General features: G+C 45.9%; 2 protein-coding genes across 3 annotated transcripts; one reads left to right on the forward strand and one right to left on the reverse strand.

Annotated features, from left to right (window-relative positions):
- The first annotated feature begins 3,780 nt into the window (after positions 1-3,780).
- On the forward strand, positions 3,781-47,061 carry LOC101173205 (hippocalcin-like protein 1). Of its 2 annotated transcripts, none has more exons than XM_004086566.4 (5): positions 3,781-4,074; positions 34,407-34,575; positions 36,520-36,801; positions 40,648-40,753; positions 45,221-47,061. In XM_004086566.4, the coding sequence occupies exons 2-5, from the start codon at positions 34,480-34,482 to the stop codon at positions 45,316-45,318; spliced, it is 582 nt and encodes a 193-aa protein (XP_004086614.1). In that variant the 5' UTR covers positions 3,781-4,074; positions 34,407-34,479; the 3' UTR covers positions 45,319-47,061. The 2 variants fall into 2 exon arrangements, with proteins under 2 accessions (XP_004086614.1, XP_020557454.1); XM_020701795.2 differs by lacking the exon at positions 3,781-4,074 and adding an exon at positions 29,418-29,440.
- A 158-nt stretch (positions 47,062-47,219) lies between these two features.
- On the reverse strand, positions 47,220-60,261 carry LOC101173922. The gene is made up of 6 exons (XM_011473207.3): positions 60,012-60,261; positions 59,420-59,616; positions 58,761-58,820; positions 53,701-53,892; positions 48,959-49,105; positions 47,220-48,848 (listed from the first exon to the last, which is right to left on the reverse strand). The coding sequence occupies exons 1-6, from the start codon at positions 60,022-60,024 to the stop codon at positions 48,231-48,233; spliced, it is 1,227 nt and encodes a 408-aa protein (XP_011471509.2). The 5' UTR covers positions 60,025-60,261; the 3' UTR covers positions 47,220-48,230.
- Between the last annotated feature and the right edge of the window lie 11,324 nt (positions 60,262-71,585).

A 71,585-nucleotide genomic window follows, 5' to 3' on the forward strand; every position in this document is an offset into this window, starting at 1 on the left:
ACCTGGAATGTGGAGGTTTTGTTTGCTCTACTTCTTGAAGGACAGCTTTTTTTTTTATCAAAACCAAACATGAAGCAACCTGTGGGGTGTACCCCGCCTTCGCCCACCAGCGGCCAGGTCAGGCTCTGGCAGCTCCGTGACCCTGAAAAGAAAACAGCGGGTTAAGTAAATGGATGGATTTGAAATCAAAACTCTAAAATTCAGATTTAGCTTCCCAGAAGTCTGCTTAAAAACCAAAGAACATGTGAGTCTGTGAGAGGTGTCAGCTGTTAGAGAAACGTTTCATTTGACTGTAATTCCTTATTTACTTTAAACTGGTCTTAGTGACCCTGTGAGCCTGAAGTGGAAAAGCAGGACTCAGATATGGATGAGTTACTGAACTTGAGTCAGTTTAAACATCAGTCCATCAGTGTTTTTGTGCAGCGCTCTCAAAAGGACTCAAGAGACACTAGAGGAGCATTTCCAATTGATCACAGTACACATGAGTTCATGCTGGTTTGTGTGATGACGATTGGCCTAAAAACAGCATGTTAGCACCTCCTTCATATGAATGAATTCAGAGTTAGCATGTTCTGCGTCCACATGAAAGACAACCCACTGTCACAGCAGAACCTCCTTCAAAGAGGAGGATCAGCCACATGCGGCTGATCAGATGAACATTAATAATGCATGTGAGAAGACCTATGCCACAATAAGTTTGGTTGTTTGGATAATTCAGGTGAGTTTTAACAAAGCAGCGGCGTAAAAACTCATCAACCAGGATCTCGGGTGGACAAATGCTGCTCAAATGAAGGGAGCATCATCAACAGGTGGAACATGTCATGGTGCCTCTGGCAGCGCTCCTCCCCCTCCCCTCACTGCTCTGCTCCTGAGGACTCCCAGCTGTTTCCACTCAACTCATCTACCTGCAGCCTTCATAAGGAGATCCAGATCCAGCATTCATCGCCAGTTCGTTGCTCCTCCATGGTGCCTAGTCTGGTCATCCATGGTTTGCTCTTGAACCTTGATTCCAATTTAATCTCTGCTAATGCCTTGCTTCCAGGAAAACAAACCATCCACGAGTGGAAACCTGGGAACGCTCCTTGAACCATTTGGACATCCACGCTGCGCCACAATCCTGCTCATGCCTATCCTCCAGCCATGCCACGACCTCCAACCTGTATACCAGTCTCACTCAGCTTCTCACCTGCAGCTGCCAGCTGTCATCCTTGCTCAGGAATTACTCAGCATGAAGAACCACATCTCAGACAGTCCAGTTCCCAAGGGTTGAAAAACTGAAGCTTGTTTGGACAGAGATCATGGGAGAATAAGTTAAACTCTAATCTTCTGTCTACAATTAAAAGGCCATTTAAACTTTAATGCACGGAGATGGAGGTGGTGTAATTTGGACTTAATGCTCAATGTTTCAGATAAAAGGGCCATAAATTCTACGAGTATGGCTTCACCAAAATCTGGTCAACTGACCAGAAAGGTGTTTGTAGCAACAGTAATAGACAAAAGAATACAAACTGGCTGAAATGTTGTGACTGGACCATTGGAGGGCTGTTTTAGGTCCACATGAAGCTGCATGCTACGCTGCATGATATTACTCAAACCACAGCTGTTTCTGCTCTAATCAAACGTTGCTGTTCCACGTTGGTGAGGGTGTGATTTTTTTTATTTTTTTAACCCCTTCCTACCTGCGACCAACACCAAAGAAAGCCGAGTGACGTTTTACTGCAGGTCTGCACCACAGCCTCTGCTGTAAAAACAACTGTCAAAAAATGAACAGACGGTGAGTTCAAAAACATTCCCCGTAACATATGAAGAGTGCAAAGCTGAGCAGACTTGAGTGTTTGCTGCAGCGTCACACCTCTGTGGAATCTGAGCTCATCTGGATATTTATAGCTTTGTAAATGCTAAATGAGGCAGAGCTTCTGCTATATTACCAGAAATGTTGGTACTTTAATAGAAAACAAGCTTTAAATGTGTATTTTTATGAAGAGAAATGAACTTTTTAGCTTTAATCAGGGTTGAAAAAGGGCATTAGAGTTGATGATAGTTAAATTTGGACAGAAATTGGAGAGCGATCTGGGTGCGGGTCTCTTCAGCTAAGGTCACAGCAAACAGGAAACTGAGCTGAGCTTCTGACACATTTCCTTGTCTTCTTCTCTCTCCTGAAAGCTCATTTTGCCTGAAGAAATATTACTTCCTCCTTTCTGAGACACTTGCCTTCTGCTGGGGCTTTGCAGTTTCCCCCTAAATGATGCCCGACCTGCTGAGCGACTTCAGGATCTGCAAATGCGTTTGCTCTTCCTGTTTGCCCATTTTTGGATAAAAAATTGGTTTGGGGACAAAAGTCCATTAAGAAAACGAAGTGACATGATAATGTCACCTGCTGTCCATCTGTACGTGTCATTAATCAAAATCAGCCCAATCATTCTTCTTATTAAAAGACATCAGTAAGATCAAGAAATGAACGACCCTGAGGGTATTTCAGGCAGGCAGCTCAGCAGTGCGTTTACCTGGTTACTCCTCCCTCTGGGCGGTTCAGTCTAATCAACTCACCTGTTCAGCGTCCTACTTAAGTCCAGGTGTGCAGTCCAATTCTCTTCATCCATTACCGCGAGCTCTGCGTTCATCACCCCACCCTCCTCCCCGGCTTCCACCTGTGAGCGCCGTTAGGGGTAGTTTAATACCCAAAGCTTTCTATGGAGATCTTTGTTTTATGGATCTGAACTGAACTAAAAGAAATATGGAAAATGATGCTTTCTATACTGCAGTAGTTGTCTGACTGAAATGCCAGCTTTTTTCTTTCATAAGAAGCTGTTGCTCAAAAGGAGAACCGATCAGGGAGTAAAAAAGCATGAGGAAGAATGCTGGCTTCTCCCACGGGTCTAAATAATCATTATAATAAAGATCTTCCAACCTTTTCACGATTCTCCAGGTGTGAGCTGTAGCTGTTTCTGTGTTTGCTGAACAGTCTGTCTGCATCCTCACTGCTGCTGGATCCCACCATCACACTAACACTGTTGTCATTAGAGTTGAGGTGAGCCAACTGAAGAGGACTTTGTTGAAAACAGCCGTGGTCTGGACCAAACAGTGCAGTGTGAAAGTGCCATGGAGGAGAGCAGCTCCATCTCTGCCGTCTGCCTGCTGACGTGTCCTGCAGCCTTCAGCTGCTGCGACTCATCAGGTTTCCTCTCATTCTGGCCAACTTCCCCTGAGAGACTAAACGTTTAGTGTCCCTCGCTTTTCGTACCAGGAAAGTTTACAACGTTGACAATTGTTTGGTGAACCAGCAAAATACCCTGGAACTGACCCTGTAACCATGGAAACCAGAGATGGCATTCTCTGACTTCTCTACAGTCTAGTAGGTTAGAAGTGCTCTGGTGATGGGTCTGTGGTTTTCCTCCCAGCATGCCTCTGTGTGCCCAAAGCGTTTCCTGTGGATCAGCTTTGTGCTGAAAAATCTGCATTTAGTTTAGGAGAAAGAAAAACACGGATTCTGATCACCCTGGTTTAGCATGAATCCAGTTTATTTAAAGTAAAGCTCGCATTTAGGAGAAATGCGCGTGAACACCTGCAGCTGACGTAATGAGAAAATGGTTTTACATAGAGTCTCTTTGTGCTTTCTCATCATATAGAGACAGAGGAACAGCCTGACTGCATGCTGGATTCAGATCAAACTCCTCTGAATGTGATGTAGGAAATCCGGTTCCCCGCGTGCTTGTTTGTAGTGACACTCAGAGCGGAGCGTGCTGACAGACAGGAGAGAGGAGGAGGAGGCGCGCGGCGTCCGTGCCAATGGGCGCGCGCTATCTAATTAAACCCCCACCACGTAATCCCGGCCACACCATCCCCCCATTTAAATCCACTCCACCGGCTCCACCGCTCCGCCACTCCGCCGCGCTCCGTCCCTGCCTCCGGAGGAGAGCAGCTCCATCCCCGCCGCCTGCGCGCGAGCATGCTCTGACTCTCGGAACCGCACCGCCATCCCGATCCGTCCTGCGGGGTCTGAGATCCGCAGCGAGCCGAGCATCTCTGCGCTCTGAGCCGGCCGCAGCAGACCCGCTCCTGCCGCCGCCACAACGGGTAAGAAAAACCGGATCCTCCTCCGTTAACGGGACCGGGGACACAATGCGCGGGAGGCGTGCGTGGAGAAAATAACTAACTGCAGCCACCAGCACGTTTGTCCGTGTGTGCAGCTGAGCTGTGTGCGCCGTGAGGAGCAGGCCTGCCGTTTTTATGAATGGGCTGACGGCAGGACCTCCGCGCGCCTCTGCTCCGTTACCGGGAAGCATCTGCTGTTCCGACCTTCATGGAGGAAACTAGTTTGTGAACAGAGAACAGCTTCTGTTCTGGCTTTGTCGTTTCTGCTCAAAAGGATCCCATCAGGCGCGCGCGCATCCCTCAGCCTCTGACTTTATCTCATTGATTTGCTGCATTGTTAGGAAACAGGCAGGGCAAATAAGAGGCACGGACCCTGTGGCCCACTGGAGCACAGCCCACCTTCAATCATCATCCTGCCTCTGAGGAAACAGCCCCACAAGGTTTGCTGCAGCACCTTCTGCCCTACATGCAGCAGCTGTTGCTTCCAGTGCCATTCCACTCTGGAGAAACTAAGTCATCAGGTCTTTGTCCAGTTTGCTGTTTGGTTGGGGGGTGATGAAGATGGGGGGAGATGCTCATGAGGAGGAGGAGGAGGAGATGTGGCCCAAATAGTTTAATGTTTACAGGGACCATGTTCTGCTCAGGTTGAGCTGTGTGTGCGTGTCCATGTGTGTGTGTGTGTGTCCATGTGTGTGTGTGCACGTGTGACCGTGTGTGCATGACGTGTGTGTATCCGTGTGTGTATCCGTGTGTGGAGTCCGTGTGTGTGCCTGACGTGTGTGTGTATTTGTGTCTGTCCGTGTATTTGTGTGTGTGCGTATGTGTGTGTCGTGTACATGCGTAACGTGTGTGTGTGTGTCCGTGTGTGTGCTGGTGTGTGTCCGTGTGTGTGTGCGTGACGTGTGTGTGTGTGCGTGTGTCCGTGTGTGTGCTTATGTGTGTCCGTGTGTGGTTGTGTCCGTGTGTGTGTGTGTGCGTGCATCCCTGTGAGCTTCAGAGTCCAAGTGATGCCAGGAGTTCTGCTCAAGCCAACACTTATCCTCTTATGTAAGAACTACACTGGTGCTAGCAGGCTAAATGCTGCTTCAACGGAACACACACACACACATACACAAGGAGACACACACACACACACACACAGAGACACATGCGAGTGTGCACATATGGACACACACACACACACACACACACACACGCATTTATGGATGTGAGCCCAACATTTCCTGGTGGGGGTGCATAGAAGGAAGCCCACAAATACTTTGACAGGTTTGAACTCTGACTAAACAGGAGAACCCCCTTTTACCTGAAAGCCCCTCTACCCAAAGCAGGCAGGCAGTTTGATCCACACTCAAGAGTGCAGTGTGAAAGCACAGATGTGGCTTTGATCAGCGTCCCTGCAGGGTCCAACTGAGCTTGGGGGGCTGAGGGGCCCTTTAGGGCCCTCTACAGTCTTTAGGCTTGTCTCAGTTGAGGCTGTTTGGTTTATTTTTTGAATGGACGTTTGTATTGATGCAATCCAACACAGGGACGCTCACAAGATCAACACTAAACCAGAGAACAGAGGGAGTCTTTTTAATTTGCCATGCAGTTTTGAGGAGGCGAGGAGGGGAAGCGATGTCTGGAGGACCCCCAAAGCTTCAGGGTTTAGCGCCTTCAAAGGAGCAGGTGTTGGAAGTGCAGGAGGTTCTCAGACAGCTTGTTCTCTCCTAAGAGTGCAGTGTGAAAGCAAACAGTCTTCATCTCTCTGAGCAGACAGTGTAAATGTCTCGTCACAGCATCCTTTTTGCTCTTTTCTATAGAAAGTGCCGAACGATGTTATCTTCAGGGGAAGATATAAGTTTGTTAGGTTTGTGTTGTCACAGAAAATTGTAGCTCTAAATAACATTTACAGGGTTTGGAATCCATTGAGTTCTTTACCAAAGACTGACGGATAAACATTTACATTTGGAGGAAAAGATATCTTTGTGAGGACTTCATTTAGCATACGACGTGTGGATTTAGTCTGTCTGATCTTTTCCATTTAGTATTTCTGTTTTCTTAAGCGGTTAAAGGCTTAACTGCTCTGCTTTCATTTCAACAAAACCCCTCGTGGCGCTTTAGACAAAGCCTTGGTTTCACCTTCAGGTATTAAGGATCTGGAAGATGATAGATGCCATCATTAAAGTCTGTGTGGCTGCAGTGAGGAAAGTGGATTCATTACCGTCTCTTACCGTCCTCGTTTCTTCTTCATGCATCTTTGCTGAGCAGAAAGAGCGTTTCCTTCTGTGCGCCTTACTTCAGACTCTCACATTTATCTGACCAAAGCAGATTTTTACATATAAGTGACCTTGGTTTAATGTGACACCTCCAGGAAACCTTGACAGGATGCCCCTGACCCCCTGTGTGCACAGAGTACACAAGTGTCTCAGCACAAAGTCACTTTGAATTATGGTTTGTGTCTGGTCACAGGAACAAAGGCTCAGTATCTTAAAGCGTTTCGTTTCTGGGACAAGTCAATCTTCTGAGCGGTACTAAACTGTCGGGTGACCCTCCCCATGGAAAAAGTAGTAGCCAAGACCTGCAGTGGATGAAAGATCCGGACAAGAAAAAACAGTCGTTTGTATAAAAAAACAAAGAAACTGACTTTTATGTTAAAGTGGGTCTGCGGTCTGATCGAACGCCACAGTAATGGAGGGAAGCTGAAACTCTAAGTGGTTAATTTCCTGTTTCATACACAGAAAAGTCATAATGATGTTTGTTGTTGGAGCCTTTTTCCATTAATGTCACAGTTCTTAAAGTTGCTTGAACAACGTGATGTGAAGCTCGGAGGCCGTTCGCTTTCAGGGTTTTACCCTCATCTCCCAACAACAAAACCTTTGAAACCACCAGAGACCCAGAGATTATTTAAACGGACCTGGAAAAAGAGACTGCACCAGAAAGCCATGATCCCCATCCCACCCCCACTTCCCATCATCCCTCTGTTTACACCCTCTTCCACTAGCTTACAGCCCCTTTCACCCCCAAGCTAACAGTATTAGTGCAACAAAAATGGTTAATAGCCGTACAGTTTAGATCCAGATTTCAGCTCAGACGAGGAAAAACAAAGACGTTCATGGATTTATTTGGATGCATCAGAATGGAGCAGAGCAGGGAGACCGTGGTGCGCCTATTGAAGTTTGTATGGAACAACTACAAGCTCTTTCAAACGGCATTCTCAGAAATGCAGTTTTAACATTAATTATCTCTGTCCTCCATCACGGGGAAAAAGCAGCAAAAACAGGTTAAAAACACCAAAACTGGCATTTTCATTGGAGTCGGTCTTTAACTAAAAGCTGAGGGATTAGGTCACCAACAGATCCGTTTCAGTGTCAGACCACAATCATGAGAGAGGGAAAGGATTTTTTAACAAAAGACAATGAACCTTGATGGAAAATCCATAGTCTGACTTTTGGAACCATCTTGGGATTTCGTTCGGATTTAGTTGCTGCTCCATAGGTTTTCAGGGACATGAAATATGTATGACTCTGAAACTCCTGTCCACACTGAGCTGTTGCTCTGGGGTCCAACTGCTAGTCTAAGTCTCCAGTCGATCAGAGTGATCTTACCAGATGGGAAGTGTAGCACCATGAGAGGGGGTGGAGCCTCTGAAACTCTCCTGGTGGAACCTGTGGGTGGACCGTGGTGCAGCTCAGCCTCGTCACTTTTGCGGAGCCTCAAACTCTGTCCTTTCGGTGTTTGCCTCAATGAGTAAAACACTCTGCTCACACGGCCTGGAAAACCATCCCAGAAACCTCCTGCTGGTGAGATTTCACCTCGTTTCTCCAGTAAAGAAGTGCTGATGCCCCCATGCCGCAGCTCCTCTGGCACGTTAGCACTTGAGCATTTTGACATGTAAATCCTGACTGGAGTAGCTGAAGAGCACGGGACACGCACTCCCTGACAAACGCAGCAGCGCCTTAAAAGATAGAAGAGAAACAAAACAAAGTCTACAGCAGTGATGATTGATTAAACCAGAGTTTTTCTATGGTCTGCAGAGGATGAGGATCTCTGTATAGATACTACTACCTAAGCGTCAAATCCACATTCAACAATGAAAGAGCTGCCACTGCCTGATGACCTGTCCAGGACCCCCCCCCCCCCCCCCCCTTCGCCCACAAGTGGCCGGGATAGGCCCCAGCAACCCCAAAAGGGATAAAACGGTTAAGAAGATGAATGAATAAACAATGACAGAGTGGAGAACATGCAGAACATCAGCCCACAGAGGAGAACAGCAAGTTCCTCCAAAGATCCCACCAAAACAGACGTCTGTCTGCACGGCACACATTTGAACTGGTTCATCTGTAGCACAGCTTGACAAAGTGCTCAGAATGTGCAAACATTGATGTCTATGATGAAAGCTGAGAGAATCCGCTACTTAAAGAGATGTCTTCATACTGGTTAAGGCCTCCTCTGCTCTCATGTGAAGGTTGTGGGACCAGGTTGTTGACACCAGCTCTGTTTCCCATCCAGCCCTTTAATCCCCCTGATCCTGTGGGAGGGGCTTCTCCGCCTTGTCAGACCATGAGCTTGATGACGATTGAGATAGGGCCGTGAGAGCAGCTGCTCAGCCGGAGGAGAGCGGACCAGGCACCACTGTGGCAAGACCGAGTCCCACCGAGTCCCACCGAGTCTCACCATCCAGCTGCTGGCTCTCTCATTGCTCATCCTAATGAAGGGGCCTAAAAAACTCCTGTGAGGGGCTGTAAACCAATGGGAGAGAGTGTAAACTTAGGGATTACTTCTGCCCATAATTTAGAGGCACATTTCTGATGAACTCCTGCCGCTCTGCAGAAACTATGTCCTAGGAAACGACACAGGTTTTTGGATTTTGGCTAAAAACGGTACAATCATAATTAAAAGATCATTGGGAACACTTAGAAAATGAAGCAGATAGTGGGACTGAGCTGGTTCCACAGTGATCTTAATCTTCCCTAAAAGAACCTAAAGGTGAAAATGCGCCCTTACTGCATTTACAGAAACTAAGCAGAAAAGAAAAGTCCGAATAAAGGTCCATACGAGCCGTACTTCCCCAGTTAGTCTGTACTTTGGGTTTGATCTCCAGCCTCGGTTTGCAGCAGAGTCCCTTTGAGCCACACTGACGCACAGTTTATGGAACGGCAGTGTGTTGAGGGAAGGGTGACGGCGGGCTTTGGTGGTACCGATTCCCGGGCCTGAATCTCCCAACAGCTCAGCGTGGACCTCGACATCCCTAAAGGCCATGAAGGTTAAACATCACGTCTCCGTCAGATCAAATGATCATTTCTGCTCTGAGAAATTTCAGTTTGATGAGTTAGTATTTTGTTGTTGTGACAAAAGTCTTTTCGTGAAAACTATTTTAGCTTTTGAACAACAACACCAGCATGCCTTCATTTTCCTGTTTCATTTTTTGGGGCTTCAGGAAGCAAATCCTCTTCATCTTTTACTAACTCTAAAAACAATGGCAGAAGACATTTATTGCAGAGCATGTGTTCGCCTGCATGTGAAGGAAGTGAAAAAAAAAGATCTATTTCCTGTCCCAAAACAGAGAGAAGCAAAAAGAGCAGAAATAGAAGAAAAAAAAGTCAATGTTTTAGCAGATATTGGAGGAAGAAACGGTCACCTCCTGTTCTGTCCTTCTCTTCCAGCTATTAGGAGGCTGAAAAGGCAGTCAGTTCCTCCCAGAGCCAGGCATGTGGCTTTGTTAATGGTGGTGGTGAGGGGTGTTCATGTGTGTCCAACACCTCTCTACAGATAAGACGCTGTGAAGTTCACACTCACTTCCAGTGATCCCTCTGCTGAGATCCTATCTCATCATCTCCTCTTCCTCCCTCTTTCCTCCATCCCTCCGGATTCGGATCTCTCACCAGATCATCTCATCTCACCCGCTGAAAAACACATTTCATCGTCTAGTTTTTATTCATTCTGGGTCTCGTAGTTTCAAAGAGCTTCGTGGGAAAGAAATAGAACCCTAATTAGTCCCTTTACTCTCAGCAGCCACACATTCATCTAAAAAATAAAATTGTTTTTTGTCCCCTGACTCTTAGCTCCTCGTGGGGGGGGGGTGGGGGTGGGGGTTGATGCTTCCTTCACACCTGAGCAGAGGCCCAGGAGTTTTATGGAAGAATAACCACCAGATGTGCCTCCACCTCTGCCGCTGTATGCGGAGCGCCTTAGGTTTTTATTCATGCAGGAACAAAACAAAATGTTCTGGACAAAAAATTCAACAGTGACAGCATCAATTAGCCCCCCCCTCCCTCCCAATGCATGCCTCAGCTTCACGCTGGGCTCTCAGAGCAATAACAGAGAGCCAATCAGAAATAGCTAAATCGATGTGGCGCCGGCTGTCTTGGATGCATTTACAAGCAGCCGTAAATGACTGCAGACTCGTTTCCCGGATGCTGTTGCAGTCACGTAGCAACCTCTTTCCTTACAGCGTTATGAGCAAAAGAGCAGCCTTTTTACTGCAGCGCTGCTTCAATTACTACAGCTTCTCAGGTCACAGTGTGAAACCCTTTTAATATGAAGTGCAGCAACGCTTGAGTTCCTGGCTCGTGTTAGGGATATAGGCTTTTTCCGTACCTGATTTGTAACCCTGCACACCACAGGAGCTGTTGTGGATGATGACACAGTCTCTTTGAATGGAAAAAGGGCCTTTGTGGAGGTGATCACATTGATTGATGGGGTGGGGCCAAAGACATCGCCTCACAGACATTGAATGCATTGGAGATTTATCAGGGAAATGAGTTTCCAGCTCTGCTGTTGTTGAGAAGCATCACCTGACGTGTTACAGGACGTTATTCCACGTCTGTTTGAAACATGCTGGACTGGACAGAATACGTAGCATTTGCTTTTTCAGTGCATGGAAAATGCATTTGCTTCCGACAAACTTAGCTTTGTGACCTTTAAACAAAGCTCTGTTTCTTTATGTTTGAGCTTTATTCGTTTTTTCTCTTTAAATAAAAAAAAAAAAAACATTTTCAGGAGCCTAAAACCTACTTTCACACTGCGCTGCTTGGTCTGGTCTACAGTTCTTTTCCTTAGATGATCGTTCATGAATGTGAAAGCCCAAACAGATGTGTAAACCCTGGTTTGTCTGAAAGTGAACCCTGGTGTGGTTCAGCTACAGAATGAATGCAGAGGATCTTTCCACTGGAACCAAGAGTGAAAACCATTCAGCCCATTTCCAAATGTGAGTAAACAAAAGAACCCACAGCAACATCCGATGAAAGCACCCTCACTGCTGTGGTTTAGAGTTCTGGTTCTGATTCTGATGCTCCAGCTACAACATAAGGAGGGCTTGATAGAGAATCGAATGTGTGGAAAACAAACAGCAGCTTTATTAGGAGAGCATATCTCAGAATAACATAGTAAACATGACTGTTGGTTGTTACTCAGGAAGGCTGTATTTATTTAATCAAATCAATTAATTCCTTTGCCCTTAAAGTAAACCTGCTTTAATTTAGTCCTTTAAGGATGTGTTCAGACTGGACACATTTTGTGTTTGTTTGTTTCCCCTGATAATCCGGAACAAAACTTCAGTCTGAATACAGCCAGTGGACGTTGGTCCAGGACCAGGAACTGCTGCTAAACAGAGCAGGAATGAAGGAACAGACTAGCCACAGACTGATGTAAAGCAGAGATTGTCGTGCGTCGAAATCTATTCGACCAATGAGAATGGCGCTTTTGCTCACGTGTCTGGAGCTTCTGAAGTTACAGTAAAACACAACTTGGGGGCGCTCAAACACAAAACTGCCTTGCTGAGCACACATACCAGCGAAGAAGTTAGACGCCAAGTAGCGTGTACACAGCCGCGAAGAAATAATGACGGACATTCTAAAATATCCCTGAACCAAGCACCAGTTGGAGCTACTGATGCTTGAAATATTCATGTTTTCTTTGTATGATTCTGACAAGCGCATAAATACTTGCTCTCTTTTTCTGAGCGAAAAGCGACTTTAAGAAGCGTAAAGTTGCGCAGCGCCACCTTGTGTACAGGAGTATTTCTGTTTACATTAAGCGCCATCTAATGTCAGGGAATGAAATTGCATGTTCACTCGGCTCATCGTCAGCGAAAATCTCCTGGGTGTGAACACAAAAAACGTGGCGAAAAACGCTGGCGAATAACGCCTGGCGAATATTCGTCCCGGTGTGTACGGGCCTTTACATGCTTTTCTGTGTCTCGTTACGCATGCTGCGCTGCAGTGACGTCATCCTAAAAGCCACCTTGTAGTTCCTTCACAGAATTCTCTTAACCCTTGTGCTATCCTAGGCAAGGCAAGGCAATTTTTTTTGTATAGCACAATTCGTACACAAAGTAATTCAAGGTGCTTCACAAAACAGAAAAATGCATTAAAATCACAATACATCATAGAAATAATCAACATAAAATTTACTTTAAAAGAAAAGAAAAAAAAATTTGAAAACTGATTTAAAAATAAAGGAAGGTAAGGAAAGAAAAGTGCAGGTAGGACCTTTCAGTCATATACACGGCTAAACAGAAATGTTTTAAGTCTAGATTTGAACATGAACACAGAAGAGGCCTGTCTTACGACTTCAGGGAGGCTGTTCCAGATTTTAGCTGCAGAATATTGAAACGCTGATTCCCCTTGTTTAGTTCTGACTCTGGGAATCAACAGAGGCCGGCCCCTGAGGTCCTCAGAGTACGAGATGGTTCATATGGCACTAACATGTCAGAGATGTACTTTGGTGCTCGGCCATGGAGAGACTTGTACACAAGCAGAGCTGCTTTGAAGTCTATTCTTTCAGGTACAGGGAGCCAGTGCAGAGACCTGAGCACAGGACTAATGTGATCATACTTCCTGGTTCTGGTCACGACTCGAGCAGCAGCATTCTGGATGTACTGAAGCTGTTTTACAGCTCGTTTGGAGAGGCCGGTGAGCAGGCCGTTACAGTAGTCTAACCTACTGGAGACAAATGCATGAATAAGTATCTCCAGGTCTGGCTTTGACACTGTTTTTGATTTTGGCAATGTTTTTCAGATGGTAAAATGCCGCTGATGTTACTGACTTGATATGGCTGTTAAAGTTCAGGTCAGAGTCCATGATTATCATTGACATCATTGGGGTGGCCGTGGTGCAGCGGTAGGGCGGTCGACCCATGATCGTAAGATTGCAGGTTCGATTCCCGCCTTGCACGCCCATGTGTTGAAGTGTCCTTGGGCAAGACACTGAACCCCACCGTGCCTGTGGTGGACCGAGCAGTAAAAGACAAGGACAGCAAAATAGTTTTATCAAAAATTTTCTAATTTATTTTACAAAGGTGTAGATGGGCAAAAATGGGCCCTTAAAAGAGGTCAAAGCAACAAAGTTAACTCAAGTTTTTAAATGTAACAGAGGACAACTGAACAGACAAACCAACATAATTAAACTGACCTTCCTCATTGGAAACACAAGGGAACATATATAGTGGCTGATCAAACCAACTAGACACACAAGGGGGAACTTAAAATGACTAAGACAAAATACAAACAAACTAAACTAAAGTCCAACCTATAGTAACTTAACATACACAAATGAATGAAAATAAAGAACATCAAAATAGAAACTAAAGTAAAGAAACACAGAAAGAGTTCCTTGTCCACTGGGCGATGGTTCAGTCCAATTAGCTGCCTGCTGAATATAAGGCCTCTGCTGACTGGGATGCATTCTTGTGTCAGGCCTGACTTGATTTTCCAGCAGCAGATGGCAGCAGCAGCAACAATGGCTCCCCTTAGCACTGGCAACTCAAACAAACCATCAAATTATAAAAAAGTAAACTGAAGCATGCTAATAAATGTTATCAAATGTGTGTGTTATGTTTGAAAAAGAAATCCAAAGGTATATGCAAAAATAAAGTGAACAGATATGTAGGGTGTGGTGCAGGATGTTACTGCCCTGATGGGGTGGCAGTGTAGGCAGCCACCACAGTGCCTCTGGTGGGAGGTTGGCGCCAGTGTTCGGCAGCGGAGCCACCATCAGTGTATGAATGTGTGTGTGACTGGGTGAATGGGACTGTGACTGTAAAGCGCTTTGGGCCTTCGTAAGATGGTAGAAAGCGCTACATAAGTATACACCATTTGACATTATTAACATGAACATTAAAATCACCTGTAATGACTAGACCATCAAATCCTAGGCACTTTAACTTTGGGAGTTGGGTCATCTAGACCCACTAGACAGAGCTCTGAACCTTTTTTCTTCAATGATTTGTGATCTTCACTGGTGTCCATGGATTACAGGAAATCTTTCCACCTTTATCCACCTTTAATACGACGTTAATACGACGTTCAAAATTGGTCATCGAAATATAAAGTGTGAATCAGTGAACTATTTCTTGTTGCTTTGCTCCGCCCTTGTAATTCCTGGCCAATGGCTGAAGAGATCTGTAGTCACATGGTTTTGTTTACAAGCTTTGGTTTGAAACAGAAATATCCGTTGACGGCAGTCTGAATACAGACCAAACGCAAGTTTCAGGACTCGATCCAGAACAATTTAAGCAGACTCAGTCCAGACCAACAGACGTTTCCAGTCTGACCTCTTTGTCTTGATGCCAGCTGCTTTTCACAACCTAAAAATGGTAGAAATTTAGAAAAGAAAGAACTTAATATTTAGAGTGGAGTTGCAGAGTTTGAATGGAGTTGATTGAGTATTTTGACTGTTGGGTTGAGCTGCCTCCACTAGTTCTTCAGCCAACATGTGACTTCTTCCTCCAATCAAACATTTCCTTTCAGTTAATGAACTGCAATCTATCTAAACTTGTGCACAACTGATCACTCTTCACCCAATCAGAAGGCTAAGTCTGAAAAGTCCCAAAAAATGTTTCATTAAAGTAGTTAAATATTTTTAAAATGAGATTTTTATCAAAATGGTGTATACTAGTAAAGCACTTTTCTACCTCCCATTCACACACTGATGGCGGCTCCGCTGCCAAAGGCTGGGCCAACCTTCCAGAGGCAAGGAAGGGTGTTAGGACACTTCACCACATGTGCAGACAAGGTGGGAATCGAACCTGCGACCTTCTAATCAGATGTCGACTGCCCTACTACTGCATGTTGTGTCTGCACTTCATAACCTCCAACAGGAAGATGGAATTTCCGCCTAACTTGAGTCAAATGTTTTTACTAAGTCTGGATTTGAACCTGCAGCCTTAGAACTTCCTCATCCCACAGAAAACAAACTACATGCTGAAGCAAAAACATGAATGCAGGAAAAGGCAAAGATGAAATGTCTTGAAATATTAGAACAGACGCTGAAGTCATAGCATGTTGCTGTCCAATAGAAGATTCTTTTTCTTATATTCAGACACCTGAATGCTTGAACACGTTGCTGTTGTAAAGACAACTGCCAAAACTGCAGTTTGCCACAGTTTAACATTTATTTAGTGTCTTTTTAGTTGGAAATGTCAACTCCGCTTCATTGTTTTTTTGTAGCATCAGAGGTTGTTTTTTTGTTTTTTATAATGTTGTCACACGGATACTGGATAAACCAGAGCCTTCCTCCTGGATGCGTCAGCCCCCTGACATCTCAGCAGATCCTCATTCAGGTGACAGATGCTCCTCTGTCTTTAAAACCCATATGGAAAATACTCTCACTGTAATTATTTGTGGACACCATTTTAATAATTTGAACACGTCAAAAGTAAACCTGTTAAACTCCTTCTAAATAAATCCTTCATCTGCAGACTGTTTATATCCAAAAAACAAGAGTTTAAAGCTGTTTTTTGAATTTTTGCTGCAAAAGATTGTACCTCTCTCCTGGTGACCAGGGAACACTTGGATGTCCTCCTGGACATAGAGGAGGTCTTGGAGGTCTGACTGCTGTCTCCCCACATGGATGTGCCTTATTTTTTATCAGCATCAGACAGCATCTGTTGGTTGAAAATCAAGTGTTCTGGAAGCAGGATGTTACACTTCACCATCAGCTGTGCCGCTCCGCGTTGTCATTTAGCTGAAAAGCTCAAAAAGAACAGCGGCACCAGAACCAGAGCAGTTGTCTCATGGCCATAGGAGCAGTTCCACGATAAATGATGTGATGCTGAGAGGATGTGTTCATCCAAATAAATACCCAGTTAGCTGAAATGCAGCCTGAGACGCTGTGGGGACATCTTTGTTCTCATAAATCCTTCACATCAGACGCTTTTGTGTTTTTATCACACTTTCCTGCAGATTTCTCCTCTTGTCATTGATGTGCTAAATTAAGCAGATTTTCATGCCCCCTTCACAGGATCTCTGCATGGAGGTGTCAGAAAAGTGACACTCTCCACAGATGCTGGGTGAAAATGAGGAGCGGGAAAAAGCTGGCACAAACGCAGCGGTGAGGGACTTCTCTGAGGTATCTCAGCGTGCAGTCTTTGCTGCCCCAGCCCTGAGCGATCGTTGCACTAGAACGCTGCTCGAATCACAGCGCTGCATTGTGGGATGTCTGTGCCATGCAGCTCGCAGGGCTCTGTTAATGCAACGTGAGAGCTTGTGAAGGGTACGGTCTCGCTGAGCCAGCTCCCAGCCTCCTGACAGAGGCCTGCAGGGATTTTCAGACGACAGAAAACGTGAAGGCAAGCGGTTGGAGGGTTTCCATCACTCCCACCTCACGGGTGGCCTGTCCTTCAAGGCCACCTCGCTGCATATCACGCTCTGCCTGACGTCTGGGCTGAGCCGGGGAGGGGGGGGCACAGATGGAGTCAAATCTGTGAGTCAAGCCAGTTGCATGAAATAAGCAATGCTGATTGAGGGTTTGATTAAGTCTGCTAGAACACGAAGAGGAGGCTAAATCCTCTTTACGTAAGAATTTCAGAGTGATGTCCTCTGCCTTATATTAAAGTGATGACTTTTTGGCAGCAGCTTGCAGGCCCTCGCTGTGCGGCACCGGCTCCTGCTACAGGGTTACACATCAGAGCCCAAATCTACGCAATCAGGAGAGTGACACACCAAAGGGCTTTCTGGATGTGCTCAGGACAGCTTAGCATTCTGTTACGATAACAGGATTTCAGTGAAAGACATGCTCGGCTCAGAGAACGCTGTTAGATAAAAGAGACCCCCAGTTCTCTGCAAATGAAGGGGGGTGCCAGGGCTGCACTCACGTGTCAAAGGAAGCGTGGTGGATGTCAGCCAAGCAGGGACATGGAGCTGGGGGTGGTGAGATTGACAACTGGAAGCATTTTTTTCCCACCATGATGGGCAAATGTCAAAGTGGATGCAGAATGTCTGCCAGAGAACAGAGAGGAGCGGGGGCGGACTGACTCTGAGGACTGCAGCTGCAAAAGCTGATGCTCCTGCCTCTCCATCTGCACCATGTCATCCAGACCGGTTCTGGAGGTCTGCCTCACGCCTGGCTGTCAGGATCCCATCCTCACCTCCCAAACCCGGTTCTGACGGCTGTGCAGCAGCGGCACGGTGGCGCGCCTGTCCTTCTTTCTGCCGCCGCTGGAGGAGAAACCTTGACCTGGATATGGCTGCGGTTGCCTTCAGGAAGGGCAGTGGATGCTGCGAGAATAATTACCGTTTCAACTTTTACTTGTGCGGGCGGCCCCCTCCTTTCTCTGTGGGGTTCTCTGGTTTCTGCCCGTTTCTGCTCTGGGACGGGGGCTAATATTCACCCCTCTGGACCAAAGACCCTTCTTCTGAGAGGAATGCCCCACTTTTTGTGACCCCTGACAAATTAAAATGCAATTCCCATTTGGTTTCTGAGTTCTGTTGTTTTTTTATTTATTGTCATTTTCTGGTGGGGGGTTTCTCGCAAACCTCAAATGGAAGCATCCGGCTCATTTAGATGGTGTAGGACGGGGGAGAACGTGTGTTTGTGCGGGCTGCTGTCGGGCTCGGTGGAGGTGTGTGTTGGCAGGAGCAGGACGGAAAGATCTAGAGCAGTAATGCCATGGGAGCTCATGCAGCAGCAAGATAGACCCGAAGCTTTTAGCGAAGATCAAGGGCTGTTAGGAAAGGGACAAAGTGACTTTGGAAGGCCTTCTCGGGGACGGAAGATAGATTGAGGGGGGAGGAAAAGAAAAGGGTTAAGGAGAGAAACGGGAAGACGGGTGTTGTGTGTCAGCAGATCGATTGCAGCTAAAGATAGGAGCTGTATCAGGAATCTCCTTCACCTCGGCTGCAGGACAAACAGCTGTGGGGTCGCCGCTGGGCGGAGTCTGTGGGTTTATTCCATCCCACGTGGCCTCTTCAGGCAGCAGTTGCACCGTAAGGATGCTGCCGTCTCCCCTTTGGTGCAGAAACAGAGAATGGTTGTTGTGACGCGTGACCACCGTCTCGGAGCCGGATCTGCCGCCCTTTGACCTCCGGTCTTCCTTCAGTGTGACTGAAATCAACACACCAGTCCCACTTTCAGGAGGCGTTTTTTTTTAAGATGGGGGAGGGGGGGGGGGGGGCTGCATATTTCCCGAATTAGCATCAATAATTTTTTCACATCTTCAAAGTAATCAAACTAATTTTTCTTGGTTATGAGCAAAATCCCAGATGGTTCCTTTCAAATCAAATCAACCTTTAATTATATAGCACTTTTACAACACCACATGTCACTCAAAGTGCTGTGCACAAAATACAATAAAATCTAAAAACAAGATGACAAGACAAACGGCTGCACGGTGGCGCAGTGGTTAGCGCTCTTGCCTCACAGCAAGAAGGCCCCTGGTTCAAGTCCCGGCTGGGGGACATGAAAAATCAACATCAATGGGGGGCCTTTCTGTGTGGAGTTTGCATGTTCTCCCGTGCATGCGTGGGTTTTCTCCGGGATCTCCGGCTTCCTCCCACCGTCCAAAAACATGCTTCATAGGTTAATTGGCAACTCTAAATTGTCCATAGGTGTCAGTGTGAGAGTGAATGGGTGTGTGATTGTGGACATTCTACCTGCAACAAACTGGCGACTTGTTCAGGGTGTCCCCCCTGCCTTCGCCCACCAGTGGCCGGGATAGGCTCCGGCAGCCCCGTGACCCCGAAAGGGAAAAACGGTATAGAAAATGAATGAATGAATGAATGACAAGACAAACAGTGCCAAATACACACACCATGATAAAAAAGTGATGGAATTTGTGTGTTGAGTTTGCGTGTTCTCCCCATGCAAGCCTTGGTCTTCTCTGGTTTCCTCCCACAGTCCACAAACAGAGTTCATAGGTTAATTGGGGATTTTATATGTGTGTGTGACCTGTCCAGGTTAATCCTGCCTTCACACAGCAGTAGCTGGGTTAGCTCTGAGCCAATGGAATCAATGATGGATGGTCATCACTGCTTTTATTAAGCAGATTTAGATTGGTGGACAGCAATGAAGCATCAATCCACCAGTTTGTTCAAAATGTGCCGTGTCATCAACTTGTGCAGACAATGACTTGACAATGACAGAGGGGCTAAACAAAACTTTTCAGCCCTTCAACATTTGCACAATATCATGCTTTTCTGTTCCAGTCTGGACACTGACACCACATGATGAATGGTGCCATCGCCTGTTGGGATGCACATGTCACATGTGTCTTCACTGGTTTGTTGCTTTAGCTAAAGATGATGCTGAAACGGCTGTGACTCATCGAAAAATAATTCTACAACCAGAATGATGGATGTGGAAGGTTCAGCCTTGCAGGTGTTCTTCGTCATTTCAGAAGTTAAACCCTTTGAGGCTTCTTTGATTTCCTCTTTAGGACTTCCCATCATCAGAAAAACTCCCAACATGCAGTTTTATGGTGACCCTTGTCATGTGACCTCACAGCAGAGGTTGTTGCTGTACAGCAGTTCTGTCAAACCGTTGTCCTCCTGAAACATTTGCAGACAGAGAACACACATGACACCATGAAATCCTCACACTTATTCCATTTGCAATAACAATAGTTTGCATCTTAGCATCCGATTTGCACAGCCTGTTTGGATCCCTTTCAGAAGCTTTTTGGGTGTTTGGAAGACCTACTGTTCACCGTGCAGACAGACATGTCAGCTTTGGCAGCTCAGAATAATCTCTGATATGTTCTTGTTCTGTTTAGCTGTTATTTTGAGCATTCTATTGATCTGTAACAGAAATACAACGATGCGTCTGCAGCTTGTGAGGTCATCGCTGTATGCTATGAATCTAGTTTTGTGTTTATAGTTACATGTTGATATGGTTCAAACTTTGAATGTCTGCAGTAAATCTGTTAGGAGATTGCTGTGGAGTCCAGATTAGAAAAAAAATTGAAGAGGAATATTTTCCATCAGCACCACCGTCTGACTTTGAGATGCATGTTGTGGATGTTTTGCCATCTCCAGCTGCTGAGATGTCTTCAGAAGCGGCAGGTGGGTGTTTTGGACCCACATGGAGCCACAGGTCCGAGAGCAGGGTCAGGATTGGAGCCGTCAGCAGCAGCACAGCGGTGTCTTTGGTTTGCAGCAGGGCTTATGGATTCTCACGTATAATCCTGCTCAGGCCATGAATTAGAATAACACACTCGCCAAAGGTCACGGAGCTGCACGGAGCAGATACTGAGCCCAGCGTGAGCAGAGAGCGAGGCGGGGGGAAGAGGAGGAAAAAGGGGCATTAATTATCCATCAGCACTGCTCTTGTTTTGTTTCATCTTTTCTTTCTGCTCCTCCCTTCATCCTCTATGTTTCAGACAGACATTTACTACACATTTCCTCTTCCTTCTTACCTGGTTCATTCAGCGAGAGAATGACTCAGGCTCCCATCGATGCACCGACCGTTGTGCTCTTCAGACCTGGCCCCTCCCACTGGAGGCACATGGCGAGCCACAGTTGCAGCGAGAACACCCCTTCCTGCTGCGACTGAGACGGAGGTTTTCTTGAAGCCTTCAACCAACGACTCAACCAGCGGCTGACTCCCAGCATGCAGCAGAAACATGATCCAGGAAGAACCAATAGGAACTAGAGGAAAGTCATGTGGGCTTCAGTGAGGGTCCACCTTACTCTACCGTCCCGCCCTCAGGCAGGTCTCTGGTTAAACAGCCTCATTTCAAATCCTGTCTTTCCTATCAAAAGTGGGCGTCAGTTAAACTCAGTGGCCCAGCAGGACAAATTTCATACATATCTGAATTCATGCAGGCGGTTGTTATTGTTCCATCAAAACGTCAGGTATAATTCAGTGTTTGCAAGCTCTGCTGCACGTGGAGTGCAGAGCTGCTACATGTGAAGTGGTTAATAAATCTGGGCCGACTGCACCGAGAAGAAGAGTTTTCCTGTGTAAATATTTGATAGGGAGCTGCTGCTTCGGCAGGGTTTGCTTCTTGAACAATATTGTATGAATATTGCATGCATGATACCTGCCTGGATTCTGCTGGTTCACCAGCAAGGAGGGAAGATGGAGAGTTCACTCGCAAATCATCACAGGTTTTCAGATGAAGCAGTCATTGCAGGTGACATCATTAGATTGTTGCATCTTAGCAAAGATTTCATGTTTGTTTTGAAGAGATCTGAAAATGAAAACTGAAAAAATGAGCATTTCTGCTGATGGTGCATCTTTCTGTGTACAGTATGGCCCAAAACTAGGGCTGTGTGTTGGCAAGAGTCCGGCGATACATGCAGTACAGACCAAAGGTTTGGACACACCTCCCCATTCATTTGAATGAGAAGGTGTGTCCAAACTTTTGGTCTGTACTGTATCACGATACACATGATACAATATACATCCCAATTCATCCCAAGACTGTATGGGGCAGCTGGGAGGCAGAGGTAGAGTGGTCGAAAGATTGCAGGCTCGGTTCCTGAAAGTGTCAAAGTGTCTTTGGGCAAGACACTGAACCCCACATTGATCTTGGTGGTTATAGGTTGGCGCCAGTGTTTGACAGCAGAGTGACCATCAGTGTGTGAGTGTGTATTTGTGTGTGTGCATGGGTGAATGGGACTGTAACTGTACAGCGCTTTGGGCTTTCACAAAAGGTAGTAAAGCAGTCAGCTGGAGGCTTATAATGTTCTAAACAAAGTTACAAAGCTATGCCACCAATTTTATATTTAAAGGAAATAACAGAATTTATTATGAATGAAAGAGTCTGTTTGTTGCAGCCCGGCACTAAGTTGTTTAATGTTAGTAATATTTGGAGCCATCGTGGAGTCTAAAAGCTAGAAACAGAAGGGAGCTGCTTCTATTAAAACATTCAGTCCCCTTAGTCCAGTGCTTATTTATAGTCAATGAGCGGGACTAATGAACATCTACTACAAGATCTTTTTGATGTTTTTGAGTTGTATCACTCTGCGGTGATACAACTCCGTGGGCTCTCCTGACCAGGTAAAGAACGGGGTTGAACCCCCAGCACACACTGAAAGGGCGAGAGCCCCGTGGTCGTCTTCTTTAGTGAATTCTGGGCATGTTCAGCCCAAACCAGGAACTGAGTCCAGTCTCTTTGATGTCGGCTACAGTAGGTGCGGAGGAACCGCGGGATTTCCTGATTCAGGTGTTCCTCTTGGCCACTGGACTGAGGGTTATAGCCAGAGGTGAGACTCACATTTCTGCCCAGACCCTGGCACATTTCATGCCACACACGTGCAGCACGGTCCAACAAGATGTCCTCTGGAAGAACATGGTGGTGGAACACGTGGTCGATGGCATGACAATCTATGACAGAGAGGATGGTGGTGTTACCTATAGAAAGGGGTAGATCGGTGATAAAGTTCACCATGATGTGTGACAAGGGGCACCGTGGTCCAGGCAGTGGATGGAGGAGGCCAGCCGGAAGTTGTCGAGGGGACTTAGCCATTTGGCAAGATGCACATCTGTTTAGGTACTGGGCTGGTGGGTGGGCCACCAGAAAGAATTCGCAGTTAAAGCTTGAGTCCTGGCCATACCTGGGTGTCTGGGTGCTGGCAAGTCGTGCACAAGGTGGAGAACCCATCTCCAAAAGGGACGGCGGAACATACCCCCTATCAGCCAGGCAGGATGTCGTGGAGCCTCAGTAGCATTGAGGTCAGACAACTCTGTCATTATGTTCCTGAACAGGAGCTTGGATCAGAGTCAAGGGCACGACGGGTCCTGGTGCAACCTTTCTGTCCTTGGAGCCTGGGCTTCCTGGTTAGAACCAGGAAAGGTTCTGCTGACCCTTCGAGGCAATTCTTCCACTCGGAGAAGGCCTCCTTCATGGCCAGCAGTTCCTGCTCGCAGTCATAGTTGCGTTTAGTTTCCTGGACAAGTAGGCACAGGAACGTCTTGTCTGGCTGACCATGGCGTTGTGATAGCACGGCTTCGACCCCTGTGTTAGAGGCATTCACCCCCAAGATAAGTTGCATGACTGGGTCCGCCTCAGTAAAGCGCTGTTACAGCACCTGGAATGCCTCAACGCTGCTTGAGTCCAGAGCAGTCTCTTGGGTGCGCACTTCAGGAGAGAGGTGAGAGGGGCCGCCACTGTGTTGAAGCCAAGAACGGAACGCCGCTAATGGTTGGCGAACCCGAGTAACCGCTGCAGCTCCTTCGCTGTTGTCGGCTGCCACTGCAGCACCGCCTCTACCTTGCCCTAGCCCAGTGCTTCTCAAATAGTAGGGCGGGGCGCGATGCGATGCCAGGGGGGGCGCGCAATAGTTGCGCTTTTAGGCACAGGTACTACACAGGGCAATTTCCCGGAGCGCAAATTTTTCGGGGCGCGGTGGTGACAGTGCTTAAAAAAAAAATCTGTGCCACTATTGGTTTTCTATTATCTGTTCTATCACAGAGTTTGTAACAGCCTGAAACCTGTCCCTGCAGTTGCAGTTGCATGTGCAGTTGCAGTTGCAGTTGCAGTTGCTTCTCACACATGCACGCAGGTGAGAAGCACTGCCCCAGTCCATTGCCACACCCCCCACACAGAGAGGTCCTGTGGAACTGGCATTTCTCGGCTTTGTCATACAGTTTGTGTTTGATCAGCCTTGCCGGACATGCACAACGTGCAGAACACAGAGACTAAAGGGCATGACCATATACTCATAATGTCCTGTTGTGGTGGAAAAGGCCGTTTTCCATTCATCCCCGCTTGAATGCAGATGAGGTTGTAGGCACTCCTTAAACTATATGAATCTGTGCTCTGACCAGTTTATGGTTGGATCATGCTTCTCCAGCCAAGGCAGACCGAGGATGACGGGACAATGAGAGGACTCGATGGCGAAGAGGCGAGGAACTCGTGATGGTAAACAGATCTGGCCTGACCCCAGCGGCGTTCCTTCTAGGGCGGTGACAGCCACCCAGGCGTCGCAGGACATCATAAGAATGAGAAAAAGCCAGGTCAATGAAATTTCCCCACCGTCCCATAGAGTCAATTATAGCCTTTGTTTCCATTACGCAGTTTTTAAAGCGTCGGGTAACTGGCAGAGTAAAGGTGAGCTTGGGTTCTGCAGAGCATCATGGGTGGCGATTGGGACAGGTATTGTGGACGTGACCTGGCTGGCGGCAGTAGAGCCAGATGTTCTCCCGGAAACGTCTCGTTCTCTCCAATGGAGAAAGCTGGGTGGAGCCAAGTTGCATGGGCTCCTGGTCGGAACCAGAGACCCATGGGGAAAATGGTGAGACAGACTTGGCGTTCGCTCAGGCTGGGTTGCGCGACTGCCGGGTCTTCAGCAGGTTATCGAGTTTGATGGTGAGGGCGATGAGTTGATCCAAGGATAATCCATCGTCGTGGCACGCCAGTTCCTGCTGCAGCTCTGTGGTGACATCAGGATCTGTAAACATAAGATAGTAAGCATAAGAAAACACATTTGATTTAAACGACCTGCTTTTTTGTGTTTCTGATTCTTTTTTCCCCCAACATGATTGCAGATTGCAGATTACATGCTAATTTAATAAACTGTCTTCGGTCTGTGCACGCCCCCTGAGTCAGTAATCACAGCGAATAGGCGGCTGCGGTTTTAACTCCATAAAACTGTTTCCCTGGTCTTTGCTGTCTGCTGGATGGTTGAACACCCCGTCAAACATATCTGTAAGCCCCATTCTCCGTCCCGGTATGTGAGCGGGACGTAGACTAGACGCGCCACCTTCAGCGGTTGTTGAAGATGACGTAGCGATTGGAGGAGTAGCAGCGGATGTGTTGCAAATAGGTGGGTTGATTTGCAGCGTCACATGATGGCTTTGGTCACAAAGGTTAGACGATGGAGCTGGCGACCGTGCTCCAGCAACAAAGAAGCAAACCTGAAGGGGGGGTCTAAGGGCAGGGATGCCAGTTTAGTTTAGTCAGTTTGTTAGTTCAATTTAGTATTTTCCTGTTGAATTCTATGTATTTATGATCCTTTTGATTTTATGTTTAACTTTTTCAATTACCGATAAGAAGCCCATCGACACGACTGTTGTTGTGAATTTGGGCTATATAAATAAAATTGAATTGAATTGAATTGAATTGAATTGAATTGAATTGAATTGAATTGAATTGAATTGGTTCGTCAGGCTAGGAACTCCTGCTGCTGGATCCATGTTTGGTAAAGTATTCGGTTACAAGAACAGACAGAATGCTGGGTCCAATTGCAGCAGGTTGTATTAGCCAAAGCTAAGTCCCTGGTTGATGCGCCAACCTCGCCAAAGTTCGTTTTTTTTTTTACTCTGTCCTCGCCGAGATGCTCAAATCGAGCTGCTGTCAGACCAACGCACCACACTCAACACTGAAATCGTGCCGCAGGAAACCAGATTGTGTCAGTACATAATTGAACTCGACGGCCCCGACGTCACGAATCGTTGGGTGTGAATGCAGTTCCAGAGCTGGTGTTAGGCTACACTGCCCCCAAATGAGCAGCTTTTGTACATTTCCAAGAAGAGTCTGCCTGACTGTCTTTGGGTGGGATCTCGTCAGTTTTGGTAAACACTAAAAACTCCGTAAAGTTCAACGTTGATCTTAACGGCAGCTTGTAGTATTTTTCTATTAAAGTCAAAGAGCGGAGAAGCTCAGATTTCATCTGACATTTGTCATGTTTTTTGTTGCCATGTTTTTCAGAAAAGGCCTCCAAGTGGCAGAAATGTGTGGATGCGGCCCTAATGCTGCTTCCTGGCATTCTGAGGTCCCCATAAGAGCTGTTTTTCCCTCACAGAAGGCAGATTTCTGCTTATGAAAGGTGTGCAGCGGCAGGGGGGGGCTCGACACAGAGGACCCGCCCTCCTTCTTATTTTTGACAACTCCAATAATGTCTTTTTATTTCCCACTCATCAATCCTTCCTCTCCTCTGGTCTGATCTTCCTCACCGTCCCTTTGGTCAGTTCTTAGACTTGTATTGATCAGCAGTGTGGGGGCGGGGCAGTGTGGGGGCGGGGCAGTGACAGGGCTAGTTTGATGAGACAATTTGGAGAAAATTACGTTTCTAAAATAATTTTTTTTTCTGTGACATACTTGTAGTTTCTGCCCGCTTCTGCCTGCTAAATGCCCCCCCTCCCATAAAAAAGCCCTACTGAAGCAAAGAGTTCAACAGTGACAGACCCCCCCTCTCTGCCAGAGAAGTGTGACCCCCAAACTTGTCGAGATGAGCAGTTCATGCTCTGTCTTCATGCTTCTACGTTTAGACAAAGACTCAAAGGCATCAGGAACATTTTTAAAGCCTCTTAATATCTGACCTAATGCAGCCTCAGAGCTGCTTCATCACAACCACAAAGGGAACTATTTCCAAAACCTGGTCGGCTTCCAGGTTTATTTGACAAACTTGTGAAAAGAAACAGTTTATTCAACTGATTTGATCTAAAGTATCAAGCCAAGAATATCCACAAAGAAAGAAATGCTGCTCCTGTAAACTCTCTAAACTCTGAGCTGATCTGGCGACGTTTTTACATCCAAAAATGTGTGGAATAGGTCGTTTTCGTAGTAATGATGGAATGCTTAGAGGTTTAAATGCAGCCAAATCTGAGGCTACTGCAACAGTTCCACCTGCAGGTCCTGCTGCTCCTCCATCCACTCCACCTGCCCGTCATTTCTGAAACACACCTGTTCCAGGTAAATAGCAGAAAGGGTTCTCCAGCTCTGGGATTGGACAAACCTAGTTTATGAAAGTCCCGCCAAGGCTGATATAACACCGTTAAATGCTGTTCCCACCTACAGCAGCTTCCCCTTGGGGGCAGTAGTGAGCAAATAGAGCAAAAAGAAACCTGAAAACTCAACGCATCCATTAAAATGTATCGTAAACTTCTCTGCTTCAGAGCACAGGAGTGAGCACACCCATGTGAAGACATGCGTTTCTCCTCTGCACCTCAGCGCGATGCAGATCACCCTACCGGCGGAGGGAAAGCCAGCCCTAAATCGCTACGGCTCCTTCTTCAAGAAAACTCCTTTGGACACCAGATCCAAATGCCCCTACAATTGGAGCAATCAGGAGAAGCCAGAGGGTTAGGGAAACCAAAGCCCGGGCTGATCCTCTGACCATCATCTCACCATTTTCCACGTTGTCAGTCGTTTAGTGATGGACGAGAGTCCTTAATGAAAGCAATATTGCTGCTGGATTCACTTTTATGACATTGATTTGACACTGAGGAAGAGGAGGGAGGTGTGAAGATGCTCCATCTCAGCTGCTATAAACAGAGCTGTTGAAGATGAGGCAGTGGGAGGTGCATCCTGCATCCTCAGCTTCCCTTGACTTCATCTAATTAGTGTTGTGAGGAAAGTGATGGGGCAGCTTCTGATCATGAGCAGTCTTTGCTCTTCAGCAGCTTCCTCAAAGCAGCTCAGAGGGAAACAAGCTCCTTCCCTTTTCATGAAGGCTGTCGCTGTCGTTTGTGTTGATCTCATTTTTGCAAACAGGTCATTTTCAAAGTCTGAGTCTCTCCGTGCTCAGGCAGAAAAATGATCAGTGTTTCTTTGGAGGCCTTCCTGGGAGTCTGGAAGTGGTGGTCGTCTGAGTGGAGCTCCTGCCTAATGAAAGTCACAGAGCATTCAGAATGCTTGTATTGATGATAAAAAGTGAAGCTATTGATAACAACTGCTCCCTGAATGAACATGTGATGAGAAGATCTGGTCTCTGTGTTCTCTCTGACGCATCTCCATGCTGACTGCATGCTGACATCCATGGAGGAACTTTGAGGGGCCTCTGTGGACATGAAGCTGTGAGATTCTGAGGTTTGTCTCCTGAACTTCCCGTCTCTGCAGCTCCAGAGGAAATGAAGTTACTTCTGCTTAAAAGGAATGTGCTCACCTTAAAGCTGTCGTTCATGAAGGCAGGACGTTGTGTCTTCTGGATGTGCAGCCGCTTTAGAAGTTGGTGTTTGTCCTTCTGAGGTTTCTGAGGTTCATGAGGATCGATGCAGCACATGATGTTTATTTTGACATGACTGCTCCACTCAGAGATTCTGTTCTGTTTTCTGCTTCCTTCAGCTGTTTCTGGGTCACTTTGTGAATGTAACTTCATTCTCTGCTTGGTTGTTTTCTGTTTTCTCATGAAGTTCAGTTTTTGTAAAATAATTTAGGTTCATCATGTGGTTTTCTCCTCCTCTCCACCAACCCTGATCTGTCCTCTGGACCCGCCTTCTTCATAGCTGAGGGCTACAAATGCAGGAACTGGGGCAGCTCCTGTTTTCTGACCCATCTTCAGGTTTCCTCTGTTTGATGCATAAAATACCACATGAATGAAAACTGGGACAATTAAAGATGAAACCTTAACAGAGTTTTCTTAAATGGTCTTTTTACATTGATAGATCTATTGGACTTTATGCAACAATCCCTCAAACGTTTAAGAGGAAAGCCGTAAATGTATAAAGTCCTATCTTATCTTATCTTAAATGAACCAGACAGGTGATCTGCTGAATAAAACATTTGAAACACACAAGTGCAAAACTACATACATTATCTTGGGGAGAAAAATGGGACCTTTCAATCTTTTTTTAATTTTAGAGGCAGAGTCAGACATTGATTGATGCCTGGCTGCCCGTCTGTCTGTCTGCCTGGCTGCCTGTCCGTCCGTCCGTCTGCCTGCCTGCCTGTCCATCTGCCTGTCTGTCCATTGATCTGCCTGTCTGTCCGTCTGCCTGTCTGCCTGCCTGTCTGTCCATCTTCCTGTCTGTCCGTCGGTCTGTCTGTCTGACCCTCTGCCCGTCTGTCTGCCTGCCTGTCCATCTGCCTGTCTATCTGCCTGATCGTCCGTCCGTCTGTCTGTCTGACTGTCCATCTGTCTGTCTGCCCATCTGTCCGTCTGTCTACCTGCCTGTCTGCTCATTTGTCTGTCTGCCTGTCTGCCCGTCTTCCTTGCAGCAGTCATCAGTCTGAGGGTCAGTGACCTGCTCAGCTGCTCTGGAACGCTGGAACAGATGTTTGTGCAGCGACTTACAGGCAGAGACAGATTAATGTTTGATGCTGCAGGAGGGGAAAAAGACAGTCTCAGACTGAAGCTGGCCTGGTGGTTTTGGGGGCCACACTGGGATTAAAGGACTCTGAGAGTCTCCAGAACTCCATGCTGGGATGAGAAGGAAAATCTGGAGATTTGAGGGCGAGTTCACAGAGAAGATCAGACGGACTAAGATTGGTTTGTGGCTCGACTGATCTGTGTGTGAGGATTTGAAGAGTAATTCTGGATGAAACAGCTTTAGATTTACTCACTTTGCTTTTCTTTGTGTTTCGTCAAAGCTTTTTTACTTTAAGGAAAACAATGGAAACTAATGGTTGACTTCTCTTTCTGATTTACTTTCTCCGTCTCTTCAGTTTTGTCTTTAAACTTCAGTAAATGGAGGCGGGTAAACATGTTTGGCTGACATTTTCATGTACTTATCAAGTCCTTAACACTGTGTTCCCATAGCAATGCAGCTGATTTACCAATCACAAATTCTGGATTCATCGTTGGTTCATCAACCTGTTGTTCAAACTCCTTATGAACAAACACTCTTCTTTCCAAAATAAGATGTTTAGCTTGTTTATTTCAGAATTAAAAAGAAAATCCATCTGACTGCACACATCAGCACCAAATAAAAAAAATAAAAATGGATGAAGAGATGGAAGAAAACAACTTCCAACTTCTGCCTCCATTTCAACATAAAAAGCTGAAGCTCTTTCATTTTTAGCGTTCTGCTGTCTTAATTACAGCATCGAAACTCAACTATGACTGTGAAATGATCCTCATCAACTCATAAGTGTTTCATTAGATTGCTAATCATTTTCAACAAACTAAAAGTAACTACACCCTTTCATTTTAATTCCTTAAACTACTTTGATGGATCTCTGTGGATATGGATGCTATAATTAACTTTAAATCAGAACTGGACTGAGTGACTCCTCCCCCCTGGCGTTCCAAACAGGAAGTACCTTCTGGCTCAGAGAAGCTGAAATCCCATAGACTTCTATAAACGAACACAGCTGTTCCTCAGTCATTTTAGTTGTCAGTATGACCATTCTGGATCTGATTCCTTGGATCTAACCCTAACCTTTTTTTCTGTAGTTCAAGTTTTTCAAATTATAAATCAACCATTCAGATTCCTCCATAGAAGCAGGCGGTCTCGCATTGAAACATCTGTAGTTCAGTGGAAGGGGTTTGGTCTTCTAACGAGCTCAGCCCTGATAGGACAGAACGGTTGTCATGGAAATGTAGACGCTGACCGACTCAGATCAATCACTGCTTACTGACAATTTCTGTCTCCAAAATGGCGACGGCTGTATCGCAGCAAAATGGCGACTGAATTGAGGTAATTTGGTTTGAACCGGAAGCAGGTCGTTTGCTGTGGGTGTTGTCACACTAACTCAGTCCAGAATGAATGAATGTTTAATAAAAGGTAATTTGGTACCATGTTGGTTGAGGCATTTTTTCCAAATGAGAAAAAAACAACAACAAAACAAAAAAAAGCCACAGATAACAAGCTGACCATAAGTGATTTTGCTTTTATGCTACTGGTCCGGCCCACTTGAGATCAGACGGGTTGAATGTGGCCCCCAAACCAAAATGAGTTTGACACCCCTGAATTAAAGGTTAGATGAACTGAATTATAGAGTTACAACAAAAACTAATTTGTTGTATTTTTGGCTCTCCAGAATATCATGAAACAAACAAGAAGAAAAAATGAAAGGCTAAATTGATTACAGAACAAATGCAGACATAATCTGTCTTTCATGGTCTGATGAAAACAGTGTATTTTGATCATGATGGTAGTTGAATGTTTACCTGTCCTGACTCTGCTTGTCATGTTTGATGGTAGCACTTCATGTCTGGGCTTTCCTTAATAAACCATGAAGTGTGTACTGTTGATCCTCCAGTTTGGAGAGGACAGCTGGTAAACTGTAGCCGTTTCCTCTGAGTCACTGTGCAGCCGCAGAACCAAACACCAATGCAGAAAGTGTAGATGTGGCTGTGGAGCACAGGTGGAAGGACACCTACAGTCCGTGAGGGGTTGGTGCTTCTCTCTACACAGAGCCCAGTGGAAAATAATGTTTGCGTCCTAATCCTGCAGTCTATGATCAGTTCGTTGTGGTTTTGTGAGAGAACCTCGTCCTTTTAGCTGGCTCATCCTTTGATCCCGGTCATCTGAAACGCTGTACAGCGGTGTTGCTTTGGTGGACATGGAGGTCAGGCATGTGAATAGTGTGGAGGCCGGTGCTGATGGTTGTGGAGTTGTTTGACTTTCAGACAGAAAGCTGAATGCCCACCAGTCTGCAGGAAGAATGGTGTTTGATTCACAAAGAGCATCCGGATGAAGCTGCTCTGCGTCTGCAGGAGGGAAAGTGTAGCATGGAGGACTGATGGAGGCAAAACTAACTGATGACTTAGTTCATTCAATTTTTAGTACTTTATTCTTGTTTTTTTACTGTTTGGATCTTTTTTTCCCACAAAAAGCGGCCTATGTGGTGCGGTGGACTTCAACTGCAGCAGCAAAGGACAGCGATACATGCTGATGATCACGATGTTTTGAATAAAGCATCAGATCAGGGAGAACATTCACCTCTTACCACTTGTTTTACCACAGCCAATCAGAATCCAGTATTCACCGGGACCATGGTAAAAAAGCAGCTATTTCACTGGGTGGTTTTCTTTTTGCCATTGTGAAGGAAATTGTTTTATTATTATCATTGTTTAAATGTATTTGTTTAAACGTGTCTTTAAATGTTAACTCAGATTGACCTCTTCTGAAAACAGTTGTGTGTTTGTTCATCTGCTTCTCATCTCCCACCCAGGATGAGGGGTTTACGACACACTGTCCTGAGCTGATAAGGGATACTGTTTGAAGTTAGAATCCAACCAAATGGGTCATTATATGACACCCCCTAATGAACTTTTCCTCTTTGTCTTGAAAATGTTACCTCCTTCTTGTGTTCTTAATAAAAGCAGCACAGGGAGAGGCAGACCTTTGAGAAGAGAAACGTGGTGGACCTTTTCCAACACATTTGCTCCTCTCCCTCGTGCATGAGAAACTTGATTCTTGTTGTGGTTTGTTGTTTATAATTGTGTTTTTCTTTAATGTCTAGATGCATTTATCTGACAGCCATCCTCACGCATTCTTTCAAACCAAGACAAAACTTTGAAGTATATATTATGCATGACTTTATTCAAATTTATACTCAGCTCGGTTATTTGGTGCAGAAAGTTCTGTAACTTCAGGAAGTGTCAGTAGGTCGCCTCCATTGAGGTCCCAGCTTCAGAGTCTGAGCCTGACTCAGAAACATTAGAGCATCGTTACACCAAATACTTCAGTCTGTGGTCCCGGTTGAGGATGGAGGATCCAGACATTTACCCATCTGTGAAACTGAGCTTTTCACTCTGCCTAAACAGTGTGTGCGGAAGGATTTTTAAACCTATTCATTTGGATCTAAAGTAAAACTGTAGTTCACATCCTCCTTAAAGACTCGTAGGACAATATTGTGAAGAAAAGCAGCTTCCTCCATGCGTGCACGTTTGACCAATTCAGCCCAGAAATGGAGAAACCAGCAGCCTTTCTGTAGACTGGAAAGTGGCACCATTACTCCCTCCAGTGCCTCTGGGACGGGGGGACATCAGTCTGATCTTATTGAGGCGGGACAGCGTGTGGGTTTGGCACTGAAATAGCCCCTTAAACCCCTGTGACACCCACACAGTGCACCCCTCATGAATCACAGACATTATCACACAAACAGACCTGCGCTTGTTCCCATCCAACATTTGTGTCATTATGCTGGCCATGCTGGAGGTCAGTCACTGTGGCCGCATCTGTACATGCCTTACAGAAAAAAGGACTCAAGTCCTACAGTTTTCTCTTCTTAAAGCCCAATTTTGCCCCGAAGCATCATTTATCCTGAACATTTATGACTTTAAGTTGTAGTGATGGAACCCTGAGGGAAGCTGTTCAACATTTCTGAAACTTTCATTCAAGTGGGTTCAGAGAGAATTCAACTGACAGTGATTCAGATCAATGTTGGTGTACATTTTCAAAAACTCTGATATCTTTAATGTGGAAGAAAGAGGCAGGGGCCACAAGACTGGATTTCAATTCAGTTATGGACAAACATTCAGTTTGTTTACTGAAAACCATCCAGGTCAAAGAAATCTGACGGTTTTTAAGCTCTCTCCATGTTTTCAATGTTGGTCCAATTCATCAAATGGTCCAAAAATGAAGCTAAATCTTTCAGGTCACAATCAAATTTAGAAGCTTAAATAATTGCTCAAAATGTTGAGTTTTCTTCTAAAAGCTAAATGAACTTAGCCGTTCATGTGTGCACGCACACACAAATACACACACATGCACATGAGCACGTACAGCATGCTTGTATGTACACATGCACAGACACTCATTGGTCATAGATGGGCATGAACACCGTGTGTTGGAAGCTGCATGTTGTGGTTTCAGACGATGAAAAGCAGAGTGGTTTCATGACATAATCTGATCTCTGTGATGGCAGCTGAGACGATGATTAGGAGATGTAAACCGCCTCCCACCACTGACCTCTGGGCTTGATGTGAGACTGGACTCAGGAGTACAGCACGTATGGCAGCAGTCATGCTTCAACACTTGGTAACCAGCGTCAAGTCATGTGTTTCAAACACAGTCCTGTAACAGTTGAACACATCCTCTAAAACTTTGAAGATTATTCGTATGACAACTTTTCTATTTCACTTCATTGATCAGCTTCTGCAGAAATTCAAGAATGAAAGAAACGAGTTTGATCTTTTGAGTTCAAGAATGTCTCTCTGTCGTTTTGTACATTCGTTTCTGTGTAGTCAGCACTTTTCTTCATCTGTGTTCGTCTGCACGCGGCCGTGGTACAGAGGAGGAGCACCCATCTCTGATCAGAAGGTTACAGGTTTGGTTCCGGCCTTGCCTGCCCATGTGTCGAAGTGTCCTTGGGCAAGACACTGAACCACATTGCTCCTGTTAAAGGTCGGCGTCACTGTCAACACTGACGTCATAAGTGTGTGACTGTGTGTGGGTGAATGGGACGGTCACTGTAAACCACTTTGAAGCTAGAAAAGCGCTGTCTAAGTATACAGCATTTTTCATATTGCTAGCCTTCACCGACCTTCTCTATTTGACCGGCAGATGTGAAAAGAGCCTTGGCCTGGGCTGTGAACATCCCCGTTGTCGAGGAAACCGTGAAGCCTGTCCCATCACCATGGGGAAGCAGAACAGCAAGCTACGGCCAGAGATGCTGCAGGACCTCCGGGAGAACACAGAGTTTTCTGACCATGAGCTGCAGGAGTGGTACAAGGTACGGCCAGAGCCCTGAATGTAACACCACAGGAGGGAGAGCTTTGGATTGCAAGGAGCTGTAGCAGAGTAACGCTAACTTTAGTCCATCTAAAGCCCAAACAGGGAAAGAGATTCTCACAGACAGAACTGTCAATGCTGCAACCCTGACTGTGTTAAAGTAAATAAATACTTATATGTATCAGAATGGATCTATGAAAACACAAACCTGCTTCTGCTCTCCTATACAAGGTTATTAGAGGTATAACGTCCTTCTAAACCAAAAAAGATGTCCAATGAGATGCATGTTAGATTGATTCATTTCTGTTAGAAAGTGGCCGTGTGGCCTCTCCGTGGCCCTGAGGTGGACTGTTGACCAACCCATAGTGTTCTCCACCATTTACCCAATATTGGATGGGTGGGGGGATACAAGTACACGCCCACTCTGAACATGTCAGATAGATTCCTGCTGATCTTTCTCGTCATCTTTGACAGTAAAAGTCAGAATGAGAACAGATAGAGATTCCTGTTGTTTAAATATCATACATCTTCTGCATCAAATATTAATAATACATTCAAATGAGAGTCTAAGGGTTCTTGCTTCTCCTGGAGGATCATGGTCCTTGAGGTGTCTCCGTCAGTGTCAGAGCACATCCACCCTTCCCTCTGCCTTGGATCAGTCCTTGAAATGATGAAGCACCGCCACTGCCTGACCTCATCCTGGATTCGCCGTTATCATTCTTTCTGGGAGGGGGTTGGCGTTACTCTCAGATACAGCACACACATCCGTCCTCATCTCATGGAAGGAAGAAAGCAGCATCTAAACTAAATGATAGAAAACATTCCACACATGAACACAAACGGACAAATGCAGAAAGAGCAAACTGGTTTCTTTAATTATGCAACACAACCAACAGCAGAGAGTCACAGTCAATAACTCCAACGTCTTCAGCTGCTAAAGGATATCCATCCTCAGACAGGCCCTTCAGCAATCCTATTTAAAGGGCATTTAATGGTAATCATTGACTGACTGTTTTATTTATCAGTGTAAATGAGTTCATTCAGTTTCTGAACAGTTGCTCTGCAGTTGGTTCTGCTGGTTATTTTTCAAAAAATACTAGACCACATGAAAACTAAAAACTGCTTGTTTCAGACAAATATTCAAACTTAGGCTAAAGTATGTAAAGAAAAAAAGAAAAAGTCCTGCTGAAATAGCCCCTAAAGCACTAAATAGTTTCTGTCTTGAACTGGGTTCGTCTCTCTGAGGTTTTACTATCATTCCTGCTCAGGTTTTCTTCCAAACTGCATTAGACTGCATGAAGTTTAAAGATTGTTTCATTGCGTTGTGCACGCTTTAGTCTGAGGGGATTCTAGAAGCGGCTGTGGAGGTTAACCCCCCCTCCCCTCCCCTCCATCCTTTTGACCTGTGACCCGCGGTCACCGACGGTGATCAGATTCCAGCTTAACGGCTGGAAATGGGACACAGACTCCACAGGACGTTGAGCAGCCTCTCAGTGTTTATGGAGCTTGTCTTTCATCTGAGGATTTATTGGTTGTAAATCTGGACTCCAGTCGGAAAGCTTCACTAAACACTGATGTTCCCTGTCAGCCCAGGAAATGTCAAAGAAAAAAGTTTCATCCAGAGTTTGGCCATGTGGATTCTGGCCCTTCATTCAGTGAAAACATCTTACTGCATATCTGCAGCTTTGGTGACTTTGTCCCCTCCTGATCCTGAAGGTCTGAAAAAGAAAAAGAGCTTTTCTTTTGCCAGACCCGGATGACTTTTACCGCTCTGATCTGGAAAGCGGATCTAAAAGGGATGTTTTAATATCAAACTGTCTACATTTAAGACAAAGCTTTTTCCTAAAATCACTGGTCAGCAATGTTCCTTTGGGCTGTCTCATCTGAAGGATAAGTACTAGAAAAAGAAATGCCTGAAATTGTCATGTTCTTGTTTTTGTCTCAGGGGTTCTTGAAGGATTGTCCCAGTGGAACCTTGAATGTGGAGGAGTTTAAGAAAATATACGCCAATTTCTTCCCCTACGGCGATGCCTCCAAGTTTGCAGAGCATGTCTTCCGAACTTTTGATACCAACGGTGACGGGACGATAGACTTCCGGGAGTTCATCATCGCGTTGAGCGTGACGTCACGTGGGAAGCTGGAGCAGAAGCTGAAATGGGCCTTCAGCATGTATGACCTGGATGGAAACGGGTACATCAGCCGTGAGGAGATGCTGGAGATTGTCCAGGTGAGCTGTGGGAGCAACTTCACCTTTTGTTCCCTTTATGCCCTTAAACAGGGAAGCCCTCCTGAGGGAACTTGGGTTTTTACTGTTTCTATTTTGGACCCTCAAAGGAAAGAAAAGTTTGTTTTTTGGGGGAATTTTATTCTTTTTGTAGCGTGAGTATAAAATTCCAGATTTGGAAATGCTGTTTTATTCTGCATTTTCCTAAGATTTTATTGGATCATTTAGGTGGATTTTGCCACCATGAGGTCAAACAAGTCCTTTTTTCTTTATTCGTTTGTTCAAAGATAGTGGGGTGGGGGTGGTTCAAACCTAGCTCCAAGATCTTCCTGGAATACAACTTCTGGCTTTTCTGACGATGCAAACAGAAGCTGTCAGGTTGTGGTGCCACCATATGAAGAAAAACACACGCACACACAGGCTCACACACATAGGCTCACACACACACACAGGCTCTCACACACACCCAGGCTCACACACAGTAAGTGAGTTTTAAACAAAGACAAAAGAATAAAACATTGACTGCACAGATTGTACAGCCGGATCAGCTCGCCAGCACCTGTCTACCTGAAGCCCCGCCCCCTCCAGAGCGGCAGCTGGAACTTCCAGCAGCAGAACATCACTGAGAGCGTCTTCATCTCCCTGGTCCTTCATGAAGAAGGGAAGCCTGCAGAACAGCTTCCTGTCCTGTCTGTTTCTCACGCCTCCTAAACTGAAAGCTGGACTTTCAATCACTCACCCGTACTCTCTCAGTCACACCAAGGGACAATTTAGAATCAAAACCCACACATGTATGAACCAGTACCTTGGCTTTGTAAAGATCTCTTATCAGGCTTCAGTCCAGAGAGACATCAGTGTTGCTGCAGCAACCAGTTCAAGGCTTGAAAACTGGACCAAAGAAGCAGAACACTTGAACAATACAGCTGCTGAAAGCTGACAGGACCCAACAGAATCTGGGAAATACGGACCAGAATTTGTAAAATATTCAAGTGATAATAATTAAGGGAACATTTTTCAGAATTTTCTGAGCAACAAAAGTGGATCTGAATCCACAGTCTTCAACTCTCTGATCTGCATAAACCAAGAAAGAAACGCGAAGAGAGATCCAATTCTGAAGAACCTTTAAAGTTGGAGCCCACGTTTATGGTTCTGGAGACACCAAACTGCAGTTCTGTTAATTTCAAATTAAAGGCCATATAGAGTAGCAGTAGAACTGTGAACTCAGATGTTTGCTTCATAGTTTTCATAGCCAAATAAATGCAGTTGATCAGACCAAGTGGGGTCATGTTTAGGTCACTGGTAACATAATAAAGGTTTGAGAGCCTCATGCTAAACATTTTCTGAACATCTCTGGTGTGTCTGTGTGCGTGCGTGTGTGCGTGAGTGTTTGTGTGTGTTTGTGTGTGTGTGTGTGTGGGGGTGAGCCTGTGTGTGTGTTTGTGTGTGTGTGCGTGCATGTGTGTGAATAATGGTTGTCATGGATTAGCATGTTAAATTTAACAGAGTTTATCCCTGAGTCTGCAGAACGTCAGGATTATTTCAGAGCTCGTGGAGGTTACGTTAGGGGGGGCGGGGCATCATTGTGTAACTGAGTGGCAGGAGTGAGCGGGCTGTCCTGATTGGCTGAGAGGGTAAAATCTGTTGCTGTTCGTTATAGAGGCAGCAGATATCACCAAAGTTTCTATCTGATGTCAGGTCCTGCTTAAGTTATGACCTGAAAATGGGAGGTGAAACATCGGGGGGGGTTGCTGCTGCTGGGTGTTGATGCCATGTCCTCATTTGAGTCTGTGCTGCTGAAAGGTGTGTATTTTATTCCGTTTTTTGATAAAGGCAATGGAATGATGGAAAGGAAGAATTGCAGGTCACTGAACAGGAAAAGTTCTGATATTTTCTATTCTGTTTCAAAATTAAAGCTTTTCTTTTATTTTTTAACTTGTCCTGAGCAAACAGTTGAGAGCTGAAGGACTCTTGTGTTGACAGATTTTACTGTTACAACAGGGGTTATGAATCTTTTGACACGCAAGGATAGCACAACCCTTGTGCTATCCTAGGCACTTTATACAAGATCAAACTTGTGTTCTGGAGCGTTCCTAAATTTGTTTGGCAACGTCGTTCAACATCACTGACCAAACCAGAGACATCACATGACTGTTTTATTTGGTGTTCCATTAAGTCTCCAGATGTTTTCATGCACTGTAGCGTTCTAAATCAGTGAAAGGCAACAATATGGCAATCTTATTGATTTAAAATATTATATATAATAGTATTACAGATTTCCAAAATGAAAATGATTTCCAGCAGGTGATTTATGTTGTTCCTTTGGATAGGTTAAGAGTATAGTATCAGGAATGAGGACATCAGAGGGACAGCCCATGTTGGAGGTTCTGGAGACAAAGTCAGACTGAGATTGTTGGGACATGTCCAGAGGAGAGACGTTGATCCTATTGGTAGAAAGAGGCTCAGTTTAGCACTGCCAGAGGTCTAGAGGAAGACCAGAGAGGAGGTTTCTGGATGCAGAGAAGGAAGACATGAAGGTAGCTGCTGTTAGAGGATGCAGGAGACAGACGGAGGAAGCTGATTGGCTGTGGAGACCCTGAAGGGAAAAGCCCTTCAAGGAAGGAGGAAGGAGGAAGTAGATTATAATTTTTCCCTCCCTATCACTGTTTATTTTTTGAAGTCAATAAACGTCATGTCCTTCCTGATTGGTGGCTGATTATCTCAGAATATTCTCCGAGCATTTAAAAGCTTCTCTTAACAACATGTATTTGTCTAACGTCCTGTAGGTAGAACGTGTCCCAGGTCACGTGTCTGGGATCACAGGTTAAATGTGTGCATTGTTTACAACATGAAACATTTCTTAATAATACAACATCAGTGTGGAGACATTTGAGAACCAAACATCCTGATGTGCATACTGTCATTCATTGCAATTAACTGTAATATTTACAATACAATGTTTAAAAATCCGGTCAGAATTCCACCTCACTCCATGCTTCTGCATCTCTGCATGAACACAGTTTGGTTAGAAAAAAATCTCTTTTCAGACTAAACTTACTATATAAACCGACCCATGAAGTTAAAAAACAAATCTAAAACACATGAAAAGTTCCAGTTTATGAAGTTTAGGGTTTTGAATACATCATCAGCCGCTAGGATGACATGTTTCTCTAACTGACCTGGTGTAGTTTGGGCTGCAGACCTCACTGCATCCTTTATGTCGTGAGGCTGAAAGAGTTTTATGGTCAGAACTTCAGCCTCCTGGACCCACATTTGTCTCCAGCTGCTCCTTCTGTTTGAGGAGCAGCTGTGCTCTGATGAACAGGAGGATGAGCCTCCTGCAGGTTACCCTCCTATCACTGGCTGCCTCTGGGACAGAAATGTCCAGTCAGTTCTGCGCCCAAGACTCCTGAGGAATGGGCTCATGAGCTGATTCTGGATCTGTAACTGAGACCCGTTGAGACTGAGCTCTTCCTGGCTCACTTGCAGAGGTTAATTTAATGCTGTCAGGGGACAGGAGGAGCTCCGTGGCTCAGCAGATGAGATGCATCAGATCAATGGTCTAAGCTCCTTTGTGTGCATCCACCACAAACACACACGCACACATCCTGCTAGCACATGTATGTCATGTCCTCTATGATATGATGAGCTGACGAGCTGATCCTGCAGGGATATTCATGAAAAATCTGTCTAGGAAGCAGCTTTTGGCATCAAAGGCAGCGGGCATGTATGAAATGCGGCCCTGGGAGCGAGGCTGCTGGTGAACATCTCCACAGCTACAGCAGATCAGGTTCAGGGTGAGCTGGGGTCTGAGCCATCCTGATGGTCCTGCTGGAATTTACTGTCTTTCAGGCTATCTACAAAATGGTGTCATCTGTGATGAAGATGCCAGAGGATGAATCCACGCCAGAGAAGAGGACGGATAAGATCTTCAGGCAAATGGATCTGAATAATGATGGTGAGCGGAAGAGCTCGGGGTGGGGGTGGGGTGTGTAATAGATGCACTCTCGTCGCTCTCATCTGCACTATCGTCTGCGCTTTCGTCTGCAATCTTGTCTGCACTTTCATCCGCGCTCTCGTCTGCACTCTCCTCTGCGCTCTCGTCTGCGCTCTCGTCTGCGCTCTCATCTGCACTTTCATCTGCGCTCTCGTCTGCACTCTCCTCTGCGCTCTCGTCTGCGCTCCCATCGACACTTTCATCTGCGCTCTCGTCTGCACTCTCGTCTGCGCTCTCGTCTGCGCTCTCACCTGCGCTCTCACCTGCGCTCTCGTCTGCACTCTCACCTGCACCTTCATCTGCGCTCTCGTCTGCACTTTCGTCTACACTTTCATCTGCACTTTCATCTGCACTCTCATCTGCGCTCTCACCTGCGCTCTTGTCTGCGCTCTCATCTGCACTTTCATCTGTGCTCTTGTCTGCACCCTCGTCTGCGCTCTCACCTGCGCTCTCATCTGCACTCTCACCTGCGCTCTCGTCTGCACTCTCACCTGCACCTTCATCTGCGCTCTCGTCTGCACTTTCGTCTACACTTTCATCTGCACTTTCATCTGTGCTCTCATCTGCGCTCTCATCTGCACTTTCATCTGTGCTCTTGTCTGCACCCTCGTCTGCGCTCTCGTCTGCGCTCTCATCTGCACTCTCACCTGCGCTCTCGTCTGCACTCTCACCTGCACCTTCATCTGCGCTCTCGTCTGCACTTTCGTCTACACTTTTATCTGCACTTTCATCTGTGCTCTCATCTGTGCTATCATCTGCGCTCTCGTCTGTACTTTCATCTGTACTTTCATCTGCACTCTTGTCTGCGCTCTCGTCTGCACTCTCGTCTGCGCTCTCGTCTGCGCTCTCACCTGCGCTCTCACCTGCGCTCTCGTCTGCACTCTCACCTGCACCTTCATCTGCGCTCTCGTCTGCACTTTCGTCTACACTTTCATCTGCACTTTCATCTGCACTCTCATCTGCGCTCTCACCTGCGCTCTTGTCTGCGCTCTCATCTGCACTTTCATCTGTGCTCTTGTCTGCACCCTCGTCTGCGCTCTCGTCTGCGCTCTCATCTGCACTCTCACCTGCGCTCTCGTCTGCACTCTCACCTGCACCTTCATCTGCGCTCTCGTCTGCACTTTCGTCTACACTTTCATCTGCACTTTCATCTGTGCTCTCATCTGCGCTCTCATCTCATCTGCACTTTCATCTGTGCTCTTGTCTGCACCCTCGTCTGCGCTCTCGTCTGCGCTCTCATCTGCACTCTCACCTGCGCTCTCGTCTGCACTCTCACCTGCACCTTCATCTGCGCTCTCGTCTGCACTTTCGTCTACACTTTTATCTGCACTTTCATCTGTGCTCTCATCTGTGCTATCATCTGCGCTCTCGTCTGTACTTTCATCTGTACTTTCATCTGCACTCTTGTCTGCACTCTCGTCTGCGCTCTCGTCTGCGCTCTCATCTGCACTCTCACCTGCGCTCTCGTCTGCGCTCTCATCTGCACTCTCACCTGCGCTCTCGTCTGCACTCTCACCTGCACCTTCATCTGCGCTCTCGTCTGCACTTTCGTCTACACTTTCATCTGCACTTTCATCTGCACTCTCATCTGCGCTCTCACCTGCGCTCTTGTCTGCGCTCTCATCTGCACTTTCATCTGTGCTCTTGTCTGCACCCTCGTCTGCGCTCTCGTCTGCGCTCTCATCACCACTCTCACCTGCGCTCTCGTCTGCACTCTCACCTGCACCTTCATCTGCGCTCTCGTCTGCACTTTCGTCTACACTTTCATCTGCACTTTCATCTGTGCTCTCATCTGCGCTCTCATCTGCACTTTCATCTGTGCTCTTGTCTGCACCCTCGTCTGCGCTCTCGTCTGCGCTCTCATCTGCACTCTCACCTGCGCTCTCGTCTGCACTCTCACCTGCACCTTCATCTGCGCTCTCGTCTGCACTTTCGTCTACACTTTTATCTGCACTTTCATCTGTGCTCTCATCTGTGCTATCATCTGCGCTCTCGTCTGTACTTTCATCTGCACTCTTGTCTGCACCTTCATCTGCGCTCTCGTCTGCGTTCTCATCTGTGCACGCAGGCATAAAAAAACAAGGCAGCTCATTCAGATGGAAGGATCATTTTGACATCCACTCAGAATAATGGATTCAAATCTTATGGAGATCTTAGACCAAATACGTTTACAGTTGCCAAGAGTTTCTCCAGTTTACAACACTTGGTAAATAAAATGTTAACTTCAAGTATACTGCCTGTAAACTTGTAGTCCACTTAAATGGAATACTTTTTGTTAGGGATGTGTTGGGACAGGCATAATTTTAAAATAGAATCATAGAAATACATTTTTATGATGCTGATGGACTGGAGAACTGTCCAAAGTGAATCTTGCTTTTCACTGGGGTGGGGGTTGCTCCAGTGGCCCCCATAACCCTGAACAGGAAAAAATTGGTTTTGGGGTTTTTGGATGGATGGATGCATGGATGGATGGATGGATGCATGGATGATGGATGGATGGATGGATGGATGCATGGATGATGGATGGATGGATAGATGGATGGATGGATGCATGGATGAATGGATGGATGGATGGATGGATGGATGCATGCATGGATGATGGATGGATGGATGGATGGATGCATGGATGATGGATGGATGGATAGATGGATGGATGGATGCATGGATGAATGGATGGATGGATGCATGGATGATGGATGGATGGATAGATGGATGGATGGATGGATGGATGGATGCATGGATGGATGGATGGATGCATGGATGGATGGATGGATGGATGGATGGATGGATGGATGGATGCATGGATGCATGGATGATGGATGGATGGATGGATGCATGGATGATGGATGGATGGATGATGGATGGATGGATGGATGGATGGATGGATGGATGGATGGATGGATGGATGGATGGATGGATGGATGCATGGATGGATGGATGGATAGATGGATGGATGGATCGATGGATGGATGAATGGATGGATGGATGCATGGATGGATGGATGCATGGATGGATGGATGGATGGATGGATGGATGGATGGATGCATGGATGGATGGATGGATGCATGGATGGATGGATGGATGCATGGATGGATGAATGGATGGATGCATGCATGGATGATGGATGGATGGATGGATGGATGCATGGATGATGGATGGATGGATAGATGGATGGATGGATGGATGGATGGATAGATGGATGGATGGATGGATGGATGGATGGATGGATGCATGAATGGATGGATGGATGCATGGATGATGGATGGATGGATGGATGGATGGATGGATGGATGGATGGATGCATGGATGAATGGATGGATGGATGGATGGATGGATGGATGCATGGATGGATGGATGGATGCATGGATGATGGATGGATGGATGGATGGATGCATGGATGATGGATGGATGGATAGATGGATGGATGGATGGATGCATGGATGAATGGATGGATGGATGGATGGATGGATGCATGCATGGATGATGGATGGATGGATGGATGGATGCATGGATGATGGATGGATGGATAGATGGATGGATGGATGCATGGATGAATGGATGGATGGTTGCATGGATGATGGATGGATGGATAGATGGATGGATGGATGGATGGATGGATGGATGCATGGATGGATGGATGGATGCATGGATGGATGGATGGATGGATGGATGGATGGATGGATGCATGGATGCATGGATGATGGATGGATGGATGGATGGATGCATGGATGGTGGATGGACGGATGGATGGATGATGGATGGATGGATGGATGGATGGATGGATGGATGGATGGATGCATGGATGATGGATGGATGGATGGATGGAGGGAGGGAGGGAAGGATGGATGGATGGATGGATGGATGGATGCATGAATGGATGGATGCATGGATGGATGGTGGAACATCATTTGTTGAATCCATAGATGTTCCTTTCTTCATACTGTGCATCCTCTTATTCCCCCACCGCCAAGGACATCTGCCCCCTCCCCTTTGCCACCCCAGATAAAAGGCTCATGTGACATGTAACAGTGTTTGTTCACGAGCCTTGAAAGGGAAAGACTGCAGCACAAATGTGTGTCATCTTGTTTTCACGTCACCTCTGAACCAAGTGTGTCGGCACAGATGGTAGAGCCGCTGTGTGAGATTAACAGCATGAATTTATGGAGCCATTAAAGAGCGCGCTTCCTTTAAGCTGCTGGTGATGTCATCGCTCGCGGCTTCATATCGCCATCATCTATGGCTTCAATGAGCTATTTCTTAGCTCAACATCCACTTTTAGTTTGAAAATGCAACACGATCCAAAGCAAGAGCCTGAAGCAAGTGTGAAGGCGGCTTGTGGCAGTCAGACTTTCAGGGTATCAGCATGTCTGGAAACAATAACTGCACTTTTGGATTTCATTTCTCTTTTCTCATCTCATGTGTCTGCAGGCAAGTTATCCCTTGAAGAGTTTATCAAAGGTGCCAAAAGTGACCCCTCCATCGTCCGGCTACTCCAGTGTGACCCCAGCTCGGCCTCCCAGTTCTGAACACGCCCCTTTCCAAGCCTGATTTTTCTTGTCCTCCTCCTATCTGCGTGATGCTACTAAGTCACTCAAATCAATGCATGATGGTTCACATCTCTCATGTCATCTACTTTCTTGTTGTAGTTTTGTGGAGGTTCTAATAGGAATGAGGAAGACGTTTTGCTTTTACAAATGGAAGAGTGAAGGGACGTCCATGCACTTCTCAATCAGTCTGAAGAGGCGCTGACCTCCCGGACTTCTGTGTCCTCGTGTCACGAAGGTCGGATGTTTCTTCAGCTGGATGAACGGCTGCGGTTCTCCTCTAACACACATGGATATCTTGTATATACTGTAGGTCTGCGTGCATCCTACGATGAAGTTTCCGTCGCCGTCTTATCCTGCGTGGCATGTACTCTCTGGCATTCAAAAGCAGTATTATGTAGCTTCCTGGTGGGATACGGATGTGGGGGCAGGGTGAAGGAAGGGGCGGGGCTTCCATGGGATTTTACTGCTGTATAAAAAAGAAGGCCGAAGATCCCTTCAGGTTTTTTGAACTACTGGCATTTTCTTTTCATCAGAAAGCATTTTCTTTTTTGTACATATGATTTACTTGTTTTCATTCTTATTGTTGTGGTTTTTACATCGTCACATTCCAGTTTACATTACCCAGAGAGAGAAATGTTCTGCTCCGGGGTGGAGGAGACGGACTTTCAGAAGATGAAGGATTCTACGATGCATTTGATCAGCGACACCAGTCGTGGGTTTGGGTTTAGACTTCGCCTATGAGGTGCACTTGATCCGAATGTCGGTGTGTGTGTGTGTGCATGAGAACACAAAGTGTATGCTTGAGGCTAACTTTTACAGTATTCTGTTGATGTGTTTCTTAATTTGAAAGTATCACTTTATAATAGAAAAGTACAAGTAAGATAGTTGTAATCTGTCTCTATAATGCATGACCGTATAAAAATCAGACGCAGCGACTTTAATGACAGTTTACGCTCAGCTGCATCTCTGCAGCCCCTCTACATGTCCAACTTTAGGAGCAATGCCGTCCCTCTGTGCTTTTCCTCTGACACACAGAACTCACCAAGGGCTTTCTCAATCCTCCAAAGCTTTTATGGATAAATCTTTTTAAAAACAATCATTTTCATGGTAAACAAGCAAAAGTTGAATTGATAGAAATCAGTACAGACATTATCTGCAGCACCAATGTCAAGGAATCAAGATGATCTTTAATGGGAAATAAATGCACTCAGCAGGTGTTCAAGGTGAAATAAAACCCCTTCAAATCACTGGATGCAGCTCTGCCAGTCTGACCCTCCTCTGCTCTTTTTATTCTCCATGTGTTTCTTTATGTATAAATATTGTACCTCGGGGACTAAAACATGTAATTTCTTAAAGTAGAGTATCTGCATGTATGTGAGCAGCTGACTTTAGAGCTGTCCTGGAGCCGCTGCATTCATGCCACATTCAAATAAAGCGACACCAAACATTTGAGCTGGACCTTGGTAAGCAGCTGCAGCTCTGCTTTGGGTTTTCTGGAGTGTCACTGCCTTCTGCTGGTAGGAACCAAAACAACAGTTGTTACTCCTATTGTCAAACCTATTCTTACTCACTGCCTCTTGATGAACTGAACTGATCTTGTGTTCGAAAAATAAGTCTCCTTCTTCTTCCCTCAACATTTTTCTGTTGCATGAAAACCTCAGGTGAGGAGGCCATGTTTGTTCTGTTAGACCTGATATCAAAATATACCTGTGTTTCAAAAAGCTTTGTCATCATTCATCTTTTCCCTGAGAAGACAGGGGGCATGAAACACGGCTGTGCATGTTAGCAGCACACGGAAACCCATGGTTCCCGTCAGGCCTCGAGTCTCTGCTATGACCACGTCTACCAGAGACTACCAGAGACTGGACTCAAAACACCAATTAGGGTACAACGTTTATTTAAAAAAAAAAAAAAAAACTTGTTTCTTTTGCACTGAGGAGAAAATTCAACAGAATAAATCAGAAACGGTTGGATGAAAGGTTAAAGGAACTCTCTAAAACTGCACAACTGCCTGCTACTTAGTGAAATGCCTCTATGTGGGACAGGGCTCAAAACTATAAAAAGGAAATCACAGCTTTGTGTCGAATTGAAAGAAAACAAACAGAAAATCTTCACCATGTCTTAGAAACAGCGGAAGTCAGCCTTTTTTGTTTAAATCCTGAGAGATCATAGGAATAAAAGAAAACACCGGACTAACGTTTGCTTTAGTAAACTAAGGTACTTAATAGACGGGTCCCCGTCTAGGAAAACAAAAACAGAAAGAAGCATAAACTGATCTCCTTTTCCTCTTTGAATGGAACTACTTGATGATTAGCTCCTTAGTACAACCTTTCATTTACTAAATATGCCCAGCCATGTAGTAGAACCTACACATTTAGCAAGCTGTTCTGTTAAGTAGCTTAGCCTAGCATTCCAGCTAAAGTTAGCATGTGCAGGTAGTTTTCCCTTTTATGGAATAGCACAAGCTCAACCAAACATAGGTGACTGCATACGTCTGGTTTACTGAGGAAATTTGAACTGAAGTTAGCTGACTTTAGCTCTTTGCACCCAAACAAACATTTCTTTCAGGATTCATTAAAAGTGGTTGCGTCTTAACGCCTTAACTGAGACCGAGCGGCTCTGCAGTCACTAAACCTTTTGTGAAGTTGAATCATTACTCATCCTCACTTCAAAGAGTTTGACTTAAATCTTTTAAGTTAAAACATGAAAATAAAAACTGTTTAGCAGAAATATTAAAGCAGCAATAAACACAAGTGGGTTCATCCATACTTTGGCCTCAGAAGATCTATCCATTAAGTCCACAAAACATCTCCAGCCTGGAGACGCCAACATCTTCACATGTCGGTTGAGAATGAGCAAAGTATTCTGGAACATCTGGCGGGTCAATCAACCTAAATCCAGAAGCTGGACCGTTCTGGAGCGGCCCTCTGCAGGAGCTGGTCCTCCTCCGGTTCCCTTTGATTTGCGATCAGTCTTTCTGGTCTTTCTCCACGTGGCTGTTGCTGGGACTGCCTCTCGGACTGAGGAAGACTTCGATGATGATGTGGGAGGTGCCGTGGAGGAGGTCGGTGCTGTCGAGGAGGAGCGGTGGCCCGTCTTTGAGGTTCATCATGGGTTCCTTGAAGACCCATGTACGTCTTTGTAGGTTTTGGGGGGGTGCCAGGGCGAACCGAATAAGACTTTGCGGTCTTGTGGGGGGTCCCTGAACGATCCATATATAAATTTGCTTGTTTCTGGGGGGTTTCAGGACGATCGGTATAAGGTTTTATTGGTTTTTGGGGGGTTTCAGGAGGATCCATAAAAGACTTTATTGGTTTTTGGGGGGTTCCTAGATGCCCCATATAAGGCTTTGCTGGTTCTGTATGATTTCTTGAAGGTTCCGTGTTGGGCCTGGCAGTTTTATGGTGATTTCTACGATCAGTGAAAGGCTGTGCCAGTTCATTGTGGGTTCCTAAATGATCAGTGTAGTGGGAATGATAAACTTCCTGCAATGGCTTCACCACATTGCTCTAAACAGAAAAAAAACAGAAGTTAATAGAAGCTTGATGATCAATGACCAATCTTTGATAAAGAATATGACAGAAGCAGGCCAATGTGTGTTTGAGGCCTAAAGACTGACCGGTCTGATATGGGGAGGAGATTTCTTCCTCTTGGGGGAGCACAGCAGGCCCAGGAAGGAGGCGCAGGCGGCCGAGCATCGAGCAGAGAACACCAGCTGAACGACGCACATCACGATCAGGGGAACCCAAAGGATCAGCGTGGTACTCTGGACAGAAAAATGTGGCAAAGATGTTAAAACAATACCACAAAAAGGAAAAGCAAAAATGCCAGGATCATTTCCTTTTCCAAAGTTGCATTCTTACTTAAAAATTGCAACAGGAGTTTAGAGAGATCCGTCTCCATTTGTAGTCAAAGAGAACGGTCCGTTTCCACCTCCGTTTTTGTGTGAAAATCCTGATGGAAAGTCAACTACACATCTTTTTGTGGGTTACCTTTACTTGTAAAGTAAAATGTATTATTGCCAACATTTTCCTGTATTTTTGGTCTTTTTTTATTCTCCAAAAGGAGTAACCGGACTGTGCGGCTCTCACTATATTAAGAGAAGTCAGACATATGATCCCAGCATTAGAGCTTTCCTGCAAAGATTGCCTGATAGGAGCCAAGTTTTGAGTCTCTGTAAGTCTGCTCTGCTATCAACAGCTCAGCTTAAGCTGTGCTTGAAAGAAAGCTTTTGTCCTGGGAACAGCAAAATGTGTGTCTGCTGTGAAACTGAGGGGCCCTTACAATCCATCTCTAAAAGATGGGAAGAGAGCGCAGCCTGAGGTGGGTCGACAGGTCGGGATGGCAATTCTGCTATCAGCACATCTGCTGCTGAACGTGACCCGTCTGGTCTAAGAAGCTGGAACTTCTCATTTCCCATTCAGCAGCGCAATACCACAAAACATCTACCTTTAGTCCCATACCAAGAAACTTCTAATTTTAGTCCCAATACCACAAAACCTCTAATTTTAGTCCCAATACCACAAAACCTCTAATTTTAGTCCCAATACCACAAAACGTCTACCTTTAGTCCCATACCAAGAAACTTCTACCTTTAGTCCCAATACCACAAAACCTCTAATTTTAGTCCCAATGCCACAAAACCTCTAATTTTAGTCCCAATACCACAAAACGTCTACCTTTAGTCCCAATACCACAAAACCTCTAATTTTAGTCCCAATACCACAAAACTTCTACCTTTAGTCCCAATACCACAAAACCTCTAATTTTAGTCCCAATACCACAAAACTTCTACCTTTAGTCCCAATACCACAAAACCTCTACCTTTAGTCCTATACCAAGAAACTTCTACCTTTAGTCCCAATACCACAAAACTTCTACCTGTAATCCCAATACCACAAAAGCTCTAACTTTAGTCCCAATACCAGAAAACTTCTAACTTTAGTCCCAATAACAGAAAACCCGCTGAAAACCCTCCCCAGGGAGGCGTCCAGGAGGCATCTGGACCAGATGCCTAAGCCACCTCAACTGGCTCCTTTTGATGTAAGGAGAAGCAGTTCTACTCCGAGCTTTCAATGGTTCACCGAGCTTCTCACCCCATCTCTAAGGGAGTGCCCAGACACCCTCCGGAGGAAGCTTATTTTAGCCGCTTGTAGCTGGGACCTCATTCTTTCTGTGACCATAGGTGAGTATTGGAACAAAGATCGACCGGTAAATTTGGAGCTCTGCTTTTTGGCTCAGCTCTCCCTTTACCACAATGGACTGGTACAGCGACCGCATACTTACGGACGCTGCTCCGCCAATTTCACGCTCCGGTCTTTCCTCACTCATGAACAAGATATTTCAACTCCTCCACCTGGGGCAGGGAGACTCCACCCACCCAGAGATGGCAAACTACCTTTCTCTCCTCCAGAACCATGGCATCAGATTTAGCGGTGCTGACCCTCATCCCAACCGCTTCACACTCTGCTGCAAACCACCCCAATGCACGATGGAGGTTCTGGCTCGATGAAACCAACAAGACAACATAATCTGCAAAGAGCATAGAGGAAATCCTGTGGTCCCACAAATCAGACCCCCTCCGGGCCCTGGCTACACCTAGAAACTCTGTCCATAAAAACTATGAACAAAACCGGTGATAAAGGGCATGCCAAAGTCCAACATGCACCAGGAGCATGTATGATTCTATAAAATGCAGTTAAAAGGAACAAACAGACCCCTACATTCTTCTTAATAAAATTCTTTCCGCTCATTCATGAATCGAGAGTGAAAATCTGGATGTACGGTGACAACCTACGAGCCCAGACCACAAACCAGAAAAAGTCACCAGCTGGGGGCGCTGTTGAGCAGAAGGAACCCAAGCCCACGGAATAAAAAGGGTAAAAGAATTAAGGATGTCTCAAGGTTGTAAAACATTTTAAAAACAGTTTTAAAAAATGTTAAATATGTTCGAAACTGATCCAGGTTGGTCACCGTTTTTATTGTATTTCCTTCTTTTATCTTTTAACACTAAAACAGAGCACTTCGTTAAAGCATCAAGTAAAAATAGTCCCAACTATAAACTAGAAAAAATGGTGTAATTAGTCATGTGACAAAGTTTGGTGACTGTAGCGTGAGTTCCTTTAGAACTATAGGCCTTTTTGACTAATTATGTATCTTTGTTGAAGTAAGACTGTAAAGTAATAATTAGTCATGTGAGAAAGTTTGGTGACTGATACTATAGGATCTTCTGAACTACAAAACATTTGTGATCAGATGTGATTCATCTCTCCACAAAAAACGCCTTTCTTCCATAATTGTTATTGTAGCATGAGTGTGATGATGGGTTGTTTGGACTAGATCACATCAATGTAACTATGTATTAGTTTTGGTTGTTTTTAAAAGATTGTGGATTTAATTTGTTGTTGTTTTTTTAAAATCACCTTTTCCGGGAGCCTGCACTTTGCAGTGGTCTCACTGCAGTCTCTCTGTCAGCAGCAGGAGAGCGCCATTTTTATTAAAAAAGATAAAAACCTGATCTTTTTTCTGGTAAAATGCTTTTTTTGTAGGTCGTTTGCGCCAAGACATCCCAGAGACAAATAAATACGACAGTTTGAAGTTGCATCTTTCCCCCACCAGCAGCCGCTGCAGTCTTTCGGTGCCCTTACTTTCTGCATTGGTATATTCTGTCCTTCCTAGAAAAACTGTCATTTAAAAACACAAATGGGGCATTTGCTTTAGTCCTGAGTCTGCACGCTCTGGCTCTACTCAAATTTAAGGCGCTTCCACAGGGAGCTGTCCAGCGCTGAGGCTTCTTTTTAGGTTCTTGTGTCCTTTGCCTGCAGTTCTAAACAAGGTCGGGGTTTACGGACAGTGATGGGAGAACCTGGACTCAGCAGCTCACAGCAGTAGGTAATCTTCCTGCTTCATTACTATGGCCCCGCCCACATTGAGGCCGTGCTCTAGTGTAGTGGAAAAACCAAAAGCACTGAGCCGAGTAACAGCGAGTAGAAACAGCAAATGGGAATGTGATTATATTGTATTTTGTTTCAACGTAAATACCGGGTTATGGAGCCCACCTAATTACAAGCCACACCCTCCCAATTTAATGAGGATTTAACACTTTTTACATACATGTTGTGGCAATTCAATTGGCACGTCACTGAGACCACAGTAGTCTCAGAGAGAGGAGTAAATAGTGGTTTAGCCTATTTATTTGAACACACCCACACCTGCCAAACAGCATGGACCTCACTTCAGCAACCAGCTCCCTCACTCATGTTGTGGAAATTCACACTCAGATTCCCCACTTCCCATGAGTCTTAGGGGTTTAAGGCGGGGCTAACCCCTGTTTTGCCACACTGTGTTGTAGATTGAGGATGTATATGTGCTAAAACCACGTGTGTGTTTAAGAAGTAGCAGGGAGCTGCAGCGGAACACAAGAGCAGCTCTCCCCTCCTTCCGGCCGTAACACGGCAGCAATGTGGAAATAACAGGGCTTGTTGAAAAAACATAACCAGTAAAAGAGAGCAGCAGTGACTTATGAGCGCATGCGGCACGCGCCCTACGCGGCTCTGCGCGGCGCGCGTTGTATCGAGAAGTTTCCCTCCACAACTGTGAAGGAAACTTCTGGCACGCAGCAGACCGGCTTTTCCAAACCCGTTGGTGATGGTGGATTTTTTTCCACACTGCTTTTAACGATTGCTTGTCGTCTAACAACTGAAGTGAGGCATGTCAAATAAGTGTGTAATAATTCACATCAAAGGGGAATCGGACTTGAAATATCGCATTGGGCAACTATACATTAGGACTTAAACACTGTCCATATTACCTAACCTGACAGAATCAAATGTAAAAGGATTTATGCTAAAGTAACAAGCAAACATATGTTTTCAATGAAACTGTAATTGTTACTTTAAAAAGTTATAATAAATAAAATATGAGTTATTTAACATTAAGGAGTAGTTACGTTTATTTTTCATTACATTTAGTTACACGTATAAGTTATATTTGGCCCTTTGAGGACAGACACTATGCTGATGTGGCCCTCAGTGAAAATGAGTTGGACCCCCCTGCTTTAGATGGTCACACGCCGCCTAAGAGCCATTTTAATCCTGCTGCCTTTCAGTCACGGAATTCAGACGTCTGTTCTGAAAATGACACATTTGTGTAGTTTTAGAGTATTTTTCAGAAAACATTATTGATAACTACGGTGTAACTGTGGATCCAAGGCATTGAGACTTGAAAAGAGATAGTCAGAATTACATTTTTAGCCTTGCAAATCCATCTGACTGCCCTGAATGAACAATGCAATCAAGGTTAAAGAGACTGGGCTGTTGCAGCTGGCTTCCCCTCAGCATCCGGACAAAGCCGTGTACTCACGTAAATCCGTGTGGGGTCGAACGGACACTCGTTGGTGACGCTGGAGTAGCCGATGGCATCGGGGAAGCGGCAGTGAGTCAGGAGGCTCCGCCCATTGTTCACGATGGCCCTCACCACAGATATGAAGAGGCCGATGGCCGATGCCACCGACATGACCGCCGACACCAGACCAAACGAGAGGAGAGACCAGGTCTGCAGAGTGAATGAAGACAGCGTCTGGTCACGGCATTGGTCCAGATTCTACGATGAACAAACGGCATCAGATGTCCGTCTCTTCAAAGCAAAAAGACGATTAGAAAAACTGCACCCGCTTGTTTTCTGAGCCGACTCACCAGATTCACATTGGTTTGTCAACAGTCAACCTAACTTTAGAGAAAGGAATGTGCACTGAAACATGAAGGCATGAAATGAGAAATATCAGAGGGTAACAAGACAGTTGGAGGCTGACTCCACTCTCAGCCAAGTTAGAAAACGGCGCCTGGTCGGGGGGGGGGGGGGGGGGGGGGGGGGTTCGCCTGCGTCCGGGGCTGGGCCCCCGTCATCTCTGGTCCCGGGGTTGGGGGGGGGGGTTTGGTGCCGTCCTGGTTGGCCTGCGCAGTGTGGGCTGACCATGGGCTGCGCCAGCCTGCCTCTGGGGTTGGGTGCGGTGCCAAGCATGACGTGGAACTTGCATCATTTGAATAATCACGAAATTCAACTTCACTACCTCGTTTCAAACTCTAGGGGGCAGCACACAGACTATTACCGTAAATTGCGGACTATAAGCCGCTACTTTTTTCCTGCGCTTACAGCCCTGCGGCTTATTCAGTGACGCGGCTAATTTATGGATTTACTTGGCAGCCGCCTTGGACGTACTTTTGATCTTGTAGGTGGAGTTGAATGCGTAATCCAACTCCAAGCAGCAAGCCAATTATTTATCTACACACCTCTAAGTGCCAAACAGCATGGACTTGACTTTAGGTCATAGACACTTCAGTCATGGTTCAACAAAACGAAACACGCATGCCCAGCCGCATCCCAGAATCCTTTGGTGCCTTTAGACCCAACGTGCACGTGATCGCCATTACAGTATGATGCAGCTTTCAAGTTAAAAGTAATCGTTAAAAACAGCGTGAAAAAATCCACCATCACCAACGGTGGTGGTTTGGAAAAGCCGGTCAGCTGCTGACGGAGAGAACAGCGCATGCTCAGGAGTGCATTTACCTCTGAGTCATAGTGACACTAGCCCATCTATTAGCAGCTCCGTAATATACGAGATGATCTTTTAAACATGCTTATATTATTGTTATGGTTATTATGAAGCGCCTGTTCGCTCATTTTATTTTTAATCTGTGTGGTCAGTGCTCTTTAGAGGCAGAACGAAGCCGGAAGAACGATTAGGTGAAGGCTGACAGGCGCTAACAACATTTAGCCTGGATGAACATGAATCCATGCGGGAAAAGCTGCCATCTGCATCTTGGCTGCACGTAAATATGTGGGAATAACAGCAGCCTTTATTTTGTCGGGACACGACTGGAAACACAAATCCACGTGATTGTTTGAACAGTTTCTAAGGACTGAGCGGAATTTTGCTTTGAAAAGCTCACACTGACCCCAGGGCTCCAGACTGCGACCATTTGGTCGCATTTTGCGACCAAAATTTGAGAGTGTGCGACTGAATTTTACATCCAGTCGCACATGTGCTACCAGTAAATTTGCCTCCCCCACCTTCCGTATTTTTTATACATTAAACGTGAAAGGGGCACGTCAATGATCTATGAAATGAGCAATGAAATCATCAATGAGACGCGAGCACACACGCATGCAGACAGACGCACACACTCGCGCGTCATTGAGTTATGCCTGAGGCGGCCAATGAGTGTGAGAAGAATAGGGAAAGTCACTGCAAGTGGCTAAAATATGTGGAGGGGGCGGGGCCTAGAGATAATCGAGCGCGCGTAAACATCTGTGGGAAGGAAACGGAGACAAATATCATCACAACCTGATATGTGCGTCTGAGCTATGAGCAAGAGAACTATTGATTCGTTCTTCCGACCTGCGGCTGGTGTACCAGTGCCAGAGTGTACAGCAGGGGTCTCAAACTCGCGAAGCAAACCACGGCTCTCATGCACGGCTGTGTTACGGCAGCACACCCGCGGGAGATGGTCAGCTGAGGAGAATAAATGTCCCACACGTTCGTGCGTGACAGCTGACGGGGCTCTAGCAGTAAACACGTGTGAGCGACAACACGATTTAAAACAGGCGGGGAAAATGCAACGATAGATGTGTTTAAGATGAACCGGCACCCTGGGGGGGGCATGAAGGCGAAGCTGCAGCGAGACTGAAGGAGAGCAGGAATTAGGAGTTTCAATTTAGTTTTAATATTCTTCTCCCCCTTAGTGTGATCTGAGTTATTATATATTTTATGATTATTTTAATGTCTTGTAATGCATGTAGCCTTTTTTTATTCAGTTGGTATTTTAAATGATTTTAATTGATCAGTGTACTACAAAAACCCATAAGGACACATGTCCCATAATGCATTGTTTTGTAGTCTGTAGGGCAGCTTTCAGTCAGTTCAGTACTAAATTTCCAGCTGCGTTTGCTCAGGTTGGGGTCTTGCTTCCGCCCCTTTCTGGTGATATTTTGGTTTTGATTGACAGGTGATGTTGGAGCAAAAACAAAAATATGTCTCACACCAGGTGATCTGTGCAGCGTTGCGTCCATCTGGATGATCTCAAATTATTGTGCATCTTGGCTGCACCTATTTGGTGTCACCAACATGAATTTCCATCCCCTAATGTTTACATACATTTAAGTATTGTTTGAAACTGTGAAATGACCGAAAGGTTCCTACGGTAATCACTTTGTTACTAAAAAAATGTTTTTATTCCAAATGTATGGTATTTTGTTTGCCATTTGTACTGTCATGACAGCGATGCTGCTGTCAGTTTACCTTGTTGTTGCATCTTCAAAAGTGCAGAATAAAATGTGACACTGAATTAGAAACAGCGCATTGTAATTTCTGCATCTATTATCAAAGTATTTATTCGTTATACAGTGGAAATTAGTAGATTTGATTAGAATGTTGATTTACGGTATGCGCCCCTAAAAATTCTGGTTGTGCCCCTAAAATTTTCAATGGGGGGCCACTGTGCTCCTAGTGAAAAAAGTTAGTCTGAAGCCCTGGCCCCACAGCCTCCGTGTGAGATGGAGACATGTTCTGCTGCGGGACAACATCAGCTGTGGGACAGATGGCAGTCTGAAGGCTCCCACACGTAACAACGCATCCTCTCTCGCCCCTCATCCACAAAACGTACAGTATTAATTCCGATTGCTCTGCACAGACACGATTCGCTCCGTCCACCGGCAGCCGCGCGCAGCGACCAGGCGCCGCACAGAGGCGCGCGTATCGCGCTGAGGCGCGCGCTTTTCAGTCGCCGCTGCTTTAATTTACTGGAGTGTTCTTTTAACCAGCCCCGTTACCACCATAATGCTGCCGCGACCCAAGCGGAAGGAGAGCTGCTCTCCCGTTCGCCCCTCCCACCACCGCTGCTTATGGCTCATTCTTTAAACACTGACAACAGTGTAGCGAGCCGGGGGTTAGCCCTGCCTTAAGCCTCTAAGACTCATGGGAAATGGGGAATCGCAGATGTAAATTTCCTCATCATAACTGAGGGATGTAATGTTGATTATATGGTAACTGTTTGTAATTTTATGTATGATACCTAGATTGTCAATAAGTAAAAAAAAAAAAAGAACATAACTGAGGAACTTGTGAACAGGACTGACGTGCATGCTGTTTGTCAGATGTGGGTATCTTCAAAATACATGAGCTGACATTATGCTGACTCCTCCCACAATACAGGACATGCTTTGACAGTCTGGCCGTGTTGCTGATTGCATGTGACTTGTGCACTGATGCGGCTTATGTATGTAGGAAGGAAGCTCAACATGTGTAAATGAGTGGCTGCGGCTTGTAATCGGGTGCGCTCTATAACCCGGAATTTACGGTATTTCAGGAATTGAACAAGTTTATTTGAAATTGTCCAGAATTTGCACGGATCAACGTTCAGCACTTTTAAAGCCCGGTTTGTGCAGGTGAACAGACGATACAAGTTGATTTACTCTTTAGTTTCCATTTTAGATGTAACATGACCAAGTCAAATAACTGACGGTTTGGAAATTTGATCAGGATTTCATGTTCTAAACCAGTGGTCCCCGACCGGTACCGGGCCGCGGGACACTTGGCACCGGTCCGCGGGAAATTTTGGCACCGGGTCGCACAAAAAGAAAAAATAATTTCCATTTTATTGTTTTTTTTCAAAAAAAACGTTTTATTTTGAAAAGTGACCGGATTCTCCCTGTTACATCCGTCACACTTAACGCACGTCAAAATCCCGACACCAAACGTCACGTGATACACACCTGGCGTTGCACCTCAACCCCACACCAGTCCGCGGTAAACGTGCCTTGCGTTGTACCGGTCCGCGGTGCCAAAAAGTTCGGGGATCACTGATCTAAACAACCCCGCTCCTTTTTGTACCCCCCCCCCCCCCCCCCCCCCCAGTCAAAGACAGCTTTTTCTCCCAAAATAAAAAAAAAAAAAGTTTTCATATTGGCCTTTTTGATTGACAGAAGGCGATTAAATGCCAACATTCTCTCCCTCATTTAACAAAGTGAACAGCAGGTTTGTTTGTCCTGCTCATGTTTGGAGAACGTCTGCTGGAATGCTGAACTAAATGCAACCCGTGTGTCTGCACGGCTGCATGCTCCGTCCATGCCTCAGTCACATCAGCAGGTGGAGGGGACCGCCGCTGAATTTGCCTCCCATGGTGACATGCTGTGACAGGGAGCAGGCGTGGCTGCTGCAGCTCTGGCTCCACCTCGTCAGGCTCGTCTGAGCAGCTGGGTGAGTAAACAGAGGCGGCGCAGACGGGAAAAAAACCACAGGCCATACCTGCTCTGCAGGCCTGCATTCAGCCGCACACCGCTCTGCATGCATGTGCGGAACATGACACACGCATGGAGCGGAAAACACATTCAGTCCTCACCTGTGAGAGCTCAGAAGTGATACTAACCAGGGATCTGCTCTTCTTGTTCTTTGACAGGACGATGGTCAGAATGCCCACAATGACGCCCTGCAGCAGATGAGCAACACTAAAGTCAAACAGGGTTCCTAGGTTTTCTGCATTCCTGGGTAACAAATGAACAAAATCAATCTTTCATTCTTGCAGCAGCTAACAAACAACCTTCCTGAAACTAAAAAAATGATTGTTTTAACAGCAGCATATGTTCTGAATCAGTGTTTTAGTCATTTTAACGTCGGCTTGTCATTTAATAATAAACAGGTTTGTGCGGAGGAGCAGCATGAAGCATGTTCCAAAGGGGCGGGGCATTGTCCATTTTCCCCATTTGTCACCTGATTCCTCTGAACACCTCAACAGCCAAATGTGCTAACATTTCAAAATAAAACGATAGAGATGCAGCTTTTCTGCAACACACCCAATCTTGCACATGTAACCACACCTTCATCTTCAGACTCGTCTGCTGATGGCAGCAGGTACTTTCAGAAACGACAGTCGTGGTAATGAAGGTTAGTAACTAAACACGCCCTTCCTACATGAAGACATGTGGGTCTTTGCTGCATTTCAACTGAGGAATGATTTGTTTGGACATCTATCACACTCCCCAATGGGTTAGGAACTCACTCCCTTCTCCCACATCCTCCTGAACTCACCACCATCCCTGAGGTGAGGGCCCCCACGTTGGAGATGGAGTACAGCATGGCCCGGGCCTGCCGGTGCTGGTTGATGTGCCTGAGGACCACGCCGTGCACCAGGGCCCCCAGCAGAAAGTTGACGTGTCCCACCATGATGGCGCCCAGCCCCATCTTCATCAGGGCCTGGGTTTCTTCCAGGCTGCCGCAACACAATCCTGGGGGGGGGACAGAGAGGGTTCAGAGGCATAAAGGGACGCACGCGGGTCAGACCCCCGCACACGTGCCGGTTGCGTTAATGATTGGCTGCTGAGCACACAGCTGCAGTGCAGGGCGACCCAGCAACAAGTGGGTCACAGCTGATGCCCCCAGCAACTGCCCTCCGTGGAGGAGCCCCCCTTCTCCTTCTGCCCCGCGCGGTCCTGCAGGGCGGGGGGGGGGGGGGGGGGGGGGGGGGAGTCCCACTCCCAAATGCAGATGTGACATTTGTGGAAGCTGTTGGACAGGATCCGACACCATGTGAAACAGACCCAACCTTTCAGATCGCAAACACGCGGCTCCGTGCGCGCACGCGCACCCGTGGCGCGGAAGCAGAAGGAAGTGCGCTTTTTACCTGAACCGGCCATCTCCGTCCGGTCACCGTGCGACCCTCTGCGCGCCCCGGTGCGGCGTACGCGACACCTTCAACTGAACAACGCCCCCTCCGCCGGCCGGTCAGGTCCGGGGGCGCAAGACTCACGCCTCTGCTGAGGTCTCTTCAAAATAAAAGCACCGCTGGCTCATCACGCAAAAGCAGGGGGGTCATCCGGGGGAATGACCGCTCAGATGAGACATTTTTGCCACTGATTATTTTATCTGAATGTGTTCAACGTAAATAAATGTAGATACAGTGCTATAATGCTCTAAGAACTGCCTTACTATTATTTTTGTCTGGGATCTGAAAGTATGCTTTTGTTTTGAAGGTTGTCCCGCTAATGAGCGATGACCTCTAACAGCATTTTGTGTTTGGGAATTCGGAGGACATAACCACGCCCCTTTATTTGGAGTTCTTTCTTCCTCAAAAAATGTTTAATGACAGTATTCTAATTAACCTGGTGGTCTCGCTTTCAGGTGAACACTTGCATCACGTGACTGTCTCTAGTGTCATGTTCTGAAAGGTCTCAGCTCTGTTTTCTTCTCTTTCTTCCAAACTACGACCTAAACTGTTGTTTCAAACATTTGATGTCGTTCTGGATGCAGTCTCTTCATGGAGTTCTTCTTCACATTTGTGTTTTGATTTTAGTGTCAAGCACCAATTTAAAGGTGGCCAGCCCACATGGACCTACAAAGACACAAACAGTAGACAGACAGGTTTTCCATCATTTTATACAAAAGGTCTTACGGTGTTCCCAAGCTTTCAACAAAACAACTGCCATTTTAAACACATTAAACTCAAACAAATGTTTCAATCTGTCTTCATCTGACATATCAAACAAAAATAAACCAGAGAACAATTCACTTCTCAGATTGTGATAGATGAGACATTTAAACAAAGAATGGCCTTCATTTTCTATTTCATTCAGGTGACAGATGCTCCGAGCAGACACAGTTCTCCTCTGGGACAGAGTGGAATCGCCCCGTCTCTAAAGCTCCCCGTCTTCCTCAGAAAACTGATGTCACAGGTTCTGCTGACACACGGGGAGTTTGGTGTTTAAACATCAACATCTTCAGTGGTGGTTTGGTTGTACTGGGAATGCTGCCAACCTGGCCGACTTGTTTAGAAAGGTCATCAATGTAAACCTTGTGGCTGACACTCCTGCAGGTTTTAAGGCATTTCATAGACAACTAGACAATGAGCTGCTTCCTATCCTGCATTTTGTGCAGGTCCCTCCAGGTCTGGAGTCACGACTCGGGGGTCTAACCCTTATTGGCAAAACTGCAGGGTTTTATGGGGGCTTCTCTGCTGACACTGACATGAAACTGTCATGTGGAAAAATTATGGAACTGAGGAGAAAAGACCTGATGAAGTTCTATGAGGGTTTGTGTAAAACGCACTAAAGCGTTATGTGAGGCTTATATGCAAACACGAGTTTTCCTGGGATGTTCTGACACAAACATGTCTGCAGGACCAGCAGTGGGATCAAATGGATCACCCCAAACCATTTTCATGGACACCAGAATAACCAGCAGTCTGAGGGGCAAAGGAGGTTTTCCACTGTACCGAACTGTACCACTGTAAAGAATGAAAGTCCCTGCAGCCTGTAGCTCTGGACCCACATGCAGCTCTTTTATCCCTCCATTGTGGTTCTTTGGTTTTAAAGAAATGATTTGAATGAATGAATGAATGAATGAACGAATGAATGAATGAACGAATGAACGAATGAACGAATGAATGAATGAATGAATGAATGAATGAATGAATGAATGAATGAACGAACGAATGAATGAATGAATGAATGAATGAACGAACGAATGAATGAATGAATGAATGAATGAATGAATGAATGAATGAACGAATGAATGAATGAATAATGTTTTTTTTTTGCTTTGATTATTTTGTTTTAATTAAAGAATTTTTGTCATTTACGTCTAGATTTTTGACATGTCAGATAACTAAGCTAAATTATATTAAAGGACTTAATAACCTGCTATCAGAGTGGTTCCTTTTTATTATTCTGCTGCATAACAGTGTCTAGTTGCTGTTCAGAGCCAAGTGTATCATAACATATACATGTCTGGATTTTCCCGCTCTGTTCTCATGTTTTTCTTTTTTTAATTAAAGAATGGAAATGAATGAAGGTGAACCAAAGGCTAGACATCTCATGAAGGTAGGTGAGGATGATGACAGGTGAGACACTGCTTCACCTGCCTCCCCTGACCGCACGTCCCTGGTTGAATAATACTTTAGTAAGGAACAAAAACCACCAACCCCGTCCCAAACCCGAACAAAGTCTGCCTGCCTAAAGTAAGTTTTGTCCAGAAAGTTAGAACAAAAATGGGGCTGGAAACCGCCCAATCTGGCAACACTGACTCTGCTCGCTAACATCGAGTCTCTTGACTTGCTGTTAACTGGAATATTCCATTGCTGCAGAGGGATGGGGGAGGACGAAACACTTTCACATGATCAGTCCTGTGCTATTTCAGTGATCGGGGTGGTTTCTTATCGTAGTTTAATAATAATGGGCATCAGTGGCGGTTCTACTCTAACTTACTACCTGGGTGAGTGACCCCCCCCCCTCTTCCCCCATTGCCTCCTGCACACACACAAATTGATGACATCCTCTTGTGTTTCCTATTTGTATTTGCCCATTTTACACCAAAAATGCATGAATTTTATAAACTAGTATAACAGGGGGGGTCAAACTTAGTTGCACAGTAAAATATCTATTGAACACAATCAAAGTTAAACTTTTAAAACTTAAAAACTTAACTTTCTGAATATAAATATGAATAAAACAGACAGGAATATTAATCCAGAACAGATCAAGTTTAACCTGAAATAACATAATATTTTTCACTACATAAAAATATATTCTGTCAAAATTGTACAAATACGAACATGCTGCAGAAAAAAAGAAAGCCTGGAAATATTAATAATTAGAAATAATAAATCAATCATGCCGTTTTCTTTGCTCTTTTGTCATTTTTTAGAGTTGGAGTTCTGCTTCATTTTTATCAATAAGTTCATTTCTGCTTGGTGTGTGACATTTTGTGTGTCTTTGTGAAACAGATCAGAGGGATTGGATTAAAAAAAACTGTTTTTGTGAATATAATTTTTAGATCTTATTAAACATTACAAACTAAATCATAGAACTCATCACTGGGATTTCTCCAAAAACATTTGGCATTTTCCTAATTTTGTGCAACACCAACAGTAAAAATCCTCCAAAAACCTTGGTATATCAATAAACAAATGATCAATTATTTATTCATGATCTCAAAAAATGTAGCTGTCTTACTCTCTGCATTACCTGCTGTCTTTGTGTCAAATACTGACACCAATTGAATGACAGGCAGACATCAAAAACACATTTGATGTGGAAAATGAAGACACGTCATCAAAATGTCTACAATAGTTTTTTTTTTTTTTTTTTTTTTTTTTTTTTTAACTTGTCCTGTCCAACAGCTAGGCAGACAGATGAGAGCTGAGGGCCTCTTGGGTTGGACATATTTTACTTTAACAAGAGGGGTTATTAATCTTCAGACAAACCAAAGGTATGTCTGAATAAACCCCTTTTGTAATTGAGGCCAAACTTTATTAATTTCAAACATGTCTGAAAATCTTTGGTGTTGGACCGGACGGAAAAGGAAAGAGGGGAAGAAGAGAGAGGGACGTTAGAGAGAGGGGGGTAGGGGGTGATAATAGGAGGGGAAGGGGGATAAGACCATGAAGCAGCATAAAGCAGCAAGTTTACTGGTTGTTAATCATTATGGTAAGGTTCAAATGTAAAAAAAAACAAAAAAAAGGGCGGAGCCTGTCCACACACACACTCAAATGTTATAAACACACCTGTTAGTTGCAAAAATGTCCACCTGTCGACATGTACACAAAACAGATAGTGTTCACACGCATACTTATGCCTTAAAACCAACTAGTGTGAAATATTTCAGTCATTCAGTCTGTTGAGCTAACACCTGTGCTCAGGTGAGTGTTTATGTTCTTCTAAAATGGATGGTGGAACGTGAAAAGAAGGAGGGAGAGTGCCCAGCCATCCCCACCCCAAGACCCCCACCGCACCAGCAGCGGCAGCCGGAATCCCCCCAACGCCACACGGGAACCGGCAGGGAACAACCGCCGCCCGGGCGACCAAGCCCGCCACCCAGGCCAGGGCCAGCAGGGCCGCCGCAAGGCCCCCAGAGCCAGAGAGCAGGGAGGCACGGAGGGAAAGAGGGCGCCGCCCCAGCCCAACCAGGAGAGCAGCCCCCCCGCCGCGCCGGGAGAACCCAACGCAGGGCCCCACCGGAGAAGGACGCCCACAGCCCCAGACGAGCACCCCACCACCACCCAGGAGTTCCGGGCATCCCCCCGCCCCAACCCCAGGTACGAGCCAGGACCCCCCAAGGGAGACCCACTCCGCACTCCAGGCAGCCATCCGCCCGGCCCACGGTTGGTCCAGGGAGGAGCGAGGCAGGGGCCCGCCGCCCCCGCCCAGAAGGGGGGAACCCCGGGGAAAAAAGAGGGCCCACAAGGGGTGTTGTAAATATGGCCCGACCAGGCTCGGCCACAGTTGGAAATTTGGCGGGGCCCAGCACTCAGGAGCAAGGACCAGAACCCACCCCCCAGGGACACGAACACCCCCGGCTCAGATGTAATGTGAACCCCCCCACCGCGCGGAGAGAGCACCGCCGGGCCCAGGAAGCCGGCACCCCGGGGACACAGCCGCCGTTGCAAAGGGGCCCGTACCCCCCACCAGGGAAGAGGCAGGGGACAGATGGTCCTAGGTCCCACCTTCCTTGCAAAATGTGTGTGCGTGTATGTGTGTTTGAGAGAGTGTGTGTGTGCATGTGTATGTGTTTATGTTGGGATGTATATATTGAGGGGGGAGGGGTGTGTGTACTAAGGGGGGTGCGGTTAAAATTGGCGGGTAGGGCACTAAGGGGACGTCTCCTGATTACTCACAGTGACGTCCCCTCACCCTCCCCACCAAGGGGCCCTAAATGTCTAAGGTGCGGTTAAAATTGGCGGGTAGGGTGCTAGGAGGACATCCGCTGCTTGCTGGCAGTGATGTCCAAGCACCCCCCCTACCAAGGGCCCTACATGTCTAAGGTGCAAATAAAACCGAAAGAGGGGGGGCCCACTCCATACGGCAACCACAGGAGGGGGGTCACTGCCTAGTAAACCCCCCCCCCAAGGCTCATCGCAGGCTAAGCCCCCCACCCCCTCACCCTATTATGAGGTTATATGAGGAAGGGGGTAAGTTGGGGACAGATGATAGACTGTCCCCCGGTGGTCAAACAGCCGTCCCCCGCCCCCCCCCCAGCAAGGGGGCCAGGCCCACCCAGCCCCGGGGCCCCACCCCCGGAGGCGCAGACACCCCAGGCCCAGCACCACCACCCCCACACAGAGAGAGGGGAGCCAGAAAGCGCCGGCCCCCCCGGAGCAAGCCCAGGCCCCCACCCCCAAACGCCGGCCCTAGAAGAGCTCTGGTCAGGCCTCGACGGGACCGAGGCAGCCAACCGGCCGGGGAAACCGCCGATGGCCTCAGCGGAGACCCCGACCCGTCAACCCCCCCTGCCCCGTACCAATAGGGGCCCCCCCCCTCCCCCAGAATGCCCCCCCACAGGACAGGGCCGACAAGACCCCCACCCCACCCCACCCCCAGACCCCGCAGCCGAAGCGGATGACACCCAGAGCGACCGGGGGCCCCAAGAGGGTTGTCCCGTCCCGCCCCAGAGCCAGGGAAGGGCCGATCCCAGCCCCAGGTGTAGACGGGAAGCCCATCCAGCGCCGCTGGGCCCCCCCCCCCCCCGAGCAGCGCCCCCCGCCAACCCCCCCCAGCACAGGCAAAGGGACCACCCCCCCAAGCCAAGCCAGACCACCACCCCACCCCCCACCACGCACCCCCACACCCAAGCCCAGAGGACCACGCAGCGCCCCAGGCCGCCCCACCCAGGCGCCGGACCCGACCCCCCGACCAACGGAGCCCCCACCACCCCCGGCCAGGCACCGGAGGCCCCGACCCCCACCCCGGCCCACGGCAGAAGGGCAAGGAGCAGCGACGACCATGCCCCCCCCACCCCCTAAGTCACGGAGTTAGCTATGGGAGACCAGAGAGACCGAATTCTTTCAAAGTTACTTGAACTTTGGGCTGACATTTTTTCCAAGCTGATATGATCAAGCAGCAGATTTCTGTGTTGACTTATATTTATATTTTTTTTGCTTTTCCAATTTATTAAAATAGTTTTTTTAGCAATGCAAAGAGTTATGAAAATGATAGATGCTAATCCTCCTTCTACATCGATGGCACTCATGTCACCAAGCACACAAAGTGACGGTGAAGCTGTGATTGAAACCTTAAGCCAGACTGATAGATCGGCACATACCTGCTGCCAGAGAGCCTGGACAGGCGTGCAGAACCATAGTGCATGCATGTAATTGTCGGGTAGATTACTGTCACAGTGCTGACAAATGTCTGAGTTACTGAGACCCATCTTGAACATCCTCTGTCCAGTGTAGTAAATTCTGTGAAGAGTTTTGAAATGGATTAGCTGCAGATTTGGATTTTTTGTCATTTTAAAGGTGTTTAGACAAAGTTCTGACCAAAAACTTTCATCTGTGCTGATGCTCAAATCCGCATCCCATTTTGTTGTCGGAAGTGAAATATTGTTATCTAAATTACATAAAAGTTTGTATATTTTGGAGAGAGTTTTATTCATTGAGAAATTGATCAGAGTGGTAACTACATCTGGTAGCTTTAAATCGTTGTCTCTGTATTTAAACTTTTTAGTAATAATTGATTTAAGTTGCTGATATTCCAAGAAGTTATATATTCCGTGTTTGTCTTGAAGTTCCTGGGGAGTTATGAATCTTCTATTAATAATTATGTGCTCTAGTTGTTTTATGCCCCCTGCTTGCCAAGCTGGGAAGTGGATAATTTTTTTGTTTATGAGGATGTCTGGGTTGTTCCAGATGGGTGTCATTTTGCACGGTTGAATTGATGATTTTGATATTTTGAGAAATTCCCACCAGGCTGTTAAAGTGGCATTTATATTAATACTTTTGAAACAATCCTGTCTTTTAACTATTTGACTAATAAATGGAAGATCTGACAGGTTGATCTTTCCACATAACGCCTGTTCCAAGTCTAACCATGAGTTGGTTTCTGGATTATTTTTTAACCATTTTAAGATGTATTGTAATCTATTTGCAAGAAAGTAATTGTGGAAGTTAGGTAATTCTAATCCTCCACAGCTTTTTGCAGATTTTAAAGTTTTTAGACTAATTCTTGCAGGTTTATTGTTCCATAGAAAGCTTGATATGGATGAGTCTAATGTTTTGAACCATTTTAATGGCGGTTGTGTGGGAATCATTGAGAAGAGATAATTAACTTTGGGTAAGATTTTCATTTTAACCGTGGCTACCTTGCCCATAAGGGACAAAGGCAGGTTGGTCCAGCGTGTTAGATCGTCCTGTATGTTTTTCAGTAATGGGGTGTAGTTTAGCAGCACCAGTTCTGATATTTTGGGGGAAAAATAAATACCTAGATATTTTATATTGCCTGATTTAACTGGTATTGTGAGTCCTTGCTCCGCATTACTGTTCAGTGGTAATAAAACAGATTTATTCCAATTAATGGAATAGTCTGATATAGAAGAGAATTCATTAATGATTGTTGCCGTTTCATTTACAGAATGTATATTACTTAAAAACAGTAATATGTCATCTGCATAGAGACTAATTTTATGATGGCTGTGTTTGGTTTTAATTCCTTTAATACTCTCATTCTGTCTTATTGCTGCAGTTAGAGGCTCGATAAATATTGCAAAAAGAGAGGGGGAGAGTGGGCAACCCTGTCTAGTTCCTCTTCCAAGAAAAAACCTGTTGGAAGTCTGTTTATTAGTTCTAACTGATGCATTGGGGTTGTGATATAATATTTTGATCCAATTGATGAATGATTCTCCAAACCCAAACTTATGGAGGGCAGCAATGAGGAACTTCCAATTTACTCTATCAAAGGCTTTTTCAGCATCCAGTGATAGTATAGTCATTTCCTGGTTTTTGATGGTGGCAAAGTCTATTATGTTAACGAGTCTGCGGACATTGTCATCCGAGTGTCTGCCTTTGATGAATCCAGTTTGATCAAAGTCAATTATGTGAGGAGTGACTTTTTCTATTCTCTGTGCTAGTGCTTTGCAGATAATTTTTACATCTGCATTAATTAAAGAAATGGGGCGATAGCTTGAAGGACTCGTGGGGTCTTTGTCTGGTTTTAGAAGAAGGATAATGTTGGCAGAGTTCATGTTAGGTGGTAGAGATTGGCTTTCATTGATAAATTTTACCGTTTTATAAAACGTTGGTGCCAGTTGTTCCCAGAATTCCTTATAAAACTCTGCAGGAAAGCCGTCAGGCCCTGGTGCTTTACCATTAGGCATAAGTGACAGAGCTTCATGAAGCTCAGACAACGAGAGCGGAGAGTCTAAATTTGTGATTTGATCTTCGTTTAACTTGGGCAGGTTTATATTGTTGAGAAATGAGTTGATGCTTTGTTCTGATGGATCGATCTGTGGTGTGTATAAGTTTTGATAAAAGTCTTTAAACGCATTATTAATTTTTGCCGGGTCATGGGTGACATTCCCTGTTTGGTCCATAATCGAAGTGATTGTTGATTTTTCTTTATTAATTTTAAGCTGATTAGCTAGAAATTTGCCAGATTTATTTGAGTTTTCATATCTTTCCAGTCGAAGCCTTTGTATTTGAAATTGTGTTTGTTTATTGATGATGTCATTTAACTGCAGCTTTAAATTTTTCAGGTCCCCCAGTATGTGTTCCTGTGCAGAAGCAGCATAAGCAGTCTCCAGAGTTTTTATTTTATTTCCTAATTCTAATAAATCTGCTTTCTCCTTGCGTTTTTTATGCGTTGAATAAGAGATGATTTTCCCTCTCATGACTGCTTTTGCTGCTTCCCAAAGAATACTTGGTGATATTTCAGAAGTATTGTTGAATTCTAAGAAGGTTGCCCACTCTTTTTTAAAGAATTCAATAAATTCCTGGTCTTTTAACAGAGATGTATTAAACCTCCAGGTTGAACCCGAGGGTCTGGGTACTTCCCTTGAAATAGTAACAGAAACTGGTGCATGGTCACTGATAATAATTGGATGAATGTTGGAACTTTTAATTTCTTTCAAAAGGGAGTTACTGACTAATAAATAATCTAAACGAGATTGTGAATGGTGAACTGGAGAAAAAAAGGTGAACCCCTTAGTGCTTGGATGACATGAGCGCCAAGCGTCGCAGAGACCCAGATCATTCATGTACTGCTTTAGAATACTTGCAGACTGCCATGTACGCTGGTTTGCTGCTGTGCTGAGTCTGTCAAGTTCAGGGTCCAAAACCAGGTTGACGTCTCCTCCTATAATGATTGTGGAGTCAGAGTGAACTGAGAGTGAGGTGAAGAATCTGTGAAAGAAGGAAGAGTCGTCAAAATTAGGACCATAGATGCTGGCTATGCAAAAGTCCTTGTTCTGAATGGATATATTAATGATTACAAATCTGCCTTCTGGGTCAGTAACTGTATCCTTATGAGTAAATGTAACATTTGTATTAATCAAAACTGCAACCCCTCTTTGTTTGGAGTTGAAACTGGCAGAATACATAGCTGGATACTGGGAACAGCACAGGAGATGACCAGCTGATAAAGATAAATGGGTCTCCTGCAGCAGAGCTATATCTGCTTTAAGATCATTCAGGTGATTTAACACTTTCAATCTCTTTGGCCCAGAACCAAGTCCACGCACATTCCAGCTAACGATGTTAAGACTGTTCATAGCTGTTCTAACCGGGAGAGTGCAAGGCTAAATAGTGCGTGTGCCCGTCCGTGTGCGCGTGCCCGCTGTGCGTACCTGCTACACTGACAAGCGCTGTGCGTTGTGGGTGAACGTGTCTTGGCTGTGAGCTGCATGTTGCGTGCGTCCTGTGTGAGCCTAAGTGAGGTTTTTGCAGTTTATCAAGGTGTGTGTGCGGGATCGCGTGTGCATGCTCTTATGCACGCTAGTATGCGCGCGCGCCCGTTCCGTGCATAGATAAATACTCCTCGTGGTTGCATTGACTTTACCTGATTCACATATGAGGACATGGGAAGGGGGGGGGACAAGAGAAAAGAGAGAGGGAAAGAGAAAGAACAAAAAACAAAAACAACGAAACAACAACAGAAACATGAATGTGAGAGAAAGAAAAAACACTTTTCCTGAGAGGTTTGGATTAGTGATGATCCGATTATTTCCTATTCAATTAAATAAGTTTGCTGGTTTCTTCTGGGCAGCGCAGATGTCAGTGCGCCTCTGAACAGCACAGCCAGGGTGTTATCTCTGGGTCCCGGAACAGCTTGCCATTCACAAAAAGTTTATCAACGGCAACCACCGCACTAGCTCCAGCAGACAGGTGTTTCCTCCTCAGCGGGAAGAGGATTTTCCGCCGGCGGAGGATCTCGCCTGGAAACTGATCATTCACGCTGTAATGTGTGTCTTTCAGCTCTCGCCCTCTGCTTTTTACCTGCATCTTTTGTTTATAATGTTCAAATTTAGCAACAATAGGACGGGGACGCTGATTGTCCGGCCTTTTTCCTCCGAGCCGGTGAACCCTGTGGAAGGAGATCTTCTGGACTTCTTCCTTGGGGAGTTTCAGATGGACCTCCATGAAGGACTTAACAATGTTCTCCGGGACTTCTCCTGCCTCTTCTGGAATCCCTGCGAACACTAGATTGTCCCTCATGCTCCTCGCCTGAAGATCCAAGAGGGTTTCCTTGATGGATCGGTTTTCCTCAGAGAGACGGGCGGTGTCGTGGCCCAAGGTCTTGACGGTCTCTCTGAGGGCCTGGTTCTCCGCTGCAAGCTCCTGCACCTGCTGTTGGCTGAACTCCAGAGACTCTCGCAGACCTTGGAATTCCTTATGGAGGATCTCCAGCAGATTTAAACGGCAATCAAGGCTGGAGAGCCTTTTATCAATTGAATCCAGGATATCACTCATGTTGCTGCCTGGAGAGGAGACAGCCCCCGGGGAGTCTTCGGGACGGTTGCGTTTGGTGGACGGAGTGGCGGTGTTGGATTTCTTCATGAGGCAGGTATTGAAACACTCGTCGATGTAATTCTCCAGATCCTCCAGGTCCTCCAGGTCATCCAGGCTGGCAAATGCTTGACAAACTTTTTCAGATTTTTATTTTTTAAACTTTCTGGATTATTTAAATATGGCGGTGTAATTAAATAAATCAAAAATGTTTGTTCACAACTTACGCGCCGCCAAGTAAACTCACCACACTCCTCTCGTCGGCTCTCGCGATACTACAGCATCACGTGCTCCTGTCTACAATAGTTAATAACTAATAACATTATTAGCATGAGCTAAGGAATCTGAAGGCACGCCATGATCCAGGTGTTGCGCAATAGAGGCTATGCTCCTTGCTGCCTGCGCCCACTACCCCTCCCCTTTTTTTCTCACAAATTTGCGCCTGCAGCTGCAGGGGGCGCCAATTCGCAGGTTTCAGACCGTTCCAAA

This window comes from Oryzias latipes, chromosome 11, assembly GCF_002234675.1.
Source record: "Oryzias latipes chromosome 11, ASM223467v1".
In the NCBI taxonomy this organism is placed as follows: Eukaryota; Metazoa; Chordata; class Actinopteri; order Beloniformes; family Adrianichthyidae; genus Oryzias; species Oryzias latipes.

What these genes read in the sequence shown, in the direction of transcription:
- LOC101173205 (XM_004086566.4), top strand. Translation starts at nt 34,480, where the DNA reads ATGGGGAAGCAGAACAGCAAGCTACGGCCAGAGATGCTGCAGGACCTC. An exon ending in AGATGCTGGAGATTGTCCAG is followed by an intron (nt 36,802 to 40,647) that starts GTGAGCTGTGGG and finishes ACTGTCTTTCAG; the next exon opens with GCTATCTACAAAATGGTGTC. An exon ending in AATGGATCTGAATAATGATG is followed by an intron (nt 40,754 to 45,220) that starts GTGAGCGGAAGA and finishes ATGTGTCTGCAG; the next exon opens with GCAAGTTATCCCTTGAAGAG.
- LOC101173922 (XM_011473207.3), bottom strand. An exon ending in ACAAGAAGAGCAGATCCCTG is followed by an intron (nt 53,893 to 58,760) that starts GTTAGTATCACT and finishes TTCACTCTGCAG; the next exon opens with ACCTGGTCTCTCCTCTCGTT. An exon ending in TCGACCCCACACGGATTTAC is followed by an intron (nt 49,106 to 53,700) that starts GTGAGTACACGG and finishes TTTTCTGTCCAG; the next exon opens with AGTACCACGCTGATCCTTTG.